At 35.0% G+C, this 62,043-nt stretch overlaps 2 protein-coding genes and 1 pseudogene across 3 annotated transcripts; 2 read left to right on the top strand and 1 right to left on the bottom strand.

The window, feature by feature from the left end:
• Window positions 1-7,764: 7,764 nt before the first annotated feature.
• On the bottom strand, window positions 7,765-42,941 carry LOC114272159 (sucrose nonfermenting 4-like protein). Of its 2 annotated transcripts, XM_028213830.2 has the most exons (14): window positions 41,967-42,941; window positions 41,776-41,863; window positions 38,241-38,423; window positions 37,396-37,503; window positions 37,229-37,288; window positions 36,539-36,628; window positions 26,767-26,901; window positions 26,299-26,443; window positions 26,032-26,205; window positions 10,511-10,574; window positions 10,299-10,368; window positions 10,017-10,109; window positions 8,974-9,088; window positions 7,765-8,476 (listed from the first exon to the last, which is right to left on the bottom strand). In XM_028213830.2, the coding sequence occupies exons 1-14, from the start codon at window positions 42,089-42,091 to the stop codon at window positions 8,385-8,387; spliced, it is 1,542 nt and encodes a 513-aa protein (XP_028069631.2). In that variant the 5' UTR covers window positions 42,092-42,941; the 3' UTR covers window positions 7,765-8,384. The 2 variants fall into 2 exon arrangements, with proteins under 2 accessions (XP_028069631.2, XP_028069632.2); XM_028213831.2 differs by lacking the exon at window positions 10,017-10,109.
• LOC145820154 (uncharacterized) lies at window positions 17,866-19,052 on the top strand. Its single transcript, XM_082914951.1, has 3 exons — window positions 17,866-18,095; window positions 18,193-18,311; window positions 18,404-19,052. The coding sequence occupies exons 1-3, from the start codon at window positions 17,951-17,953 to the stop codon at window positions 18,866-18,868; spliced, it is 729 nt and encodes a 242-aa protein (XP_082771077.1). The 5' UTR covers window positions 17,866-17,950; the 3' UTR covers window positions 18,869-19,052.
• A 10,568-nt stretch (window positions 42,942-53,509) lies between the features above and the next one.
• LOC145814828 (pentatricopeptide repeat-containing protein At4g14050, mitochondrial pseudogene) lies at window positions 53,510-54,076 on the top strand (annotated as a pseudogene).
• The last annotated feature ends 7,967 nt before the right edge of the window (window positions 54,077-62,043 follow it).

The raw sequence follows: 62,043 nt of genomic DNA, 5'->3' as shown, positions 1-62,043 counted from the left end.
CTCTCACTGTAGGAACTTTCAAGCAAACTGACTTGTAAAATGGATCAAAAATTTCTGGGTATGTGTTGGTTTGCATTTGGGAAATGAGTTTTAGAAAAAAATTTCTAAAAAATTGTTTGCTTTGAGTTTTTCTCAAAAAATTTCCAAAATCACACTCTCTCTCTTACACATCAATCAATCACTTTTTCTCTCTCCTCTCTCATTCTCAATCACTTTTTCTCTCACACACATCTATTCAAATTCTCCCAAAATATCAAATCATCCCAAGCTCCCAAAAAAACAACTCTCCCAAAATATACAACCAAACAAATCAAAAAAAATTCTAAACTCTCTCCCCAAATTTTTTTTCAAAAACAACTCTCTCAAAAACAAACCAAACAAGCCCTCTGTGTTTGAGACTTGACAGGAGGGTCTTAATTTATACATGTATAGGGGAGAGAGGAGAAGCCTCCAGCCTTTATAGCTGGTCACTAATGCATCATTAACCTCTGCAATAAAGGCAGGAGTTACAAACCCCATTAATGCACAATTAAACTCTGCAATAAAGGCAGAAGTTACAAACCGCATTAACTCTTTCATGAAGCTAACTTTATGGGGCAATTTCTCATTCAATTCTCAATGGTTTTTGGCCATTCTATTTGTGGTGTAAAGATCTCTTTGCAAAGTATCTAGACCCACTTGGACCCAACACAATAGACGGTTGGGACCCACTTTAATATTTAATTAAAGTCACCAAAAAACCATTTTTTCCAACAATCCCCCACATGAATAAAAATTGACCGAATGACTCAACAAACGGACATCGTTCAACAATAAAGACTTGGAGAGAGTTCAACGAACTAACCCCAACATCAAAGAAGGAAGCTTTTGGCTTTGAACCTCTCCCAGTGAAAACCTATCGAGTTTACTGGCTGATCAGTGAATATGACATCTTGAACTGCTCTGCCGTTTATGTAAACTGAGACAATAGATCTCACACGGGAATTACTCCTACCACCATTCTGTTCTCACTGGTGTGCCTTGTATGGCCCTGGGCACTAGCCTGGTTCAGCAAGTGGTTTCAAAGAATATTGGCCTGCTCAATTCTTCTAGAAGCGGCCCCACTTCACACTCACATAGGTGACTCTACTTGAGTATCCCGCTATATTCAGCTCAACAGCTTAACACACTAGAGTCATTAAAAGCTCAGCTTAACCTCTACACTTGCAGGTATCACTGATAGAAGGAATGACTGGAGGTTTAACCTCCTCAGTGACATACCACCGTTACACGCAATTAGGTTATCCCATTGAACCTAGATCTTGAGATCTCCAGTCAACTAGGTTGGGTTTCCATTCCGGTAACTTCCAAAGGCCTCAACCCCATTCCTTTTGACGACGTCTCGACTAACACTCGTTTAACCCTTTGGTTAGTGGATCCGCAATGTTGTCCTTAGACTTTACATAGTCTAAAGAGACAACTCCATTCGAGAGTAGTTGTCGTATGGAATTATGTCTACGATGGATATGTCTAGACTTTCCATTATATATACTACTCTGTGCCCTACTAATTGCAGATTGACTATTACAATGAATACAAATAGCTAGCACGGGTTTAGACCAACGTGGAATATCTTTCAATGAAATGGCGAAGCCATTCAGCTTCTTCCGTTGCTTTATCCAAAGCAATAAACTCTAATTCCATCGTTGATCTAGATATACACGTTTGCTTGGAAGATTTCCAAGACACGACTGCCCCACCAAGAGTGAACACATATTTACTAGTGGACTTTGAATCCTTTATATCTGATATCCAATATGCGTCACTATAGCCTTCAAGCACCACTGGATATCGAGTATAATGCAGCCCAGAATCCCGAGTGTAGCGTAAATACCTTAACACCCGCACAATGCCCTACCAATGAGAAGCATCGGGATTACTTGTGTATCTACTAAGCCGGCTAACCGAGTAGGCTATATCCGACCTAGTACAACTCATCAGATACATCAAACTTCCAATTACCCGAGAATATTCTAACTGAGAAACACTCTCTTTATTATTCTTGGTAAAATGTAGACTAAAGTGTACAGGTGTCGATGACACACTCGTATCTGATCCACTAAACTTCTCAAGTATCTCATCAACATAATGAGAGTGAGAAAGTACAATTCTGCCAGATATTCTGGTAATCTTAATTCCCAGAATAACATCTGCAATGCTCATATCTTTCATGTCAAACTTTGAGTTTAACAATCTCTTGGTAGTTTGAACCATTTCATCATTACTACCAACAATGAGTATGTTGTCTACGTATAGACACAAAATGATATAACCTCTGTCAGTGTCTTTAACACATATGCACTTGTCACACTCATTTATTCTAAATCCATTTGACAACATAGCGTTGTCAAACTTCTCATGCCATTGCTTAGGAGCTTGCTTCAAACCATACAATGATTTGACAAGCTTACAGACTTTCTTACTTTGTCCTGGAGCTAAAAACCCCTCGGGTTGCTCCATGTAGATTTCTTCATTCAAATCTCCATTTAAGAAAGCTGTCTTTACATCTATCTGATGTATCTCCAGACCACGTAGCGTTGCTATCGCAATCACCATGCGAATGGATGTAATCCTTGTCACAAGTGAATACGTATCAAAGTAATTCAGGCCTTCTCTCTGCCTGTATCCTTTGATAACGAGTCTAGCTTTATACTTATCAATTGACCCATCAGCTTTAATCTTTCTTTTAAAGATCCACTTACTCCCCAAGGCCTTACTGCCTGGGGGTAGATCAACCAACTCCCAAGTATGATTCTGTAAGATGGAGTCAATCTTATTCTTAATTGCTTCTTTCCACAAAGGACTTTCTGGTGAAGTCGCTGCTTCATGGAAAGTTTGAGGTTCTCCCTCTAACATATAAGTCAAAAAATCCGGACCAAAGGACTTTGCAGTCCTAGCCCTCTTGCTCCTTCTTAGCTCATCTACATCTTCAACTTAATCATCAATTTGATTACGCAAGTGATCATTTGTTTGATTAGCTATGTAATCATTGTCACCTTCAACCTCTTTCATGGAACTCAGAATACATTTTCAAAGAAAGATGCATTTCTTGATTCCATGATAGTATTCTTGTATATATCTGGAATAGCAGACTGAATCATAAGAAATCGATATGCACTGCTATATTGTGCATAACCGTTGAATACAAAGTCAACGGATTTTTAGGCTTATCCTAACCCTCTTGGATTTAGGTATTCCCACCTTTTGCATGACACCCCCACATTTGTAGAATTTATACAGAGGCTTTTGGCCTTTTCCGAAAATTCATATAGGGTCTTTAAACAATTCCTTGTGTCACAATGATTAAGAAACTCTCAAAATCATATCACAGTAAATACATTCCCAGAATGTCATCAACCGAATTAGGCACCCAAATATATTTGGTCCAACCTATCACTCTGAAGCCAATAGGCTTACTATTAGGAAACACAAATCCAGTGTTCAATAGTCTACTATTCGGAACTTCATAACCTGGCCAGTAGTCTTATCACTAAGAATCACTAACTTCTCAACATGTGGTCAGTAGACTTTCTACTACTAGGAATCACAATGTCTTAACCTGTGATCAGTAGTCACTTTACTACTAGGAGTCACAACGTCCTGACATAGGATCAATAGACTCTTTCATTACTGGGAATCATCATGTCTTGACATATGACCAGTAGCCTCTCCACTACTAGGAACCATCATGTCTTGACATGCAATCAGTAATCTGTTCACTACTAGGAACCACAATCTCATAACTATGTAGCCAGTGGTCTAACACCTCCTAGGAACCACCAGTTTTCTATCTCTGTGATCAGTGATCTTGTACTCACTAAGAGCCACCAATTTAAGAATATATTTGGAATTTAAAAATCCAAAAAATATTCACCCACTATAACAGGTTGTCTCATCTTTGCTTTCAAGCAAAATCACATAACAATCATAAATGCTATAAATAATACAAGGATACCATACAATTGCCTCTGATCAAATCAGAGAAATTTTTAATGCAATCTTATGATTTCCTTTAATCATACTTGATCTCTCAAGATCTTCCTTTAAGAATCTCGCGAGGCTAAGGTTGTCAGGTGGAATAACATTTCTGTTTGTCACATTTTGAAGCCATTTCTGAAACATCACAACAGAATTTCACTTCTGTGATTCCAGAAATTAAACTTAACCCTTAGAAAATTCCTCAGATAGAAATTTAATTCAAAACTAGTCTCACCATTTAACCTAGAATCGAACATGGTCAGGAATGTTCCCAGGAAGATTGGAGGGGTCACATCGGTCCCACTTAAAACCCAGTTAACCTTTTGACAAAACATCCAAGAGCATGTTGACTCCTAGTCCATGGGAAACAACTTTAAAATTAGGATTTCCAGGGGATAAACTAGGTTATAACAAACCAATTCCCAAGCAAATAAAATTTGCTACCAGAATTATACCACTCATAAAAGTTAACCGGTACTCCCAGAACTGAGCCCATAATTTCTGAATAAAAATCAGAGATATTTTAGCTAATGCTAAAATTTGATTTCTTTTCTCAAAACCACAACACTTTGAAAAAAATTAGATTATAAACCAAAACACTTTGGAAATAATCAGATTATAATCAAAGATTTTCTCCAAACTTGGTTTTCCAATACTTTGGAAATAAAATGATTAAACCCAAAGATTTCTTCAAACCCCAAAGGTTTGAAACCAAATCCGTTTTAGTTGTCATTTCTGAACAAATAAGAACTACTCTTTAGCCAAGGCTAAACACTTTGGTTTTTATTACAAAAAACCAAACCAAATTCCAAACTTACAAGCAATTTAAAAATTGCTACAACCAAATACATGCATATAAAATGCTTCTAATAATACAAGCAAATAAAACTTGCTATTACAAATTGATAAACAAACCAACTAAATCTCAAGCAAAAAATGCTTCAACCATTTATATAAAATAGCCAATCCATAAGGATTTTATTTAGTCCAAAACCCTTTCCACGCTTAGGTATTCCTATTCAACACAAGTTAGTAGTCCAAACATTTTTATTTGTACATCCCAAATACTATTTATTTGGTTTTGTATTTGTTTTCCATTCTCTTTTGCATAAGTATTCCTGTAAAGAAAGTTAGAAGAAAAAGCCACAACAAAATACAAACAAATAATCTAAGCAAAAAATAAATATAATAAATAATTGAAACCATTTTAAACTAATAACTCCAAATAAATAAGTTAAATTCAAAATTAATGCACCCAATTAATTAATTCAGATTAATGCACCCAATTAAATTCAGAATATTCATGTACATAAATTCATACAAGTTACAAAACTCTATAACTCCAAAATACATTAAACTAAAATTAATAGGCAATAATTATAAATAATTGTTATAAACCAATAACCATTTAGCAATTAACATGGGAAAAAAAACTAAAGGTTAAATCATGTAAGAAAACTAAAAGCTAGAAACTAAATAACATGTCAAAACTTGCATAATTTACAAACATTGAATTTCCAAGAAAAAACCAGTGGACTAAAACCATAAAATTGAAAGTCTATGAGCAGAACAAGACAAACTCAAAAGTCATGCAAATCATGGTGGAGGAATGATGAACCATACGCGTAAAATAAGATCATACTAATACAATTAAGTATGCAAATTATGATAGAGCATTCTAATTAAACTAAGTAATTAGAGAATAACATTGCATAATTTACAATCATTGAAACAGTGAACAATTCCGCAACAGTTTCTAGTAACATTATACAAAGCTAACCTAATTGTCTATATAAATCTATTCGATCAATTTCATAGAAAATATATAAAAAAAATTTGTTTTAAGCTTGTTGTCCAAATTAATAAATAGATTTATGAAGAAAACAAAATTATATATATACTAAGAACATATGCTGATAATTACAGTTAAATTTCAACAGAAATACACAAAACAATAAAATGGTAACGAAACCAAACCGAAGCCTGCACGGTAGCAGTTTCCTTAAAACAGATTTCGCCGCCTCACGGGTCGAGTGCTTGAGGAATCCCGGTGTCTGTCTTCCAGGATACGACGGTCAAAACCAGCTACGGCAAAAGCACTCTCTGCCTAGCTTAGCGAACAAAAACAGTGGCAGTACTCTCTCACTGTAGGAACTTTCAGGCAAACTGACTTGTAAAATGGATCAAAAATTTCTGTGTTTGAGACTTGACAGGAGGGCCTTAATTTATACATGTATAGGGGAGAGATGAGAAGCCTCCAGCCTTTATAGCTGGTCACTAATGTATCATTAACCTCTGCAATAAAGGCAGAAGTTACAAACCCCATTAATGCACTATTAAACACTGCAATAAAGGCAGAAGTTACAAACCCCATTAATTCTTTCATGAAGCTAATTTCATGTGGCAATTTCTCATTCAATTCTCAATGATTTTTGGCTATTCTATTTGTGGTGTAAAGATCTCTTTGCAAAGTATCTAGACCCACTTGAATCCAACACGATAGACGGTTAGGGCTCACTTTAATATTTAATTAAAGTCACCAAAAAACTATTTTTTCCAACAAGAACAACAAACAATAAAATACATAGCCACCAAAAAAAAAAAAAAAAAAAAAAGCTACGATCTTATTTTCAATTTTGGTACCCCACTTCGATATATTTTAGTGCATGAATTTTATTATGTTTACTTGTTTTAGATAGTGAAGTTTTACTATTTTTCCTATAGTAATTTCAAAATTGACAGTTAAAATATGCAAAATTAATGGATAATAATTTTAATTTTGAGGCTTAAAAATTCTAAATTGAAGGGTACAAACGACTAAATTATTTAATTGTCTTTTAAAACATAAATTTATAAAAATACAAAACTAATTTTAGATAGATTTTTTTGTGATTTGTTGGGTGATATGATGATAACAATAGTGATAGTGTTGGTAATGTAATAACGGAGAGAATTTCTAGAAATGATAGCAAGAGGGGTGGAGAAAGTATTCAATAAATATTCACCAGAGATTCTTGTTAAAAAATGTTTGTCAGAAAATTGTATTGCGGCCAAAAAATGGTCAACCAAAAAACAATTGCCAGATATGGACACGGAGGTGGTGGCCGGTGGTAGGGCAGGAGACAAGTGAAATTCACTTGGGAGTCCTTTTTGTCATATTTTGACATTTTGTCCTTGGCGAAGAATTTCTTTCCATTTATGCAAGAAACTTCTAGATTGAGGTACCAAATCAACCCTAGAAACGTCAATATATCACAATGCACTCTTCATAAAAACCAAAATATAATGGAACACTTCATTTTGCTTTTAAATATATATTTTTTTCATTAATTAAGATGAACGGATTTAGTAAGGAGAGGCAGAGTGCAGAGGAAGATGAGAGCAAACCTCAATTTGTAGGTTTGTGTTTTAAATTTGGAAAAGCTTACATTATAAAAACTAATTGTACAAGAAATTTTAGTGGCTAAGATAATTTTAACTCCTAAGAGATAGATTTGATCATCACTGCATGGGTTGTCTGTGTGCTGGTTATGATTCAAAGTAGTCGATAAGTGTTCAGTAACATGACTTTAGAAGCTTAGACGACCATTTAACTAAATTTGTGCTTGGTATGATTCAAAGTAGTCTTAAAGTGTTCAGTAACACGACTTTAGAAGTTAGACGACCATTTAACTAAATCTGTGTCAGTAAAATAAAAAATGAGAACTATCAAGACTTGCAACAAGAAACACAAAGGGGCCATGTAAATTGAATAAACAAATAGATCCAATAACCTAAACTGTGGGATTTCAAGTAAAATCAGCAAATGCTACAACACAAATCGATTAAAAAAAAAGTGGTGAGAGTCAAAGAGCATACTAAACCTGAATTTATCAACCCACTCTTTTCTTTGTTTATGGACAGCCAACCAAACAGCATGAGTTGCTTACAAACTTCTCTTGCTCTTTTTGCCACTTTTCTGTTTGCAGTAAAGAGCAAGAAACATGGCATGGCAGCTGTACCAGCAACAGCTTCAACTGAGTCCAGTTATTGAACTTCTAAAGTCCTTATAGTGCTATTGTTGGCATGCAGATTGTATGTGATTGGTTATAAGGACAAGGTTGGGAAAAAAAAAATTGAATCTTCTCAATTTACAGATTTTCCTAATCCTTTTTTAAAATCATATCCTAAAAAATTGGTAGGGCCTAGAAAATCACGTCCCATCCAATCAAAGAGGCAGATCAACATATTGAGACTTAACCCAGAAAGAAGGTAAGGGAACCGAGAGGGCATAGCAGAGATAAGTGTCGAATGAGATAAATGTGTCATCTCTCCAGAGCCACCGTGAGAAACAGTTTTGATGTGATGAGGGTTGGCAACCATTCTCGCTAACCCAGCAAGAACCTGAACACGTCACTTAGTGAAACAATGCCCTCTACACGCTTGCTGCCAGCCTCCACGATTACGAGCCTCCTGACCCCTGAATAAATTTTCTCAAGCTGGTGAAAAAGTTTCATCCCAAAACAAAAGAATAATGAAGAGCTCGGTAAAAAGTAGCTTGTAATGAGTGAGAACTTAAGTTTGAAAATGAGAAATAGAAAACGAAAATAATACTAATACCAATATTATTATTAGGGTAAATTACATTGATCACCATTGACGTGTAGAAAAAATCCAGTAAGCACTACAAGTTTGACATAATCACACCAATTTTCCTTTTAGTAAGGCCAAAAGTGACTAGAACTAATGCAATAAACTATACATTATCATCATTTTTCCATTTGTCATATGAATTACCGATGAAAAAGGAACTAATTGTTTTGTGAATTAAAAGCTTTAGGAAGCCCAATGTAATTATGCCAAACTTGAGGGGCCCAATATATTTTCTCTAGACCTCAAGGGAGGTTAGTGTAATTTACCCTTTATTAGTATTATTATTTCTGATGAGTACAAGAAACAAAAACAAAACACAGTTACCAGGATTTGCCAGACGCTCCATCACTTTGTGCAAAGGATCAGATCGTAAACACATCTGACATCTTTGTCCATTAAAGAAGCCATAAGGACTCACATCTTGCCCCAGTTGTAAAGCCTGCAAGTTGGAAAGAGAGAAAAAAAGAGCACATTGAGTTGTCCTTTGTTTCCAAAATATGGTGAACTTTGTGTTCCAGAAAACTAAAATTGGCAGTACATAGAATATCTTCAAACTCTGTTATTAGTTCTTGCTTATTAAACATAAAACAAAAAGGAAGCAAATTAAAATCCAATAAATTGAGCTTGTAAGGAAAAGATTTAAAGAAAGAAGGCCATAATCAACTACTTAATGTGTATAGGATACCTAAGATTCAGTCACTGTCACTCAGACTATCATGCTTAGGAATGCCTCAATCCATTCCAACTATGTGCTCTAAATTTTTTTTTTTGATAAATAACTGTGTGCTCTAAACTTTTTTTTTGTGGATAAATCAACTATGTGCTCTAAATTAACCATAGCACTATAATACTATGTTCTATATCACAAACCAAAACAATCGGCATGCCGACAATGCAGGTTACAATCACAGATTCATAAGTAACATGGGAAAAAGGGTATAGCAAACAATCATAACAAAGGAAAAAAAAAAAACCCACAAACTTGCTCAGCCCTGTACCATGCAGCCCCGTGGGTGAAAAAGGGAGGTTGTATTCCCTCTAACCCCACCCCCCCAAAAAAATAAAGTAATAATAATAAGAAAAACACCGGATCCCAGCTTCCATGTGTCAGAAAACACTGACAGGTTCAGCCAAAAGTTCGCAAGAGCAGTGTAAAGAGATTCAGTTTTTAAGTCTGGCAAGCATGGAGATGCATGTGTGACTTAGGATGTACATGTTTCGGCTGTTCACCTAGAGACCATCTTTGTGGTGTGATCCAGTGTAACGCAGCTGGTCTTGAATGGCCTTGTGTTTGCATGTGGGTTTAGGAGTGTAATTAGGTTGAGATATGTAAATGGGTCTATGAGTTGCAGATGACTATGGATTACCATTCTGGGGAGTATCACAATTAAGTTTTCTTGCCATTGCACATGTATGCTGATGTCCAATGTGCACCAACTGGGTGAGGGTTCCATGGCTTGCTGTCATGTTTATATATTGGCACATTAGTTTGGGTGACAATGCAATGACCTGATATCCCTTTCCTCTTGTTCTTCAATAAATATGACTGTCCTTAGTCTCTCAATTTTCATCAAGCATAAACAAGTTTTAGAATTAATGAAGACACTCGAAAATAGAGTTGTTTAGGAAAGCAACTTTTGAGCAATTACCTGATGAATACTCATTTCATCAAGGCGAATCTGTGCATATGCCCTGTCTTTTGCCAAAGCAGTGATGTCACTGTCAAAAGAATACAAAAAGATACGACCTTTAATTACGATATGTAAAAAGTTCAAATCCATACGGATTTTTTCTTTGATAAGTATATCTATAGAGATACTCCATAATAAGTAAATAAATAATGCAGAGAACAGAAGATTACCTTCGACAATATATATCCAGCAATGAGTCATTATCATCCACTATAGGTATCGAACTAACTTCAGCTGCAATAGAAGGTGCAATTGCATAAGAAGAGATGAAAATGGTAGAGAATTTTTGCCAGACGAAATTTTGAAATATTTTGTAAACATGAGAGTGAAGCATGTAACTGAAAGTCATATAGAACAAAACCACTAACAATGCAAAGCCCATTACATTAGCTAATGGACAAGAGATTCTATTCATAAATTCTTCATTCATCTAAGAACACCAATCCACAAGCTCATTCACAAAAAAGCAATGATATGATGCTTTCTCATAAATTTTATTATAAGATGCAATAAAAAAAATTAGGTAAAGAATTGATAAAGGAACTAAAACATCATCAAATAATATACATCCTGTTGGAACAAAGTTATCATGGAAGAGAGAGTAGATCGCTTTGAGTAAAAAATAAGCAGCTTTTCTTAAGATGATATTTACCCTGACCAATTATTCATGGTATGCATTGGGTTATCGAAAATTTGCCTTTCATATACACTAAAGCCCAATCCAGACTGCATACCACATTGAGGAGAGCTAGCAAAAAAATCAGTGAGAAGAATACTAGTTTACCAATAAGAAGAAGACGGACACGTGAAACAAGACATAAAAGCTTCGGTAGTAATGACAAAGTGAGTGCTCTATTTATAAACTTGAAGGTGTCTCATCATACATGTCTTAAAAAACAAAGACACTACAAAATACGCATCTTTTGGAATAGATGCTTCTACAAGAAGGTGCAAATTATGAATTTAAATATCATTTAGTTAGATGGGTTGTAAGAACCCTGAATGTTTTTTGTATATTGCATTGTCTCTAATACAAAGATTACAACTGATATATATAGCAAATCTAAACCTAATCTGAAATAAGAAATAATAACCCTATACAATCAATCTGATATTCACACAATCAATCTAAAGTAGACAATAAACCTAATTGATATATTTCCATAATTAACATATATTCTCACACCCCCGCTCAAACTCAAGGTGGTTTAGCAGAAAACATTAAGAGTTTGCCAAGAAGAAATTGAAAGCGAGCAGTGGTGTGAGTCTTCGTAAAGAAATCAGCAGGTTGCAATGCTGAAGAGACGAAAGGAAGCAAGATGGAGCCAAACTGCAGATGCTGACATACAAAATGACAATCAATCTCAATGTGCTTCTTCCGCTCATGAAAGACAGTGTTATGTGCAATCTGAATAGTACTGCGATTGTCACAGTAAAAGGAGGTCGGAGAAGATTGAGAGACACCCAAATCAGTCAAGAGACAACGAAGCCAAACAATCTCAGCAGTAGCATGAGCCATAGCACGGTATTCAGCCTCGGTAGTAGAACGCTCAACAACAGTCTGTTTCTCACTCTTCCAAGAAATCAAGAAATTACCAAGAAACATACAAAAGCCAGAAGTGGACTTGCGATTAGTGACATCACCATCCCAATCAAAATGAGCATAAGCCACCAAGTCCAAAGAGGAAGTAGAAGACAATAGTAAACCCTGAAATATAGTACCCCGGAGATAGCAAAGAATCCGAACCAAATCAGCCCAATGTGTAAAACGAGAAGCAGAAACGAAATGACCAACCACATGAACAACATAGGCAAGATCAAGGCGAGTAACCGTCAGATAGACTATGCAACCCACAAGCACTCGATATAAAGTAGGATCATCTAGAAGAACACCATTAGTAGTGGTGAGCTTCACATTAAGCTTAATGGGGATATCGGAAAACTTAGTGTTAGTAAGACCGACATGATGAATAATCTCATTAGCATACTTGGCCTGAGATAAAAAATAGCTCTTGGGAGAAGAAGCTACCTCAATACCAAGAAAATATCGCAAGAGGCCCAAATCCTTCATTTCAAAGGTGCGAAAAAGATGTTTGACCTCAAAGATAGCAGAAAAGTCAGAGTTAGTGATGATCATATCATCCACATACAGTAATAAGGCAACAAATCCAACAGAGGTGTGGAGAAGAAATAAAGCAGAGTCCTGAGCACAAGGATGAAACCCAAGCGCAGTAACAGCAGTCTAAAAACGATCATACCAAGTACGAGGAGACTGTTTCAGACCATACAGAGCACGCCAAAGGCGACAAACCTGTCCAGAAGAATGGTGAAGGCCAAAGGAAGGACGCATGTAAACCTCCTTTGTAAGATGGCCATTAAGAAAAGCATTCTTAACATCTATCTGATAAAGAGGCCAAGAACGAACAACAGCGACAGAGATCAAAGTACAGACATTAGTCATCTTGGCAACAGGAGTAAAGGTCTCCTCATAATCAATACCATACTCCTGTAAAAAACCTTTGGCAACCAGACGAGCTTTGTAGCGTTTAAGAGAACTATCAAAATGAGTCTTGACTTTGTAAACCCATTTGCAACCAATCAGATTCTTACCAACAGGTAAAGGAACCAACTCCCAAGTACTAGTTTTCTATAAAGCAGACAACTCATCATTTATAGCTTAAATCCAATAGGGATCCTGACAGGCCTCCTTGTAAGACTGAGGTTCTAAAAAAGAATGAATAGTAGACAAAAACATACGATAGGAAGCAGAAAACATGTATTAGACCAACCTAACCTGTTTGGAGGATGACGCGCTCGAGTAGGATATTGGTGTGCAGCAAGATCAGAGTCGTCAGAAGCAGGAGAATCAGTACTAGCAATAGAGACAACTGGTGGAGGAAGAGCCTGGCAATGAGAATACACTAATAACGGAGGAGGGGTGGTGGGAGGAGAAAGTGAACAATGTCATGGAGACCAATAGAGATGTATTCATTAGGAGGGACCTCATAAGGAAATGGATCAATGTGAACCAAATCCTCTTTGGAAATTGGAGTAGTGATAGGAAGAAGCTGAAAGTAAGGCAGACGTTCGAGAAAAGAAACATGACGGGAGAAGTAAAGACGACGGGAAATAGGGTCGTAACACCAATAACCTTTCTGAGTAAGACTATAACCCAAAAAGACACATAGGACAAACCACGCACTAAGTTTGGTCCGATCTTTATGGGGAAGAAGGACAAAACAAGCATACCCAAACACACGAAGGAGGGAGTAATTGGAAAATTGAGAGAACAGAGCCTCATAAGGAAACCAATCAGAAAGAAAGGGAGTAGGCATGTAGTTAAGAAGAAAAGCAGCAGTAAGAACTGCCTCTCCCCAAAACGAAGCTGGAATTGAGGCAGAGAGAAGAAGAGACCTAGCTGTCTCAAGGAGATGACGGTGTTTACGCTCAGCTCGACCATTTTGGGCAGGTGTATCAGTACAAGAAGTTTGGTGAATGGTACCCAAATTGGCCAAATAATCACAGAACTCAGTTTTAAAATATTTCGCACCCAAGTCAGATCGTAACAATTTAATGATAGCCTCAAACTGTATAGTGATCATAGACTGAAATGTACGATATATTTGGTAGAAGTTAGATTTATGAGTCATAAGATAAACTCAAGTATAACGGGTGCAATCATCAACAAAGACCCTTTAGTGAGAACAGGAGAGAGTCCCCAGACATCAGTATGCACAAGAGAAAATGGAGAAACAAAAACTGAAGTACTTTTATTAAAAGGTAAAGCTAACATTTTGGCAAGTTTACACCCTCGACATTCATCAATTTGACCAGGAGAAACTTTACCCAATAAGCCTAACTGAGCTAAAGACCGTAAGCGGTCAACAGACAAATGACCTAGGCGAGAATGCCATAAGTAAATCTGACTCGACTGAGAATCTAATTGAAATGAGAAAAAAGCAACTAGAGAGGTGGATAGAGAGAGATACAAGCTTTCTACCACATAGAGATCTCCAATTCTGCGGCCGGTCCCAATCTGCTTCTTGGACACCCGATCCTGCACACAACAGATAGAAGAGGAAAAGATAACATCTAAACCAGAAGTATCAAGTTGACTGATAGATAATAAACTGACAAATAGCTGAGGAACATAAAGAACAGAGGGAATAGTAACAATAGACATGGCAGAGGGTAAGACAGACCCAACAGATAGAACAGGCATACCAGACCCATTAGCAGTATTAACAATAATAGGAGAGGTAGGGGGGATACAATTTTGAAGTAAAGAAAGGTGAGGAGTTATATGATGAGAGGTACCAAAGTCAAAAAGCCAAATAGAAGAGGAGATACCTAAAAAGGACCCAAACAAACCTGAATGAAGAGAGGTGAGAGCAGAGGTAAATGAGGATGGCTGGGAGGTAGACAGGAGATGCTGAAGCTGAGCCACCTGGGCATGCAAGGAAGCCAAGTCAGGATTAGAAGCCGGAGTAGATGCAGTATAAGCCAGTGTTGTCAAAGTCGCGCCTAGGCACAAGGCGAGTCGAGGCGCACCATCTGCGCCTGTACAGGTACCAGGCGAGGCGGCTTGAGCCAGGCGAGCGACTTAGCCGCGACTTTAGCAAGGCGAGAAAGGCGCAAGGCCCTCACCTAGGCGCGACTGAGCGTTTAATCTGTAGATCAGATCGAACGACTCAGATTCGACTCAGATGAACCTTTCGAATGGCTCAAAATCACAGAGGATCAGAACTCATGTACCATATCAGCCGAATAGGACTCAAATTAACCCTAATCGAAGTCGTCTCTCCCTCTTTCACCTCGCAATCGACTTCGAGCTGCTGGAGCTAGACTTGGTCTGCGACTACGACTGCGACACAAGAGCTGGACTTCGACTGCGACACTGGATCGACTTCGGCTGAGCAGGTTCGACTCTCTCTCCCCTTCTCCTTCTTCTTCTTCTTCGTCTTCGACACTGTCGTTCGACTTCGACATTCATTTTTTTTTTTTTTTTCCTTTTCTTTTTTTCCTTCGGCTTCGCAGGTTCAGTCCTCTCTTCTTTTTTTTTTCCTTTTCTTTTTTTTTTTTCAATTATTTGAGTTTATGTTTTTTCAACACTGGTTCAACCCATTATGATTATTACATAAATAAATAAATTAATTCATACATACATAAATAAAAAAAATAGATACATTACATTACATCCATTATGATTATATTAAAATTGATTCATCATTATACTGAAATTAATTAATTGATCATTAATTAAAAAAATAGAAAATTGATTCATGAGTTAATTAATTCATACATTCATTACAGTACATACATTGAATCATAACATTAATTAATCCATAAATTGATTCATAAGTTAATTAAAAAAATAGAAAATTGATTAATTAATTAGAAAAGATTAATGTGTTGTGATTAATAAGAATTTAATGTGTTGTATGTGTTGTGATTAATGTGATTAATAAGAATTTAATAAGAATTTAATTGATTAATAAAGATTAATCAATTTATCAATTAATCAATTTATTGTGTTGTGATTAATGTGTTGTGATTAAAAAAATAGAAAATTGGTTGATTAATTAATTGATAAATTGATTCATAAGTTAATCAATTTATTAATGTGATGAATTAATAAATTGGTCAAAGTTTTTCTTGAAAAAATAATGTAACATAGGAATGAATGTAATGGAATGTAATGTACATTAATTAATTAATTCATCATTAATTAAAAAAATAGAAAATTGATTCATACATTACATACATTAATTAATTCATCACATAACATACATTACATTCATTATACTGAAATTGTTTTTCTGTTATTTATTTTGTGTGTTGTGTAGTACGTACTATTACTAAGTAGAAAATGACATCGGAAAGTAATAGAAAAGATCCGGCGTGGCAATATGCCCATTTGGTGGAGGAGAATAATTTAAACAAGTTTGAGTGTAATTTTTGTGGTAAAATATCAAATGGAAGTGTTTATCGGGTGAAACAACACCTTGCGGGAGGTTATAGGAATGTTACTGCTTGCCCGAAGTGTCCTTCTCATGTAAGAGAAGAGATTAGAGAGTTCATGTCCAAAAAAAAGACACAAAAAGAAGAAATGAACATGTTGCCTGATTTTGATGACATGGACATGGAAGATGAAGATGTTGTTGAGATCAATGTCAATCAACACCGCAAGTTGACAAGACAAGTAGTAGCCAAGGTTCATCCAAATCCAAATCCAAATCAAAATCAAAAATGCCAAAGAGAAAAGGGCCTATGGATGTTTACTTCACACCCAATCCTGAATCAGTGGTGAAAAATCGAAGAAACCAAGCAAAAGGGAAACAAACAAAAATTGATGCAAATGACCCTTACAAAAAAGAAATGAGAGCTCGGGCACTGCAAAGATTTGCAAGGTGGATGTATGATGCTGGTATCCCTTTCAATGCAGTAAATTATGAGAGTTTTGGACCAATGATTGAAGCCATTGGCCAATATGGTCCTGGTATGAAGCCACCGACTTACCATGAAGTGCGGGTTACCCAACTCAAAAAAGAAGTGAAACATACTGAAGATTTGATGAAGTATCATAAAGAGGATTGTGCAAAATACGGGTGTTCCATAATGGCTGATGGTTGGACTGATAAGAGAGGAAGGACATTGATTAATTTTTTAGTTAATTGTCCAAGAGGAACCATGTTTGTTGAGTCGGTTGATGCTTCTAGCTATTCCAAGGATGGGCAAAAGCTATTTGAATTACTAGACAAGTTTGTGGAGAAAGTTGGAAAAGAGAATGTCGTGCAAGTTATCACTGATAACGCTGCAGCTAATGTGTTGGCGGGTAAGAATATTTCCTCATTCCTTACATCAAAATTGTTTACTCATAATTTGTTTTGTATTTAAAATTTAAAAACTTGAAAATAATAATTCTTCATTATTGTTACATTATAGGGAGGATTTTGGAAGCTAAGTATGAACAGTTGTATTGGACACCATGTGCTGCTCATTGTTTGGACTTGATGTTAGAAGACATTTTCAAGATACCTAGACTGAAAAAGACATTTGAAAGGAGTATTGCAGTACATGGCTACATTTACAATCGGCCTACGTTGCTAAACATGATGAGGCGCTATACAAATTTGAAGAATTTGATCAAGCCTGCAAAAACTAGATTTGCAACCGCTTTTTTGACTTTGTCTAGGATGCATCAACAAAAAAACAATTTGAGAAAGATGGTCACCTCCGAAGACTGGACCTCAAGCAAATGGGCAAAGGAGCCACAAGGTAAAAGAATGGCACAAACTTTGTTGATGCCTTCATTTTGGAATACTGTTGTGTTTGCCCTTAAGGTCTCGGGTCCTCTTGTCAAAGTGCTTAGATTGGTTGATACTGAGAAGAAACCTCCCATGGGATACATTTATGAAGCAATGGACAAGGCAAAAGAATGCATTGCAAGTTCATTTGATCATAAAGAAGAGAAGTATAATGAAATCTTCGAAATCATTGACAAAAGATGGGATGTCTAATTGCATCGACCTTTACATGCAGCTGCGCATTTTCTTAACCCAGAATTCTTTTACCCAAAAGCGTTAGAGGTGCAAAGAGATCATGAAGTGATGAATGGGTTTTATGAATGCATGCAAAGGTTGGTCCCGGATGTCACTGTTCAAGATTTGATCACTAATGAGATGAGTATTTATAAGGCTGAGAGTCTTTTTGGCAAGGCTGTTGCGATTAGGCAAAGAAATACAAGAGCACCAGGTAATATATTATAGACTCATAGAGTTTATTTTTAGTAATACTTTTAGTAAAACTTAATACTTGGTAACAATTATTTTTAACTAGTGGATTATCGCAGCTGATTGGTGGGCATCATATGGTTCTTATACTCCAAACTTGCAAACTTTTGTTATAAAAGTCCTTAGCCTAACATGTAGTTCATCGGGTTGTGAACGAAATTGGAGTGTATTCGAACATGTGAGTATTTAACATTCTAACTAATTTTTTGTTGAATTCAAATATTTTTTATTCTCATTATATAGAATTTAATATATTTTTAATACTTGCAGCTTCATAGCAAGAAAAGAAATAGATTGGAACAACAACGTCTCAATGATTTAGTGTATGTCAAATACAATAGAACATTGAGATTTAGGTATGACATGCGCAACACTCTTGATCCCATATCTTTGCAAAATATTGATGAAAGCAATGAGTGGTTGCTTGGGAGGATAGATGGAGAATCAGATGAAGATAATGAGCCTGTGTTTGATGATGATGATGGCTTGACGTGGGCTACTGTTGCTAGAGCTTCTAGAGTAGAAGAAAGTAGCCATGTAAGTAGAGCAACAAGTTCACGCTCAAAGGCACAACCGAGGATATCTAAACCATCAACATTGACTCCACTTCAATTAATAGATGAAGAGGAAGCGGGCTCAGATGACACAGAGGAGGAAGATGTTGAGGGATACAAATCAACTGATGGAGACGAAGATGATAGTTTGCTTGCCATTGATGTTGAGGATGATGATTGACTGACACCGACCTAACCTACCCTTTCTTTTGATATTGATGTTTTTAAGTGTTAAGTTAAGACATATATTAATATTTGTTGGATATTTATGTTTTGGATGTTTAGTGTTTATGTTTTTATTTTATTGAATGTGGATTATTTGATCTTTGAAAATTGGAATGTTATGTAATATGCACTTTCATGGCTTTATACACTCCAATTGTCTTACTACTATGAATGATTAGTCTATATTAATTTTTCTATTTTTTACGAATACTGTGCGCCTTACTTCAATAAAGTCCGCGCCTCGCCTTGCGCCTTGCGCCTAGGCTCCAAGAGACCTTCGGCGCCTTAGTGCGCCTTGAGCCTTTAAAAACACTCGTATAAGCAGCAGGAGGTCAAAACTGTGTTTGAGGTGGCTGAGAAGACTGAGCAGACTAACGTCCCTTCTTGGGACAGTTATACTTCCAATGGTCTTCTGATGGCAAAAAACACACTCATCAGCGGCTAGTGGCCCCTTCTTGGGCTTCGCATTGCCCTGAAGCTAATGAGGTGGTGGGGTCGACAACAGAGAAGGCTGAGTAGGAGCCAAGAAGACAGATAGAAACAGAGTCTGACTGGCTGTCTTAAGACGGGTGCATCCATAGAGGGGAGAGGAGACCGATGAAGGATGCCACCACGGATAGCCTCATACTAAGAGGAAAGAGCCCTTAAGAACTGCACTAAATGACCTTGTTCTCGAAATTTAACATAAGCGTCCAGTGCCTTGAGGGTAGATGGTTCCATGAGAGCCAACTGATCCCAGAGACTTGTCATCTCAATGTAAAAGTCCTGAATAGATTGATCCCACTGACGAGCACTCTGAATAGTTGTTTCTAACTCATACCGTTTGGCAAAGTTGGACTATTGATACACACCTAATAAATAGTCCCACACCTCCTTAGCTACTGTATTTGGAAAACATCATTCCAATACAGTCATCCACAGAATTATTAAATCAGGTCAGATCTTCCGCATTATCACAATCCCAAGTGTCACAGAAAGTCAGATATCCTTCTTGTTTCGGGTCCAATGGACAAGAAACAGAACCAGAAACATAACCCTATTTTTTCTGACCAAGAAGAAAATTCTTCATAACACTAGCCCAATAAGCATAATTGGCACCAATGAGTTTACATCTAATGGCTTGGATTTTAGTATTCGTCATTGTAATAAACTAGAAAGGCGTAATAAACAGACAAGTATGGGGCTTTAGTGCAATAATCCTGAAATAGGGTTTAAATAGAAATACCCAAGTTGAATTAGAGAGAGAGAAAGAGAGTGAGTGAAGTTGAGAATCTGAAGCCGAAGTCAAGGAAGAGAGGCCTCTGGAGAGATAGACCTTTGTGAGATAGCTGCGAATCAAACGGAGATCGCGAGAAAGAGAGAGACCTTCGCGAGATAGATGTGACCACGAATGCGAGTCTGGAGAGAGAAAAGTCGCGACTCCGATGGTGACAAACCAAACAAACCAGAAAGAGCTGATGGTGATGACCCAGACAAACCAGAAAAGCTAACACTTAGGGCTGATCACGAACTAGAAGAACCAAAGAGGGGTCAAGCTCGATGACCCGTCAACCAGTGAACCACGACGGCGACAAGCGAAGCAGCTAGGGCTGAGGTAATGTAGCCCTAGGGTTTCGAACCTTGCTCTGATACCATGTAAGAACTTTGAATGTTTTATGTATATTGCAATGTCTCTAATACAAAGATTACAACCGATATATATATATCAAACCTAAACCTAATCTGAAATAGAAAATAATAACCCTATACAATCAATCTAATATTCACACAATTAATCTAAAGAATAATGCTTGGGACCCCCTTTTGGGGGTCACCCCCTCACCCCCCTTTGCCACGTGGCAGGGGGTGATTGGAGGAGCAGGAAAAAAAAGAAAAAGAAAAAGAAAAGGAAACCAATGAGAGAGAGAGGGGGTCAAAGGGGGTGGGGGAAAAAGGGGGGATAAATCATTACTCTAATCTAAAATATACAATCAACCTAATTGATATATTTCCATAATTTACATATATTCTCACATTAAGGTGTTCCAACCAATTGTTCAAAAAGGTTTGGATGTTTGTCCCTTGCAAGTCTGTCTCTGATAAAAAATTTCATAACCAAATGTCTCTCCCTTTCATTGTCATTTAAGGCTATGGAAAGCGGTCGTGCCTCTCAAAGTTAAAGTCTTTATGTGGACATTTGGGCTTTACAGTGGGTATCACTGTCTTCTTATGGGACTACTGTTGGTAGGGGTGAAATCGGTTCGGTTCGGTCGGTTTTTTCACTAGTTTTGCACCGAACCAATCATTTCAATTTTTCATATTTGTGAACCGAACCGCCCAGAAAAATGACATAAACTGGTGCGGTTCGGTTTATTACGGTGCGGTGCGGTTTTTTCGGTTTTTCGGTTTTTTGGCCTTTTTTTCCCCTAGTTGGGCCTCACATTTTGGGCCTATATTTCTATCAATTTTGCATAAAATTTAGGCTCAGGCCATGTAATTCCTACATAGGTTTGGGGCCTCACATTTTGGGCCTATTAATATTATATAAGTCGGTTCGGTTCGGTTCAAAAAACCAAAAAACGTAAACCGAACCGAATGTACAGAAAAACATAAACCGAACCGAACCGAATGATTGAAAACTTAAAACACCGACCGAAAACCGTTCGGTCCGGTCGGTTCGGTCGGTTCGGTCGGTTCGGTCGGTCCTTCCGGTTATTCTTTCACCCCTAACTGTTGGTGTCATGTTTTAAAGCCACATCAGTTTCCGACAGCATCTTGACCATAAATATTGGCAAAGTGGAAAAGGAAAAACCTTTCAGATGGGAGCAATCTTACACTTCTTAAGAGTACTCTAGTGAGCTTACCCATTTGTTTTATGTCTAATTTACCATCCCAATGCCAATGGCAAATAGAATCGAAGAACTTCCAAGGAATTTCCTATAAGAAGCCGCAAATTATGAATTTAAATATTATTTATTTGGATAGGTTAAGGTGTGCCGTCCAATTGTTGGAAAAGGTTTGGGATTCATCACATAGGAACTTTTAATCAGTCTTTGTTGGGTAAATGGCTTTGGAGATATACTTTTAGAAAGGTGGCTCGCAAGTTTTTTCTTGATAAGATAATTGATAATCCAAATGTCTCCCCTTTTCATTGTCATTTAAGGATTTGGAAAGTGATCGTGCTCTCAAAGTTACAGTATTTATGTGGACATTGGCCCATAATAGTCTCATAACTAATGACAGTTTTCATAAGAGGAGACCCAATTGCAATCTTTGTCGCCAATTATGTGTAAAGCAGATGATGAATTTTTGGATAATTTATTTTTGCATTGCCTATTGGCTTCATCTTTATGGCATTGGCCTTTTTAAATGGTGAGATTTGTTGGGCAGCTCCAGTATTGTGTTCCCAAATGCTTTTGATCAATTTCTGGGGTTATGGGAGCAACGATAAAGCATTATTTTTGTGGGATTGTGTTTTTATGCAATTTTTTTGGGTTATTTGGTTGGGAGCCTAATGCTAGGATCTTTAAGGATTCGTTTGAAGAGGTGGATTCTTTATGGGTAAAGTCTGTTACCTGACATCTTTTTAAGTTTCAGTGTCCAACCCTCTAGAGGAATTCCACCTTCATCTTTAGAGATATGAGGGCAGTGTGCGATCTGTAGTGTGAGATTTTGGTTGTTCTTTGTTTTTCCTTGTCCTTTCTTGGAGGACTCCTTGTTCTCTTGTACCTTTTCGTTTTTTTCTTTTTTTTTTTATAGATTCTCTTTTTTTGCTAATCAAAAAAAGGGAAGTGGCCTGTGGAGAAGACTAATGACATGCAAATGTGGGGCATGGGAGAGGGGAGGGGGATTGGACAACCAAGGAGGTAAGAAATCCACACATCACAGATTTGTGGAAAAAGATCAAGAATGGTTGGGATGACTTCATTCCCCACGTGAAGTTCATCATTGACAATGGTAAAGAGGCAAGGGTTTGGAAGGATATGTGGTGCAAAGACATCCCTTTTTAGTCACTTTTCCGTACTTGCATAATATAGCAGGGAACAGGAAGGTCTGGGTCTTGGACTATTTGAGAATCTTGGACGATGGCATGGTGTGGGAACTTCGCTTTAACACAGTAGTAAAAAATTGGGAGCTGGAGATGGTGGAAGATTTTTTTTTAGGCTCTACAAGGTACCTAGCCGTAGACAAGGGAAGATAGAATGATGTGGAAATCCTATGATAGAAGTTTTTTGTTAAATCTTTCCATCACCTTCCTCTTGGTGACATTGGAGCTTGCTTTCCATAGAAGAACATTTAGATACAAGGGGTCCCAATGCAAGTGTCCTTTGTGCAGCCTGAAGTTTTGGAGGCTATTCTAACCATTGATAATTTGGAAAAAAGGGGAAAGATACTTCCCAACCAGTGTTGTATGTGTAATAAAGCAGAAGAACTGGTGAACCACCTCCTTTTACACTGCGAGGTGGTTTATGAGCTTTGGAGCATGAGTTAAGTGGTTTATCTTTTTATGAGAGTTGGTATGGGAGTTGTCATTCTAAAGGGTCCAAAAGGCCTAGAAGGTTGCTCTATTTTTCTTGAAGTGGTGCTTGTGGAGGGGGCAAAATAAAACTTCTGAGAAAGCAGAATTGGGAATTCACAGAATCAAGGAGACTTTTACATTACTTCCATTTAGGATGGAAGGAAAATCTTGGATTCTTCTTTTGCCTTTATTATGTTCTCTAGGAGCCTGTTTGGTTAGCAGGATTAATAGTGAGGGGATTAACAATCCATGATATTAGTGTAGGATTGGTTATATAATTCCAATTATATGTATATCTTGCGTTATTAGTTGTAGGATTAAACAATGGGTCAATTTTGTTGAATAAAATGGCCATTGGAATCTAGTCCGAATAATAAAATTTGCAATCAAACAATAGAATGTGAGTCCCGTGGATTAATAATCCCAATCCTATGCTATCATCCGCTCAATCAAACAAGCACTAGAGGTATAAAGGTTTCGCTCCTTTTGGTATTTTTAATACAATCATTATTCAAAAAAAAATCTAACATTTCACTAAAACAACAAATTAAAGACATTTGAACATAAATAAATTTTTAATTCAATTATCATTGATGTAGCTAACAGCAAAAGTTGAAATGATTCTTCAAATTTATCCTCTTAATTTTATTTTTTATTTTTTTCTGGGGTCTTGTAAAGTTGGCATCATTTTCCCGCAGTTGGGGAAAACTTGTTTTTAAGTGCCAAAATAGTAAAGCACTAATATTTTGCAAGTGCACCATATAGTGATAATTCAACTGCCTCATCATCCTTGCTGGAGGCAAGAAAATTTAATATTTGAGCATCGTTTCTGTAACATCTTTTCTGTAACACAACACACCATCGAACTTGTATACAATGATTTTCTTTTTGTTTTTATTTTGTTGTCAAAGTAATATTCTTTTAGGAAAGACATCCTTAGATTCATCAAGAATTTGAACAATAGTAGTTTGCTTGGATCTCTTTTGGCTCTTGTTTCATGCAGTGTCTTCTTTTGGCGTTATTCTATTTGCACACCACACTTTGTCTTAGTACACACCACTTGTACCATTTGGATATCAACTTCCGAACAAAATACAAATGTTTGGATATCTACTTCCGAACAAAATACAAATGTTCGGATATCTACTATTGAACAAGATTTTTGTTCGAACCATTGGTTTTTGTTCAAAACTTGATATTCGAATATTTTGTTTGTTCAAAAGTCGATATCCAAACAACACAAATGGTGTGTACCGAGATAAAGTAAGGTGTGTGAATAGAATTACCCCTTCTTTTGTCATATTGTTTTTTTTTTTTTTCAGAAGATGTTTATACTTCATAGTGGGTTCTCCTTTAATATCCTTATTGTTCATTAGATTGACTTGATCTATATTTTATTTGTTCTTTAATTTTTTCTAAGCATGAGCTCAAAGAATCCTGATTCTTAGCTTGAGGCAATTTTCGTGATTGAGCTTTTGTTAGAGAATTAGAACTAGAAGTTGCGGCAAAAAATGGCTATAAAGATGCATTTTTTTCCCTTTCATTCTTTAAAAAAGTCAATCAATCATATCATTTATGCATAGGACAAGCTGAGCTATCTCTATGCCACTTTCATTCTATACATGTAAAATCTTCCATGATGTGAAAACATTGTGGTGAAACCTAAAGCTCTGATACCCAGCTGATGTTGTGGAAAGATCTAATATATCCAAATGACAAACAATCAAATGAAAGAGAAGAGAGTAGAAGAAAGGTAGAGATTTAAGCTCTCATCTCACTAGAGCAAGAAGAAAGACTGTTCTTGGTTTAGATTCTAGTGGATTTACGGAGCGTATGTGGCATCTCACCCAACAAAAACACTAAAGGCTACAATAAATCTTTTACCAAATCATCCATTTATTTCCCCAAATAAGAAGTTATAGCTCTAATATATAGAAAGACCAAAAGAAATTACTTCACTACCAAGTATTTCAAAGCTAAAGAACTTGAGGAGATTACTAGTAGGTTCAGGTTGGTTGCTGACAAGTAGCATTCCAGTGGGTAGCTCACAAGTACAGACAACTTGTAAACAACCAATTGATAACTATTAAAGCAAGTGACAAGAAGTCAACAATTATCCCAGTCATGGAGGTTCTTCAAGCCTAATTAAACTTTGTTTATCAAAATATTCTAGACTAAAATAATAATCAATAAATAAATAAAATACTGTTTTCGCCTAAATATAGCAACTTCACTTTAAAACAACAAATTAAAGACTCCTAAAACATCATAATTTTTATTCAATGGAGTTTTCAAGCTGCTGCTGTACAAAAGTTAATTGGATTCTCCAAATCTCTCTGTCCTTTTGTTAAATTTTTTTTTTATTTTCTTCATTGTTAGGTCTTCAATGCTGAGCATTAGATATGCACTAAGTAGGCAATAATGAAATGCATTGTATGAATAAACATTGGCTAAAACCAAAATAATGTTTGATTAAAAGAATTGAGTCTCTTTCCTTCTTGCTTTTTAATAAAATTCTTTGTTGATGCTCAAAAAAAAGATTAAAAGAATTGAGTGATTTGATTCCAGAAACATTACCACCGAACCCCAGAAAATGTATTTAGGAAAGAGAGGAAAGTCACCTTGAACAAACAAAGACAGGGCAGAACTAAGAGGGGCATTTGGTCTCAGCATTGCAAATGACTGTCCATTAGATTCCCCAATTTTCGGAACCCATGTACCCAGAGGAAGCAAACAAATTGGTTGTTGAAGGATAGGCAAAGAGCTAGAAGAATGTCTAAAATGCCTGCAAATACCTGAAAAGCAGGTCCACATGTTAGTAACAAATCACATGCCCTCAACCAGCACACCAGGATAAAAAAGAACAAAAAAAAAAAACAGAAGCTTACATTTCAGAATCTCAGAGAGGGAAGCCAGATGTAATAGCTGTGGAAATGAACCATCCTGTGAAGAAGAATGGATAATGGGAACTGTAGCCACCTTCTTTTGCAAAATTTTTAAAGCAACATCTTTTAGAGAATCATAAGGTCCAGCCTGTATTACGGTAGTAATAAATATTAGAACAGAAATAGATCCAAAACATTTTAGACAAGGGTACTTGGATTCAAAGGAAACCCAAGGTTCTTCACTATAAACGACAAATAAAATTCAAATAAACATCTTTACACAATCTTTAAACATCTTTTCAAGAATATTATGCTCCAATGCAAAAAATGAACCAAACCCTAGCAATATACCTCATGTTGTCATTACCCACAACACATGTACTACCCTTCCCTCATTACGCAGAAAATGGTAGAGAAATCAACCATTTCCATGCCGCAGAAGGATGGCACATCAATACAAGAATCACTTACATGTATAAGACATCTTGGATATGATCTGCCACTGCTATCGACTTGTCTGTTAAGATGTGATTTTCCCTCTTTCCAAGCTGATATGGAATGAGTGTCAAGCTCTTCCTCCGTCAAATTTGATCCATGATTGCCAAGCTGGAATTTAAAAAATTAGACAGCATTAGCTATGAGATGTGCAAACGGACTTCAGGAAAAACATAGATGTAACAGCTCATGTAAGCAAACATTAAATAGCAGACAACAGAAATAGCATGAGGTTTGCAACAAAAAATTTCCTTCCTTCCAAAAGAAATATATTGATGGCTGCAACTCTGAAGCTTATATAATTGAGATTTTCAACAAAAATGTTGGGGAAAATTACTCTTCAAAAAGAGAAGATAAACTTTAGGAATCATATCCACACAAAAAATGCACAATGATATCCTACAAATGAAAGGAACAAGTCCTACACAACTAAATCTTGTCATCATATAAGATTTTGTTTAGGGTTGCAACTAACATGGTTTGCCAAATGTTTAAATCAAGGTTCAACAACTGTGAAGCATGGATATGAGTATGGATGTGCTATGGGTAAGCCGATAAGATAGAATCCAAAAAAAAAGAGAGGCTAAACTACACTCACCTCCTGTGAGGTTTGAAAAAAATACAGTTAGCCTCACTTTTGACATAATTACATTGACATCCATTTTAGTAAGGCTAACGTGACTGAAACCAATGCACATGGTTGGTAGGCACTGAAATAAACAAAGATAAATGTACATTTTAGTAGAAAAGAGATTGACAACATCATTTTTACATTCACACAACTAACGAAATATTGATGAAAAACGGCCTAATTGTTATGTGAATTAAAACTTCAAAGGAGATTAGTGTAATTATATCAAAAGTGTGGGGCTAACTGTATTTTTCCCAAACCTCGTGGGAGGTGTGAGTGTATTTTACCCAAACAAGAAAAAAGAAAAAGAATACACGTATGGGTGTAGTATGTCCATAAAAAAAAATATATACTATAGTAATTTGAGTATTGCATGATATATAACAATTTAAAAACAATGCAAAAAGTAGTTAAAGCAAGATAAAAATTAAAGTTTAACACCAAAATTAGTAAGGATCCAACACACACAATCCAGAGTTTGATGCCAAAATAAAGGTACATTGAACCAGTTTAATGCCATTACATTAGAATATATGGAATCTTCTATTTACAACACGAATTCAACTCTTTACACCCACTTTCCCATTGCACCCATTGAAAAAATTTAAAATTTTAATTTTCTCTTTACACCCTACATAATTCTTAACACATCTCCATCCCTATCATCACACCTTTTCTTTACACCCACCTACTTCCTCTCTCCTTTCCCCTCTCTCTTTTCCATCTTTTCCACCACCACAGATGAGGATGAAAGTGGGTGGAGGAACGAACTGATAGGTGGTTGGCATGGTGGTGGTGTGGAAAACCACACTTTCTGAGATTTCATTTTTTTTATTTTTGTTTTTGCATTCAAGCTTTTGTAAACGGGCCAAACTTGATGAAATTAGTCACATTCAACCTTAGTTGTCCAAACAACAATATGATGTTTGGCTATTCAACGAATCAGAGCCCAACGGAGTTTCAACTCCATTTTTTTCCAAACAATACTAAACTACATCAAAATAACAGAAAAGCACCCAAACATCTCTTAAACAACATAATCTTGTATAAAATCTATTCACAATTATTATATATATTTTTAATTATGATTTTTTATATTCTTTTTTTCTTGTTGTTTGTTGCTATTTTTCTTCTTTATGTCTTATGGTGGAGGTGTTGCAGGTTGCAGAGAGGTGGAGGGAATAACAGAAGGGGTAGAGGGTGTAATGAGTTAAATTTGTAGTATACACGCACCTCAAAATAATGGAGATTCAATCTACCCCTCCCACAACCCTAAATTGGGTGTAATTCTTTTTAATCTAGTCGTGATAAGAGCATCCCAAGTTCTCTACGATCCATATATTGGAATCCATTTATTTGTTTTATTAAAAAATAGACGCAATATATATTTATTATGGTACCTTAATAGTTTCTTAAGAAAATGCATTTAAGCGTACCCACATAAGTAGCCGGTGCATACCCAAGACATACTTGAGCCATATCCAATAATCAATTTTTATTTTTTTAAAAAATTTGGTTAGATATTTTGTGTATCCAAAACACACGTACCCGCGCCAAATGCATACTCGGTACATGCACGACATCATTTTTGGAGTACCCATACTTCATAGGTTAGCAATGAAACTAGAGCTATAGATGCACATCTAGAAAGAAAAAAATGAAACCACTGAAGACCAAAGAAATTAAACTTTGTCTTGTAAAAGTTTTTCATACTTTCTTGTTTCTTTATTTTTTTTTTTTTATTGATGTATGTTGTTGATCCTCGTGGGGGGTGGTAAAAGAAATAGAGGAATGCCAAGGAGAACTTGAAATGACACGATTATCTTTAACTTAATAAACGATAAAACAACAAATAGAATCAATTGGAAGAAATGAATCCATGCAGCCATGTTTAGTAATGATGCGTTCCATTCTCTGTCATTTGAAGAGAGGGTCTGTGAAAATATATGTATATATGGCATACTTGTGTATATTAGGAATTAGACAAATTAGGCAAGATTGTGGTAGTGTAAATAGGAATGTATTTCCTTTTTCAATCGTAGATTTAGGACTACATAAACTGATGAATTGTTTGTAAATAACACAAGTTGAATATACGAGTTTATTCAGAAACTTACATGGTATCAGAGCAACACGATTGTTGATCTCGTGGTGGCTAGGGTTTCGCACAATCTGGTCTCTCCGTCTGGCTCTTCATCTCGCTTGTCGTCACCGACTCCCGTCACCGACTCCCGTCTCTCTCTCGTTTTTGGCTCACGACGTTTCTCTCTCTGACGGGAAGGTCTGTTGCTTACGACCTCTGCCTCTTCTGGTTCGCTAGGTTCACGAAGGCCTCTCTCTCTCTCGAACCTCTGTCTGACGCGAAGGTCGTTTTTGGTTTGTGTTTGGTTTGGTTTGTCGCTCGACCTCGAAGCTCTTCCTCAATCTCTGTTCTCTGCCCTAGCTTGACTTCTGATTCACACAGCATTGAACTTGTTAGGTTATTCTTGGTTTATTACAGTTTGACCTCTCAGTTTTCTAGTTATTAGACTTGAACTTTTGGTTTGGCTATTTTGCTCTATTTTGGGTTATTACACTTGAACTCCTCAGTTTTCTGGTTATTATTATGATGTCTCTGGCCTCGGATGAGTGTGCCTTCTGTCATCAGAGGGGGCCATTGGAAGTATCACTGTCCCAAGAAGGGATGCTTGTCTAGCTCATCTTCTTAGCAGTCTCGGACCCAGTTTTGCCCTTATTCTCCGAGTAATTTTTAGGCTCCTGCCAGTTCTACTGCATCTGCTCTAGCTCCTGATCCTGACTTGGCTTCCTTGAGTGCTCAGATTAGTCAACTTCAGCATACACTGTCTACCTCCCAGCCATTCCCGACTACCTCCATTGTTTCCTCTCTTCATTCAGGTTTGCTTGGGACTTCTTCAGATATCTCTTCGTCTGTCTAGATTTTTGACTCAGGTGTCTCTCATCATATGACTCCCCATCTCTTCTTACTTCAAAATTGTACTCCCCTACCCTTTTCTATTACTGTTAATGCTGCTAATGGATCTGATATGTCTGTTATATCTGTTGAGTCTGTCTTACCGTCTGCTATGTCTGTTGTCTCTATTCCATCTGTCTTTTATGTTTCTCAATTATCTATCAGTTTATTATCTATCAGTCAGCTTGATGCCTTCAGTTTTGATGTTATCTTTTCTTCTTCTATCTGTTCTGTGCAGAATCGGATGTCCAAGCAGCAGATTAGAACTGGCCGCAAAGTTGGAGACCTCTATGTAGTAGAGAGCTTGCATCTGCCCATGACCACCTCTCAAACTACTTTTTCTTCTTTTCAGTTAGATTTCCTGTCCAATCCTTTCTACTTGTGGCATTCTAGATTAGGGCATTTGTCTACTGACTGCTTACGGTCTTTAGCTCAGTCAAGTATATTGGGTAAAGCTTCTCCTAATGAACTTACAGAATGTCGGGGGTGTAAATTTGCCAAAATGACAGCTTTACCTTTTCATAAAAGTACTTCTATATCTGATACACTGTTTTCTTTAGTTCATAGTGATGTTTGGGATCCTTTTCCTGTTCTCACCAAAAGGGGTTCTGCATATTATGTGTCATTTGTTGATGACTGTACCCGTTACACTTGGGTTTATCTTATGACTCATAAGTCCGATTTCTATCAAATATACCATACCTTTCGGTCTATGATTACTACTCATTTTGGGTCTATAATTAATGTGTTACGATCTTACTTGGGTGGAAAATATTTTAAAAATGAGTTCTATGAGTATTTGGCCAATTTGGGTACCATTCACCAAACTTCCTGTACAGATACACCTGCCTAAAATGGTCGAGCCGAGCATAAACACCATTATCTCCTTGAAATAGCTAGGTCTCTTCTTCTCTGTCTCAGTTCCAGCTCCATTCTGAAGGGAGGCAGTTCTTACTGCTGCTTTTCTTCTCAACCGTATGCCTACTCCCCTTCTTTATGGTCGGCCTCTTTATAAGACTTTGTTCTCCCAAATTCCTAACTACTCCCTCCTTCGTGTGTTTGGGTCTACCTGTTTTGTCCTTCTTCCCCGTAAAGATAGGACCCAACTTAGTGCCCGATCTGTCCTCTAAGTCTTTTTAGGTTATAGTCCTACTCAGAAAGGCTATTTGTGTTACGACCCTGTTTCCCGTCGTCTTTATGTCTCCCATCATGTTTCTTTTCTCGAACGCCTACCTTACTTTCAGCTTCCTCCTCTCACCACCCCAGTTTTCAAAGAGAATTTGGTTCATATTGATCCATTTCCTTTTGAGGTCCTATCTAATGAGTACATCTCCACAGTTCCTCCTGAGCTTGTTCCATCTTCTCCTCTTGCTTCACCTCTGGCTGCTTCTTCTCTTTCGGTTTCTTCTCCTCATCCGTTGTTAGTTTATTCTCGTTGTAAGGCTCCTCCTCCACCAGTTGTCTCTACCCCTGCTGCTGATCCTCCTGCTTCTAACGACTCTGATCTTGCTGCACACCGATATCCTTCTCGAGCGCGTCATTCTCCAAACAAATTAGGTTGGTTTAATACATATTTTTCTACTTCCTATCGTACCTTTTTGTCTATTATTCACTCTTTTTCAGAACCTCAATCTTACAAGGAGGCCTGTCAAGATCTTCATTGGGTTCAAGCTATATAGGATGAGTTGTCTGTTTTACAGAAAACCAGTACTTGGAAGTTGATTCCTTTGCCTACTGGTAAGAATCTAATTGATTGCAAATGGGTCTACAAAGTCAAGCCTCATTATGAAAGTTCTCTTGAGCGCTACAAAGCTCGTCTGGTAGCCAAAGGTTTCACACAGGAGTATGGTATTGATTATGAGACATTTGCCCTTGTTGCCAAAATGACTATTGTCCGTACCTTGATTTCTATTGCTGTTGTTCGACATTGGCTTCTCTATCCGATGGACGTTAAAAATGCTTTTTTTAACGGTCATCTCACTGAGGAGGTCTACATGCGTCCCCCCCTGATCTTCTCCACTCTTCTAGACAGGTTTGCCATCTTCGACGTGCTCTGTATGGTTTGAAGCAGTCTCCTCATGCTTGGTATGATCACTTTCAAACTGCTGTTACTGAGCTTGGATTTTATCCTTTTGCTTCCGACTCTACTTTGTTTCTAAAACATACCTCAACTGGTTTTGTTACTCTCCTACTCTATGTGAATGATATGATCATCACTGGCTTTGACTCTTCTGCTATCTCTGAGGTCAAGCAACATCTCTTCCGCACCTTCGAAATGAAGGATTTGGGTCCATTGTGGTATTTTCTTGGTATTAAGGTTGCCTCTTCTCCAAAGGGCTATTTTTTAGCTCAAGCCAAGTATGCTAATAAGGTTATTCACCGTGCCAGTCTTACTGATACTAAGGTTTCTGATACACCTATTGAGCTTAATATGAACTTAACTCTACTGATAGTGTCCCTTTGGATGATCCCACTTCCTATCGCGAGCTTGTGGGTTGTTTAATTCATTTGACTATCACTCGTCCTAATCTTGCTTATCCCACTACCTATTGGGCTGCTTTGGTTCGCATTCTTCGCTATCTTAGGGTTACCATATTTCAAGACTTACTGTTGTCCTCTACTTCCCCTTTAGATTTGGTGGCCTATGCTGATTCTGATTGGGCTGGTGATGTTAATGATCGCAAGTCCACCTCTGGTTTCTATATGTTTCTTGGCGATTCTTTGATCTCTTAGAAAAGCAAGAAACAAACTGTTGTTGCTCATTCTACTGTTGAAGCTGAGTACCGTGCTATGGCTCATGCTACTGTTGAGCTTGTTTGGCTTTGTTATCTTCTCTCTGATTTGGGTGTACCTCGGTATTCTCCAACCTCTCTCAATTGTGACAACCGCAATGCTATTCAGATTACTCACAATACTGTCTACCATGAACGGACCAAACACATTGAGATTGATTGTCACTTTGTCCGCCAGCATCTGCGGTCTAGCTCTATCTTACTTCCTTTCGTCTTCTCGGCTTTGCAATTGGCGGACTTCTTCACCAAGACTCACACTACCGCTCGGTTTCAATTTCTTCTTAGCAAACTCTCCATATTTTCTGCTAAAACACCTTGAGTTTAAGTGAGGGTGTGAGAATATATGTATATATGGCATACTTGTGTATATTAGAAATTAAGCAAATTAGGCAAGATTGTGGTGGTGTAAATAGGAATGTATTTCCTTTTTCAATCGTAGATTTAGGGCTATATAAACTGATGAACTGTTTGTAAATAATACAAGTTGAATATACAAGTTTATTCAGAAACTTACAGGGTCCTCTTGAAACTAGTGTTTCTTACCATTTTTACCTATCAAACAGAGCTTGTGGTCGGTACAATCTAAGGAAATATAGAAACAACTAGTAGAATATACAAAACATGGAAGTGCTAATGTAAATGCAAAACTAAGGGGTTGTTTGCGATGTTCTAAATAAGTGCTCTTTTTGACTTTTTATGAAATATGGGTTGGATTTGAAGTGATGTGGCAGAGAGGTGATGTGACTTAAATAGGATAGTGACTTTTTGACTTTTTAGCTTTTTTTGAAGATGCCAAACTTGGCCTAAATCAATTCAGGCAAGCTCCAAATTTTATTCAGCTATTAATGCTGGTGAACTGTTAAGAATCTCCTCTTATAAGTATGTTATTCATGTCATTTTCATATCTTAGAACACCAGGACCAGGTCATACAGCCTCTCTGTGGACATATACTGAACTCAAAATTTGTAGAATTTATAAAATTTCAATAACAAAAATAACACAGAAGTATAGATAGGACAAATATTCAAGTTCCCAGAATTAACTGCCTTTATTTAATCATAACTGTCATGTAGAGGTGTCATTCCAACTTGCTTTCATAATTATCATAGATCATGTAGGAAGTCAGACAAGAATAAGCAACAGCCACACGTCAATTTGAACACATTCTAAGGCCAAGTTTGGCATGATTGAAAAAAAACAAAAAGTCAAAAAGTCACTATCCTATTTAAGTCATATCATTTTACATCACCTCTTTAACACATCACTTCAAACCCAACCCAAACCCAACTCATATTTCATAAAAATTCAAAAAGTGCACTTATTTAGTCTTCCCAAACTAGGCCTAATTCACCTCAACCCCAATTTCCTTCATTTCTTGAATGCTCTCGATTGCCGAAGGGGCGACCTTGGACAATTGTGGCAGGTTCTTCAATATTATACAGATTTTATATAGTCAAGCACATAGAGAGGTCTATGATCATGTGAATCGGAGCTTAGCTAGACATGACAAAGTAGATGAGTTTCATTGGAGGAAACTGATTTAATTTTGTGCATCTATGTCTAGTTATCTATTCTTATCATGGGTAGAGTTTTCATAGCTCTACACACTTGAGGCAACAATATGCCCCCTGACTTCTTTTCATCATGGTGATGTAGGTGTGTAGCACTGTAGTTGATTGCTGGATAATGCAGTAGATTGATGGAGCGGTTGGTTCTTCCAGCACTAAAAGATGTTCAATTGTCAGTCCACCATTTTCCCAGTGCAGATCAGACCAGCATCTTTTGTTGGGCTGAGAAAAAGAAATTATGGCATCTATAATGCCACTCTAATTCTTCAAGGCAATGCCAGGTTTACCAATGGAAATGCAAAGAGTGCTCTGATTTTGTACGGTTGGTTAGGGGGAATCCCAATCCAGCTTTACACCTGGGTTGCAAGGTTGAGACTCTTCCTACCACTTGGACGAGTCTTTCTATGGTGGATCCTTTACTACGCCAAGTCAATGTGGGACTCAGTTGTAAAGAGGTTTAAGAATAAATTTTCAGGTTGGAAGTGGTGGTATTATATATAACTTCAATAAGTATTTATCTATACTGATTGACCTACCTATTCATGTCTATTTTACCTATTCCAACCCCTCACCAAGTGAATAGGGCTGCAACTCGGGCAGGTCAAGGGTCAACCTAGGCTCAACCCGAGCTATAGAACCCTCTGCCCAAGCATAACCCAACTGTTTGAGCTTGAGGTTTTCTTGCCCAAGTTCAACCTTCAAAGCTCGGATTACCCAAGTTCTATAAACTCAGCCAGGTTTTGGACTGTGCACCACTTGGTTTAATCCCAACTGAGAAAATCAGCTAAGTTTTTCTTTTAGGGTTTTAAAAGAAGGACAATTCAGATCTGGTTATGACTTCCAATAACTCTGAAGGGTGCAGGAAATTAGAGAGAATAAGAAAAAGACTCTAGGAATTACTTCTAGAGCTAGGCATCAAATAGGGTTTAGGAATGCACCACACAATCCAAAAAAACTCCAAAATTCTCTAATACGTGTTTTCTATTCAATTATAAGCATTACATGGCTTTATCAAGAATTGGAAGAACTCCTAACTCCAAAATGACTATGACTTGAAAATTCAAAAACCAAATTTTTTTCACTTCTAAAAACTTTCTGAAAAATATTTTTTAAATCACCACTAGTCCCAAAAGCTTAAGCGGTTAGAAATGAGCCCAATAATGTATATCAAGCTATCTAACCAACAAACACACCTATACAAAAGCTTTAGGAAGGCATCCAACTCCTCAACCTTCCAATCCTATAAAGCTTGCCTAAAAGACACATTCCACGACACCAAACTTCTCACAGAATGAAGGTAACATAGCATCCCTATCCACAATAATCCCACAAAGAGACAGGAAAAACCTAGCAAAACTTACATCAATCAGGTATATGAGCTAGACTTCCTCAGAAATAGGAGCTAACCAACTAATCGAAGAATAACCCAAAAAAACTTATTCATGTCACAACCTGCATTTGAAAAGAACAACAGACATGATTTTTTTTTTTCTTCTTTTTTGGCATAGAATTTTTCTATGCCTAAAACCCTACACATAGAAAGCTCAAATCATTGGCCTTTCCATACACATGTGATAAGTGCAAAACCACTGAATATAAGAATTTCTCAGAGCTTGTCGATAACGAAGGAAAAAGTAGCTTTTTAGGAATAGTGATCATTTAAGAGCAATAAATCAAATCTCAACCAAGAAAAGAAGATCGAAACAACAGAGTTCTACTGATGACACTACCAGAGTTGCCATAAAAAGGAAAGCCAATGAGACAAGAAATTTATCACAAAAATACCTCTCTTAAAATTAAGATGAAATCCAATGCACTAAGAACTCCAACAAACTGACCCTTGCAAAAATCCCAGAGAGGAGCCACAGGAATTCCCTGAAAATAATTTAATTAGATAAGCCGAAATCCAGGCTATTAATCATAAATACCAGCAATTTGCAATTAAGAAAACGAGATAAAGTGCACATGAACAAATTAAATCCCACAAACTGTTAACGAAGGGTGTTGAAACTGCTATATTGCTGGCATGGCATCTGAAGGGAAGACACGAGTTCAAGGTTTTGGTGCTTATCATCTCTCTGAAGATGAATGGACTGTATGTTAAGCCAAGTAAACTACATGTCATGAAATAATGAAACTAGAAGTGATCCAGTCATCAACATATGAAAATTCTACACAAATATATCTATTTTCTATCAACAGTTGTTCTACTTTCACAGAACCAGACACAACCCTCTCACATGGGTGTAGGACCCACAAAAAGGTGAGACCCACCTCATATGCCATATAAGAGGGTTGTTTCCAATTCTATGATCAGTTTCTGTGTTCCTAGACTTTCTTAAACAGTCACACATAGGACTTACATTTCTCTTGGAACACTTCTGAGAAATCTTAGCTGACAAAAGCGAAGTCATTACACAAAGAAGGATGAGATTCTACTGGAACCTGAAACTGTGAGCAAGTGCATAAAATTACCTGCTCATACAGAATATGGAATGCTTGCTTCACTGGTAAATTCACGTCCAAGGCAATGACCTACAATTTTCAATACAATTCAGCCAAAAAGCTATAAATCCAATCTAACCATGGTGATAAAAACACTTAAAAGATGGAATCATAAGCAACCAAGCAAGTATCCTAACCTTGCCAGATTCAGGAAGCAACTCGTATGCAGTATGTGTTGACAAGAACACAGATATACGTTGGCGAGAAATATCTATATCAGCCTCCGATATCCTTGGAACTGCTTCCTGCAAGTTACCATTTGACTATATTACCTACAATTTTACGGCATTATAGAACAACAATGTGTTTAAATGCCCTGCCAGTGCACTGTTACTGCTCTTGGAGAAACCACTAGTGATTACTAGTGATTAACGCGCACATATTGATATCACATGTTTCTAAACTAAAGCATTAAGGGGAAAGAAAAAAAATAAAAATAAAAAATTTCCATGAAGATTGGAAGACTACCAAGTTCCACAAAACTTGAGCAGCTATATAAAAATAGAAAATGTTTCATCATTTCAGCTATGTTACATGAACATGGGTGCGAGTATGTGTCTAAATGTCTATTTTATCTAATCCCATGTTCAAGGAGGCAGAGAGACAGCAAAATATTCATTTTTTAATATACTTCTTTTATTTTCTAGGGTAAAATGGGGTTCGTAAGGTGCCATAGAACATACATTTCATGCATAATATGGGGTTTTTATGTGTAGTGTTAGACACATATCTCATACCCTTACCCGAGTGCGAATGTTAGACACAGTTACTTCATAAATTTAGAAGAGTCTATGTAACATAGCATTTCAGCATAACTTGAGATGCAATAAATGAAGTTGCAGAGGCCAGATTGTCTCAGCAAACATGGTCTTGCACGTCTATGCAACACATGTAACTGAATGGATGAGAAATAGCTGTACGATACTTCAACATGTTGCTGTTATGTATATAGATAGCTGTAAGTATAAAATTGGATTCTTACCAAATGAAAAAATGGATCATTATCCACATCCATACTAGATCTACCAGGTGTCTCTGGAGTATAAATTGCAGGAATCACATCAGGCTCCCTAGCTAAGAAGACACTGTTCACCACCCCATAATTTCCACTTACAAATGGTTGGTGCTCATCATGCCGCCATTCTCCATCAACAAAAAACTTGTACTGCACGGAAATGAAAACAACATATCTAAACATCAGATACTAGAGATAGAAGTACACTTTTAGGATTGTTGATGTAGATGAACTCATCTCTTCGACTAAACACTGAATTTCTTGATCAATTTGTTAATCTTGCACAATATCTCTGTGAATATCATGTCCATTATATACAATTTTGAAAGAATTAAAGTGTATAAAATGCATGCACCATTGTGCAACTATGGGATGCATGTTTACTTTCTTCAACCTGTATAATCTTTCATATAACACAACAATATGGTGTCTCATTGAGATTTATATATATAAGAAAACAATAGCAGTTGCTAAGTAAATTTGACATGGAAAATGATCAGAGATTAAAGGTTCTGTATTTGGAGAATAGCTAATAATCTCTATTAATCAATAATTTAGGAGAAACCAAATAATTATGATAATCATAATTCATAATTTTTTAAAGAGGATTTTTACTGGATTTTGAACTTCTTTTTTTTTTCCTTCATATTCTCAAGGATGGAATCTCAATAATTTGGCAGGCAGATTTCAGGAGAATTTATTGCTTGCATTCTTAACTATTATATTAACTTGCTTAATGTTCCTGATCAATTGATATATCCCCTGCTCTATCAATGTTTCACCACTAAATCAGCAAGGAACTCAATGTGTAACAAGCTCCTATGCAACAACTTCGGAAAGCTTGGGTGCTTACTTCCCATTGTTTGCTTTAGTTGGTTTGGTTCAAACGGAATAGGAGAGTGTTTCGGGAGGAGTGCCTTTCTGTTGCATGGTTAGAGAGTAGACTGGTGATGGTGTTACATAGTGGGGTTACGGGTCCAGTCGACCCAAATGTTTTGGTTTTTGTTGATTTTGTGGAGGATTTGATTAGTTAGTTTGTTTAGTCTTTTATTTAGTTTTTTAGGCTTTCTTGTATTCTTTGTATCGTCTTGATGCTTCTTAATAAAGTTTTGGCTTATTTATCAAAAAAAAAGATTCACTCTCCTAAAATATCCATCCCCATATAGTAATTTTTAAAGGGTACATTCCAGTGAACAATTTGTTTTGGATAAGTGGTATTTCTTTGGCCTCTCATTGTTGCTTCTACGAGCAGAAAAATGTGGAATATATCAACAGATTGCAGAAAAATGTGGAATATATCAACAGATTAGTTGGCCAAGTACCTTCTAGAACAGAACTTCTTTTAGCAATATATTTGGCATTCATTTAGGCCACGTGGTAGTAGCATTGACACAATTTATTATTTACAACAGGACTAGCAGTTTTCCCCTATCAATTCAAAACTATGAAAAGAGTTTGCCTTTCCTATCCCTTTTTTTCAGTTCAGAAGGATAAATAATGAAACAATGCAAAGTTTACAGATTATCTTATCCTCAGCAGGTTATTGCTTTGGTAATAAAGTCTTATCAAACTTTGCTTTACTGTGCTCTCCATGATGGATAGTTTCAGCCACCATGAGACATTGATGTCTCAAACTCTGGATACATAACAGTAAAGCCTCTTCCCTAAAGCAACATTAGTGTCTTCGCTTCCCTACCAAACTTCATTAGACTGCAAACAAAATGGCAGGAGGTGTTGAAGGCATGGTTATCAAAATTGCAATATGGATTGTAGGATCAATCCTAAATTACTAAAACAATCCAAATCGTTGTAGGATAGGTATTATAGCAGGATCACAAGTATGATCGTGTAGAATTGTATGTGACCGAGTAGGATTGTAAGCATGATTGTTGGATTTGTGATTTTTCATCTTATTTTTAATATGTATCATCTTGATTTGTATTTTTACCTTATTTTTAATAGAAAATAGAATCTTATGATCCTCAATTCAATCCACAAAACCCTCTCACCGATCCTATGTAGAATCCCGATTTTAACAACTTTGGTTGGAGGAAGGGTAGAATTCTTCAATTTAGATGGGCTTACAGCATGAAATCAGGCTTGATTACTGGATTATTATTGTCAAATCAAATTCTAAGGCTATAATGGATTTGCTTACCAAGAAGGTCAAGCCTCTTTGTTGCATTCTACATCTCTTTAGAAAGAATTATATTTCCTTGCTAGTCGCTAATATGATGTAGTGAGACCCTTTATGCTATTATGTGATACACAAGGGTTGACTTGATTATATTCCCATCATAACGAAATTCACAATGGCATAGGCCCAACAATATTCGATATTTGAGATTTTATAATTGGACAACCTTTCTCGCTCCGCTTAGCCTAGTTTAGCGATTGGTTCTATAGGAATTGGATGATCTTTTTTGGTCAAATACTTGGCGTATTTATTCTTTTGATCAATTCAACCTCCAATCAAAAAGATATACCTTGGTTATTTTTGATCTCTTCATCATGCATTGCATTGAACCGAGAGCCATTGAATACACTAGCTACACCTAAGATATAAAATAGATGCATAAGGATGTTGTGCTCAGCCTGGTGGATCTTTTTTTCTTTTTTTTCTTAATTTTTTTTGATGAATAATGTTCATCAGAAGATGCTAGGGGGCGTGGCCCAAGTACACTAGAACTATGTTACATGGAACGCGGATCGTTTCCGTATGAGGAAAGAGAATGAGAATGGGAACATGATACCCTAGCTCTAAAATGTGGTACAATAGAGGTAGGCTTTGTATATATCATATATACATTGATGTTTTTTATATTTAGTGCCCTAAATTTATATTTATAAACATAGAAAAAGAAATTAAAAAAAAAGGAATTGTCATATCCTGGCTTTGTTCGTATCCTAATTTTTTTTAAAACCATTATCCCATGTTCATACTCATGTCCGTGCTCATGTTTGTGTTCATATCTATGCCCATATCCGTGTCCGTGCTTCTTATGTTATCTAGTTTAACAGTTTTCTTCACTGTTAATAGCCATGGGATCAACATATTATAGACCTTGGATTTGGGTTTAAACTTGAGATTTGAGCCAACAACTTGTTTGAACCATGACCATAAACCATATAACAAGTATACTTTAGACTACTCATATCCAAACAAGTCATAAAGAATGTCTTTGGTTGCAAATTGATAACAAGATGGGCTTTAGCACAAGGCTAGTCAAGGTTGACTGGAAAAAGAAAATGATAATAAAAATGAAATGTCATATATATATATATATATATATATATTAATTTAATTTATTTCATGTTTCTTCCTAATTTTTACAACAAACCTGATTGATGAACTATCAACCTTGTACATAATCATGATCTTATTAGCCCCAACTCTACGCTTATAATAAGATAAATTTAGTGCTCCTCTATGCTTACAGGTTCTAGCTGCAGTTAGCACACAACAAATATAATTATAACTCCGATCATATAGCATATTAACCTCGTGATATCCCGGTGTTAAGCTGCAGATAACCTGAAACACAGTCGGGCAGCCCTCCATTGGAGACAATAGTATATGGTTTGACCACCTGCGCATTTAAGAAATCCAATTAACACACATATCTACAAACTAAAAAGATCTTAACATGACAAAAGTAGTAGTATTAACATCAAATCACAAAAGTCACTCACCTGGTGAAGGAACCACTAAGAAGTACCCTTCTGCCGCCATAACGCCACACAAATCGTGTGGGTATCAACAGAGGACTGGACAACCCACTATTATCATGCCCAGTATCCACACCAGAACCAAACATCTTCCCCTCCTCCCACCCCAACCCAATCTAACCCACTCAAAAACAAAAACAAAAACTGATTTCAAATCCTCAAAACCAATTGGCTAAAAGCAAATTAAGCACACTTGTCTCACTTATCAGCTAAGAAAAAACACTGAAAAACCCAATGAAACATCTCTTCTACTTCACCTACATAAATTAACCAGTAAACAAGGAAGCATTTTGAACACAATTGTAAGACGAGGATTTTGGGATCCTCCACGAAACAGCAGAGGACCCCTTAAGAATTAGACATGCAGAGCCAGCAGATCAAAGCACACACCAAAATCCCAAAATTCAACAAATCAACTTCTTAACCCCCCACAAGCCACAATTTCCAATAAATACACGACTATTAGCCCAAACCTTAGAAAATCGACGAGCACTCAAAATTTAACCAAATAAATACACGACTATTATCAAAAGCTTGCAAACTCGAGCTTTGATCCAAAAACCCTAAATTCCGAGCCTTTACGTAAAAATAAAGATGGAATTGGATCAATTTCAAGGAAATTCAGAAGAAACATATGGCTCAAAGGGTGCCCTAGAGAGATGACAGAAAACTTGTGGAGAAAACTGAGAAAATGTCGACATTGTTGGATCTTCCAACCCCTGCAATCTCGCCAGTGAAGAGAATCAGATGAAGAGAGAGAAGATGCAGAAGCCAAGGGGAGTGAATAATAATTATTAATAATTGGACTAGAAAAATGAGAAATTCTAGCATACATTCCTCAAATGTGTGTATTATGGTGTGTTTGTTTGGGCGTGCAAAATAAGAGAGATTGAAATTTATCGGATTATAATTTTGAGATTCATAATTGTGAGATTATTTAGTTAGATATGATATCTATATCTATTTAGTCATATAATTAGATGTCAGTTGGATAGGATATTAATTCTATGTTTGTTTAGGATATTATGAAAAAGAATAAATACTCAATTGATTATTTTATTTTTTTCAATTATTTACTAAATAATAGAAATATTATATCTTTAATATTTTATTATTTTTAACTAGATTAAATAAAAAATTATTTTATTTTTTACACAATTAAACAAATTTATTTTTTTAAAATTAAATAAATTAAAATATCAATACAAATATATGTTATTTTTAATTAAAATTTTAAATAAATTTATTTTAAAAAATAATAATAATTAAATAATGAAATTAAATAAAACATCTATTAAATTTTAAATAATAAAATTAAATAAAATATAAACAAAATTTTAAAATAAAATATCTATAAAAAATTATTTTAAAAAATAAATACGTAAAACATCAATAAAAATTAAATAAAATTATTTTATTTTTAAATTGAGACATTTAAATTTTATTAAATTTTACTAAATATAATACATAATTAAATAGTAGAAGGTTAAAATGATCATTTCACCATCTAATCCCTTATCCCCCATTTCTGTCACCACAATAGTCTAACACATTTGAAACTAATAGTCTGGATTTGAAAAACCAAACAACGGATATAAATCTTATCTCACCCGCTAATCCTATATCACCATCGAATCTCTCCAAAAACACAACACTTATATACACCCAGTTGCAACTTTTGTGATATTTGATTATGTTATGTGGTGTTGGTTAAATATTTGAAAAATTCTAGATTTGCATAAATTTATACATATTAAAAAAATAAGAAAATTTTAAACATACACAAAAACTTATATAAAAAAAATTGACAAAAATGATGTGGTAATATTATTATTATAAATAAATTCATCTTCAATAGTATTTAAAGTGAAAAGTTCACAATGAGTTACATTATTATGTGGGTGTTTGGGAGTTACTATTTTAGCAGGTTATTTTAGTTTTTTGTCATTTTAGAATACTAAAATTTTTATATTTGAGACGATAGATTTTTTTGTGGTTGGATGTGATATTTGTGAGAGAAAAAGTAAAATGATTATGAATTTGATGTAACATTTTGTTTTATTAACTATTTTAGCCTATGTTGTCTTTTTGTGAATTTTAGCAAAAAAAATGGCTAAAATCCAACTTGCCAAACACTCCCATATATGAAAATTATATATGAATTTTTTTGATTGTATAGCATTATTCTAAATATTATGATATTAGTTATAATTTAGTTATAATAAAAATATTTAGTTATATTTTATGTGATCTTTAGTTATGATTCTAAAATAATTTAGTTATGGTATTTGTAATAATTAGTTTTACAAGTGTCATAACTTACATATAATATACATTTACCATAACATAACTCGAAAAAAAAAATTGAGTTATTATAACCAGAATAATATTATAATGAATATCACAATTAGTCATAATTAATATCATAAATGTGTATAATAAGTTATAACTATCTGTACAATAAGTCATAACCAAATGGGAAAGTGCACCCCTACACCATATGTAACCTACCACAAAATAACATAATTTTATCATAAAATTTCGTAACATTAATCACAAAATGCGTAATTTCGTTACAAATTAACTTAACAAAATATCTAAAATTTTGTAATTTATGTTACAAAAGTTTGTGACTTAGTTAAGACATTTTTTATTATGCTAGTTTATGACGAGATTACATATTTTATGATTGATATTATTAAAATTTTTAATAAACTTACGTCAATTGATAATAATAACATATAATATGCACTCTTTAAAAGATGCACACTATAAGGCTTTCCTAACCAAATATCACAAAGCACGGCTTCTTAGGAGTGTGTTAATATTAATGTTTGAGACCCATACATTATCTTTAGAGTAATATTAGAAAGTTTAAAAATTTTACTAAAATTTCTATCAAATATCTTATATGAATGTAAAATTCACACCATTTGAGTCTATACCCATGTGAGAGAATTTTTAAAATTTCTAATATTTTTGTTATATTTATAAATTCATCTAAAATTATGTGACATGGAAGTTAGGCCTATTATCATTAAATACATAACAAATCAAAAGTTGACATATATTCTGTCACATCATTGGTGGGTAGAATGAGTAAATTTTTATGTAAATATTATATATGTCATGTGATACTTTTTACTAATTAGATTTGATAGTAAAATTTATTATAATTATATTAAGTGTTCAAAAAATAATAAAAAATATATATATATATATTTATGAGTAATGAAAAATTTGTGAAATCTTTTTCCTTTTTTAGAGTGTCAAACATTTTTCATAATTTCCCCATATATTCTGTTTTGCTTTTTCTAGGGAGAGAGAGAAAATTACATCAACGAACGGTTGTGAAGGGGTATGGTCGTGGGCCCGTTGGATGATTGAGACAGCTGGGCCCATGCTTAGTGTATCGTTCGAGAAATTATTTGATGGTTTTGAAGAGTGGTACTGCAGAATTGTAATTGGTTGAATGAATAGCGTCAACAATTTGGTATTGAGAGGGAAGCGAATTGTAGGAGGTATGGTATGACATTTAGCCCATCTAAAAAAGAAAATTAATAAATTATAAATATATCTCTGGAAGTTTGCTTAAAGTATATATTATTTTTTGTAATTTAAAAAATTATAAATATTTCTTTATAAAAAAATTTATTTAACATAATTAATTAAAAAAAATTCATAATTACTTTCCTATATAATAATAAAATTACATAAATTATTAATTGAAACATATTTATAATATCGTTAAAAACTATTAATTAACTTGATAATTTATTAATAAAAGGAATGATTTGTTATGAAATTAGAAATCTCATGGGGTGAAATGTAATTTTCAAAATCACATGAGACGATTTGTATTTTAATCAAATTTCAAGAAATGTATTTGTAATTTACCCAAAGAAAAAGGTATGGCATTTAGGTTTGTTTGGGCGGATTATAATTTATAATTTCTGAATTATTTTGTTAGAAATGATTTGTATCTTATGTTTATTTTTTTCATGGGATTAAATATATGTAAATAACTATTTTAGTGAATGTCATGTTTAATTTGAAAATTATGAAATATATTATTTAAATTGTTTACAATGATAATACTTAAATTTGAAGTATTATTATTTTATTTTATTTAAAGTATATTTTATTTAATTTTATTTGAAATTTATTTTATTTTATTTTACAAAAACACTTTTAATTTTATTTTCATACGACATTAGAAATATATTTGCATTTATGATTTTTCTAACACAAAAAAAAGAAAGGAAACAAGAAAAAGAGAAGACTATTATATATCATGAGATTAATTTACATAGGTTTAAAATAATTCAACATGTTTAAAAAAAATAACAAAATGAAAGAAATAAATTTGTTCATTTAACTAGCTAATTCGGAGATTGATTCAGTCCGCCTATTTCTATCTCACACTCCCATGGGATTGAGTTATCGTACATATGAGGGGTTATTAGTTTGGACTAATAATCTAGCTTTCATTTTTTCAATCAAACATTAGATTATCTACTTTGTTGGATATGGAGTCCTATCTCATGCCCTAATTCCGCCAAACAAACATCCCCTTGATGATTAGTGAGAGTATTGTCGGGAAACCATCTAATAATTTTTCATTTTTTTAGTACAAATATGTCTATATATATTTATTTTTAACTTCAAAATTGTATGTTATTTTGTTCGTGAATTAAATTAGGAAAAATTTCATTCATATAAAAAAGGGAGATTTATTAGAAAATCAATTTTCAAATGTTTGTATTCCAATTAATCCATAATATTATTGTATTCCAATAAATTATATTATTTTCAACATTTAATCTACTAAATCTTAATTTTTATATTTAAAGTAATTTATAAATATTTTTTAAACTCTTAGCACCTTGGTGTGCACTATTTTGAATGTTTCATGATGTGAATATTTACATGTTCACATCATGAAACATTCACACTGTCAGTGTAAATATTAATGTGCGATTAGGGATATTTTGGTAACTATATCACCCATAGGATTTATTGGAATATAAGAAAATATTTTGAATCAAGTAGAATATAAGGTGGTGTGTTAATAAAGCCAAAAACTAAAAACTAAATACTAGAATTAAGTATCAAAAATCGAATATTGAATTTTTTAAGCTAAAATATTGTTTGATAAACATTTAAGTTGTGAATTAAAATAAACTGTTTGATATGTATAAGATAAAATTTAAAATTATTACATTATATATTTTAATTTTTATATTGTGACAGTGATTGTAGTAGTGGTGATGATATAATGGTGGCGGCAATGGCAATGGCATCGATGGTAGTGATAGCAAAACGATGGTGGTGTTTATGGCAATAATAGCAATGGTGATGAAGGTAGTGGCAGTAGTGGTGGTGACAGCGACATGATGGTGGCGGTAGTGGTGGTAGTAGCAGTGATAGTGATGGCGGTGATAGTAAAAATGATGGTGGTAGTTGTAGTTGTGGTGGTGATAGCGGTAACAGTGGCGGTGGCATGGTGGTAGTGGTGGCGGTAGCATGATAGTGGTGGTTGTGATAATGGTGGTAGTGATAGTGAGTTTATAATAACGTATATCGATACTTATATTTTTGTATTTATAAATTCAATCAGAATTAAATAAATTTTATATGACTTAAATTTTTTTTAAGTTTTAACTTAGATTTTAAGAGACACTTAAATTTTTAAGTGATATTAATTATAATTATCAAATGGGTTTAATTAATTATCACTAAATTGATTTAGTTTGAAGTGTTGAATTATATTATCAAACAAGAATTTATAAATAAATGCTATTTATTTTTTTATACATTTTTTTATAAAAAATTTAAAAATCAAATAATATATAGTGTGTTTAGTTTCAATTTTCTAAATTCGATTTTTTGAAAATTGAGTTTTTTTTTTGTTTTTGCTTTTAGTGAATATTTTTTAACCTGTAAATATTTTTTTACACCTTACTTAGATGCATTTAAAAAATAAAATATTTGTAAAAAATATTTTAAATAATCAATAAATATATAAGAATACAAAAAATATACTGAATTTTTATTTTTTTTCAAAAAATATTTTTAGTATTTAGCAAATTTTTTAAAGAATTTTTTTTATAAATATTATAATTTTTTAAGTATATTTATGTTATGTGTATTTAAAAATTTAAAAATTACTCAAAATATTTAAAAAAAAATTAGTAAAAATATAAAAATAAATTTTTAAATTTTTTTTGAAAATAAATTCCGAATATTTTCTCAAAATAATCTTTACACTTACATGGAAATGATTATAAAAAACACAGAAAATGGGGCCAGGGGGTACTGGGTAATGATTGGTGGTGGGGGCGAAGTAAGAGAAATGAAGAGAGAGTGAAATGCTTTTTATGGGGGTAGTTGGGTTGAAAAACCTATACCATACATGGAAAAGGCTACTCAACTGAATTTTTATAGGTTTTGGGGGGTTTGCTGTGGCGAGTGTACCCTAGTTACTGTTGTACAGTTAAATAGATTTATTTTAGAGTTTATTTTAATAATTTAAATTATTTATATTTTAAAATATATTAAGTAGAATATATTTATAAAAAAATAAAATAATTAGATATTATTTATCTTTTCATCTACTCATATTTGTATTTATTTTAATACTTTAAATCACAATTGTTCTTTATTTTGATAGATACAAATGTGAGTGAATGAATAGATAAACAATATCCAATTAACTTGATTTTTTATAAATATATTCTACTTGATATATTTTAAAATATAAACAATTCAAATTATCAAAATAGATTAAAAAAATAAACCTATATAATTGCACAACAATAATTACCAAGCACCCCTACAACACCCACTTCAAATCCATTTATAATTATTTCTTTTTTTATTATTTGTTTTTGGTTTTCTCACCCACTTTTGTCGTCATATATTACGTCCCTGCCATTCTTCTTGTTTTGTCGTTTTATCTATCCTCGTCTCGCCCTCCTCCGGGGACTTATTCCATAGAACCGGCACTACGGTGCTATGATAGGGAATTATTTGAGGTTCGCTGTATTTTCTTTTATTTATTAAAAAAATAATAATGTATTTAAGAAATTGTTAAAATAAAATTTTCTTTTAATTATTAAAATTTGATGTGACATTTTAATTTTCTGAAATGATGGCAAATTAATGGGGTATTTAGGCCTCGTTTCACAAGTAACTTTTTTAGTCAAAAAATTAAAAAGTGACTAAAAAAATCAAAAAGCCAACAATTCATACCAAAAAGTCAAATATTCTCTTTTCTCTCTACTTTTTGCACATCTTTTCGTAAAAAGTCAAAAAGTCATCTCAAACATATTAATTTTTTTAGCTCATATTTTAACCAAATAGTCAAAAAATTACTAAATTAACATGTTCCCAAATGAGGCCTTAACCTAATTCAGTACTTAAAACTATATGTATTGGTGATAATCAATTAAGTCCGTTTGATAAACATAATTGATATCATTTAAAAAATTAAGTGTCTCTTAAAATATAGGCTAAAAGTTAGGAAAACACTAAACGGCTACTACCTTTATAATTATTGTCATTATTGCCACAAAGACTATCATCATTTTACTATTATTACCACGCTGCCACCATAATTGCCATTGTCATTGCCATTATTGCCACTATTATAACAGTTGTGGCAACCCTCTACTTTCACAATCATTGCCACCATTACAATAATCACCACAATCATCTGCAGCCGCCACATCTTTTCTATCTCCATGACATTACCTTTCTATTATCATCACAACCACTATCCATTTGTCTCCGCCGCCATTGCCATTAGCACCATAATTAACACTTCGTCCTCTTTTCCCACCACCAATTCACCATCACAATATAAAAATTGAAAAATACAATTTGGAAATAATAAATTTTAAATTTGATCTTATACATATCAAACAATTTATTTTAGTTCAACACTTAAACTTTTATCAAATAGCTTTTCAAGTTAAAAAATTCAACATTTAGTTTTCAGTATTTAATTTTTAATTTTCATTTTTCAATTTTATCAAACACCACCTAGGGCTGAGTATGGTCCGGTTTGGATCGGTTTGGGATAAAATCAGGACCAATCTATTGTCTACGATTCCATAAAAATTAGAACAAAACTAAATCATTAAAATCATGGAATCAATTCGAATCAAACCATTTAAATATAGTTCAGTTTGATTTGAAACCATGGTTTCACTTAATCTTTTTACAAGAAAAATTATATAACATTTAAAAAAATTCAGCCTATCATAAATTTTAAAAATAATAATAATATATCCATTGATAGTTGCCTAAATGTACGTGTTTAGGCCCTTTTTTACCTATGCTTTTGAGTCTATTATGGTGATAACTTGATACATTTAAATGCAATTCATGTGAATCAGGTTAATGTGGACCAAGGAGCAAAAATAAGCAAGGAAGCCCCTCACGTGCGGCACTTATTCCCGCACGTGGCAAAGCAAAAATATCGATTCTTCTCTGCCTTCATTTGCACGTGCGGAGGGTCAATCCTGTACGTGTGGCGCCAACCCTTGCATGTGTGGTGATATTTCTTACACGCCTACCTTGAATTTTGTGCACGACTATTTGAACTTATTTATGAAATCTACAAAGTATAAAAGAAAGAAAAGAAAGTTTTTCAGGGTTCGAATTTTTTGAGAAAGACAAGAGAGGCTAGGGTTTGGAAAGTATTTGTACGTCAAGGTTGAAGGTATTTCCATGGCAGTTTCATCATCCTCTTTACCTCCTTGTTCTCTATGAACGGCTAGGCTCATATTGCTAGGGTTTTGATGAAATCCTATCCAAGTAAATAGAATATTCAACTAGGCTTTGATTGTTGTAACGGTTAGAACGAGTTGTGTGAATGTTTTCAGAAGTTTTTATTTCATTTCTATCTATCTCTTTCAGTGTTATTCTTTCTGTGATTGATGAATGCTTTTCATGCAATGGTTTTCTTTGTATTGTATTCAAAATATGAGATGAATCAAGTTACGAGAGACGAGTTGTGTTGCTACCTTAGTTTAGAGCGAATGATTCGTAGTACTTGAGATTATTTGTGCCTATACATTGAAGGCAACAATCCTCTTAATTAATATTTCAAATTTGTAGTTGTTAAATATTGGGTAGTTCAAACTATATCACAATTAATTGCTGATGTTAAACCCTATTTATGTAATTAGTGGTGGATTCATTACCTTAGGATTTTCTCCAACCAATTTCTCAAACCCTAATATTTACTCTTCATTTAATTTCGTTTTTCATTTCAATTCTTACTTTAATATTCATCAACCCTTATATCAAATTAATTTAGGAATCTTATAATTTAAATTGATTTAATTTCACAATTGTCTATGTGGATCTATACCTGAACTTATCATTATTCTATGGAATTTAGGTATAGTTTAGTCTTTATTTTTGGTGTACTTAACGACCTATCACCCATTAAACAAACTATTCTCATAATATTCACCAGTTAAGCAAAAGCATGACATTAAGCAAACATTGTTCAACATTATTCTGTCATAATTTTTTGAAACATAAACATGTATATTGTTCCACCATTAATTTAAACAAATATAATATTTAGCAAATAAACATATCTGGTTTAAGTTATACGGTTCAGTTGGGTTAAAATCCAGAACCGTAGACCTAAATTCGGAACCAATTTGCAGAGAGCATTTTTTCAATTTTCCAAATCAGGACTGAACCACGAATTTAAAAAAAAGAAACCTACTGGATTGGTTTGGACTGGTTCAATTTGTGAATTTTTGGGTTTCCTTACTTCACCCTAAAACCACTTAATCACTTTTTAGTTTTTTTTAACTCACCTTCTTTGGTTTTGATTGTTTTTTCTGAAAATTGAATTTTTTTACTTTTTGCATTTTATTTTTGTTTTTAGTGATTTTTTTTAATTTTTTTTTACTTTCTAAATACACATAATTTAGATGCACCTAAAAAATAAAATATTGGTAAAAAAATATTTTCAAAATTTAATAAATATACAAGAATACGAAAACATGTTAAATCTTTATATTTTTTTTTTGATGACTTTTTAAATATTTTTTCTATAAATATTATAATTTTTAAGTGTATTTAGATTAGGTACATTTAAAAAATAAAGAATTCTTAAAATATTAAAATTTTTAACTAAAAACAATATATATATATATATATATATAAACAATAAAAAATTCAATTTTCTGAAACTAAGCCTCGTTTGGGAACCATCACTTTTAGCCAAAAAGTCAAAAAGTTACTAAATTAGCCAAAAAGTCAACAACCCATACCAAAAAGTCAAAGATTCTCTTTTCTCTCTACTTTTTGCACATCTTTTCGTAAAAAGTAAAAAAGTCATCCCAAACATACTAGTTTTTTTTAACTCATATTTTAGCTAAATAGCCAAAAAGTTACTAAATTAACAAGGAAAAATTAGTGTAGGGTCCCTCTCCCACTTTTCATAATAGAAGAGATCCACAAAATTATTTTCTAATGTCTAAGGTCCCTAAACATATATCAGAGAAATTTGTCTCTCCTCTCTCTCTCTTCTCTGCTCCTCTACCCTCCTCTCCACCATCCTCTACGATATCTTCTTCAACACCTTCTCCTCCGACTCCTCCCTCCGCTCTACCACCGTCAGCCGGTTGAATCCGATGAGGAAGAATAAACTTTCTTCGATTTGGAATTTGCTGTGCCAGGTTCTGACGAGAAGGAAGACAAGGACGATGGTTCAGACACTGACGAAGATTCGTACAATGATTTGGCTATAAAAAGGACGGCGTGATCAAGTCTGATTTCGTTGAATCTCCTAATGATGTGTTTTTTAAAGGAACCAAGCCTTTGTCTCCGATTTCGTTCCTGAGATCTCCACCGAAGTTTCGTGTGTTTATGCTGTTTAAGAAGCTGAAATTGGAGAAAATCGAGTCCGCCGATGCGTCGCCAGCGACTCACCAGCAGAGCAAGCATTTCGCTCAGAAATATAAGGTTGAGGAAGTTCCGATTTTCTCACTGCTTGCGAGAGTGAACAGTTCGAGAAGCAATTCACGGAAGCAGATCTCTGAGAACGGTTCGTCAAAACGTTTCGCCAAGGATGTGGTCCAGAAGTATCTGGAGCTTTTAAGGCTCCATCCTCACATGAAGAACCAAAGGAATGGCAGGTTTGCAGTGGCAATGAAAAGCTGATTCAGATGATCCATTATCAGAAAGAAATGGTAAATCACGATCACTTGAACTGAATTTTCTCTGGGTTGAAACCAGATAAATTCTCTAGTTTGAACTGAAATTTCTCTAGGTTGGTCCGGAGAAATTTTCTGGCTTAAAGTGAATTTTCTCTGGATTAGTCCAGAGAAATTCTATGATTTGAACTGAATTTTCTCTGGGTTGATCCAGAGAAATTCTCTGGTTTGGCGGAGAATTTAGTTTCTTCGACAGCTATGATTTCTAGGTATGCCCGAAGTGGATGAAAATTGGAAGCTGTTGAACTCTTGCGTGGTATGGCGGAGAAGAATTTGTTTTCTTGGACGGCTTTGATATCTGGGTTGGTACAGAGTGGACAATGGATTAATGGGTTTAATCTCTATATTGAAATGAGGAGAGCAGGGGTTGATATTGTAGACCCTTTTATTCTTTCAAGCATTGTTGGAGCCTCAGCTAATTTAGCAGCATTGGAGCTTGGAAAACAGATTCATTGCTTAGTTTTATCTTTTGGTTATGAATCTAGTTTATTTGTTAGTAATGCACTTGTTGATATGTATGCTAAATGTAGTGACATACTAGCAGCAAAGACCATTTTTGATACTATGTGCCGAAGAGATATAGTTTATTGGACTTCAATTATAGTTGGGATGGCCCAGCATGGACGAGCAAACGAATCATTGTCTCTGCATGATGAGGTGATTTCAGCTGAATTTTCTTTGGTTTTTTAACTGAATTTTCTCTAGGTTGAAATTAGAGAAATTCTTTGATTTTTTAACTGAATTTTCTCTGGGTTGGTTCAGAGAAATTCTTTGGTTTTACTGAAGTTTCTCAGGGTTGATCCAGAGAAATTCTTTGGTTTTTAAACTGAATTTTCCCAATTCAAGAATTTCAGTATTACGGAGATCCAGGTAGATTTCGGCAAATCATCACAAATCTCATGGGTAATTCAATCAAGGTAAGTATGCATCAGCTTCTCAAATTTCAGTCCAACAATCCAAAGAAAATTCAGACCAACCAAACCAGAGAAATTCTCTGGACCAACCCAAAGAAAGTCTAGAGAAAATTCAGTTCAGACCAAAAAAAATTCAGTCTAAACCAAAGAATTTCTCTGGACCATGTAAACAAACCCATGGTGGTAACGCTGCAAATTCAAACAGGTGAAGAAATTATGAAAATATTGAGGAATTTTCTCTGGACCAATTTTCTCTGGATCAATTTTCTCTGGACCGAATTTCTCTGGATCAATTTTCTCTGGATCAACTTGAGGGACCTTAGACATTATGAAAATATTAAGTGTCCTTTATGCTGTAAAGTCTTAATACCAGGGACCTGAAAAAAAAAATTCCCCAATTAACAACGGTTCCTAAAGTGGTCGTTTGGAAGTTGCCAACTTAATATATAATTTTGTAAGAAGTGTTTTAGTTTAAACTCTAGAAATAAGTATATATATAAGTATTTAAAAAAAAATTCTTTTTCTAGTTTATTTTATAATTAATAATATAAAAATTAAAATTTAATAAATGGGCGGGTTTTATTGGGTTGGGTTAAAACTTTTTATCCCAAACAGAACTTGAAAAATAATGAGTTAAAAATTTGGGGTACTTACGGACAAGTCCTATTAACAAGATTTATTTACCCATAAATTCTGACTGATAAATTTATTATTTTAAAGTTATTCATTAATATTCACTATCTTTACTCATATTCACTTACTCACTTACAAAAATTCACCATCCTTTTCCACATACACAAAAAATAAATATGAATATAAAACAAAGAAGGTAGTGGTGATATGGTGGTTGTGTAGATTGGCGACAGTGAAGTGTAGATCTACAATGGTAAAGTGCAGATCAACGATGGCAAAGTCAAAATCTGTGACGATGGTGGTGGATATGCGGAGGTGGAGGTGGAGGTGGTGGGTAGACAGTAGGTGATGGCGGGTAGACAGCGACGACGGCGATGGTGGTGTGAAGGTTTTGGAAAAATAACGGAGAGAGACAAAGAGATAGAGAGAGAAAAAAGAAAAGAAGAGAAAATGAAAGAATTTGATAGGTAATTTAATGAGAGTAAGGCTTTGTTTGGGATGTTTGATTTTGGCTAAAATAGTCAACAAAGATAAAAATAAAAATAAAAATAAAAATAACTAATGAGGCAAAATGTCATATCCTACCTATCAACTAATTATTTTTTTCTCTCACAGCCATCTATTTAACTACAAAAAAATAAAAAATCATTACAAGCACACAACTTTTTTTATCTCATAAAATAGTAAAAAAGTTAAAAAGTCACTAAGCCCTTGTTTGAACTGAGCTAATTTAGTCTGATTTTTTTACTTTTTAACTATTTTAGCTTGGCTAAATAAGCCGTGTTTGGGATAAATTTTGACTTTTTTTTTGTGTAGTTAATTTGAAATTTGTGAGAGAAAAAGTAAAATATATTATAATTTAGATGTGATATTTTGTCTTATTAACTAAATTAGTCTATTTTGTCTTTATTAACTAATTTAACCAAAATAACTTATGGCAAACCTAAAATAATCAAGTTCTCACATGAGCACTTATTTAAATCTATAATCTAATACTTAACCAAACATGTTAAAAGTTTCAAAGATACAAACTATAGTCTATATTAACCGTTGCGTAAAGTCAACCTGTTATTATGAATGTGTATGATTTTCTTACTTATGAATGTGTATGATTTTCTTACTTACGCATAAAGAGTGATTTGGATATCACAAATGGGTGCCAAATTGAATGTGCATGAACTCACCAAGATACATTTTGAAATTCCAATTTTATTTCAAACACTTTTTTAACTCTCATTTTGTAGATACCATTATCAAATTTCATGTCATTTCTTATCAAGTTTTTAAATTAATATTGTTAGTTTATTTTCATGAACCAAAGATGTTAATGTTGTTAGCTTCTCTTCAAGAACCAATGTGCTTGATTTTGTTCACTTGATCAGCAATGGAGCGATGATTGTTGATGTGGAGTTAGCTCGAACAGGCCTAAGTAGGGTTGTAAATAAATTGAGTTGAGCCGAGTTTTACAAGGCTTGAGGTCAACTCATTTATTTATCCAGCTCGGACTCTGTTCGTTATTATTAAGCAAACTCAAATTCAGCTCGATACTCAACAATGAAATCTTTTTGTTATTATTTACATTATTTAAATAAATAAATAATAATTTTGCACACTTTTATATTATTTAAATACATAATAAATGTGCCAAGTTTATTCAAGTTTAAGCTCAGCTTGTTGATTAAACAAAGTTTAAAAATCAGACTGAAATTTATTTATTTACTTAATGAATAAAGCTGAACCAAATTTTTATGAAATCGGGCAGAACTCGCAAAACTAATTTTATTTTTAGCCCCACGCAAGGGTGTTCTAGCTGCCGATTGTCTTAGTGCACCTAGAAAAGATATTGTTCCATCCAATTTTGGCATGGACACTAATCCCTTATAGCCTTATGCTTATTTGGGAATAGTAGGAATAAAAAATTTAGGAAATTGTGCAATCTTTTAAGGGTGCATAATATATATATATATATATATATTATATTATAAAAATATATAATTTTATTATTAAATTTCATGATATTAATTATAGAATGCATAATTTTGTTATAAATTGGTGTAACAAAATGTCTAATTTTTTTGGGGGTTAATGTTGTAAAAGTTTGTGGTTTGGTTACGACATTTTTTATTACACCAATTTGTGTTGACGTTACACATTTTATAATTAATATTACAAAATTTTGTGATAACATTACATATTTTTGTGGTAATTAAGGTACATACGCATCATATTATTTCCTAAAAATCTAGTTTTTGGTTACTCAACTCTAAATTTAATTTAGGCTTAAGAAAATGAGAAATATATATAGAGAAAATTGTTAAAAAGTCTAATTTAAAGAGAGTATATGGCATAAGGTCTAGCAAATATTTTTTTTATTAGTGAGAGGTCTACCATTTGTGAAATAATTTGGTTAGCAGTTCTTTTATTATTTTGGAGAACATTTTATTTTCAATTTTATCTCTCAATCTATTCGTTGGACTAATCTAAATGCATTTAAAAATTAAATTAAATCCACTAAAATAAGAAAAAATTTATAAATGAAAATCCGTACCCATACAAAATATTTAATAATTCTGTGTGGGTAAAAATCTGACCACACTGCCCGTTTAGTGATCAGCAGCAAAGCACCGGCAGAATAGATGACTCCAGCAACCTGTAACAGAAAGGAAAAGCTCCGGCGGTGGTTCTTCCACCCGGGGGCACTCCGACGATCAAGTCAGTATGTTTCTCAAGGATAATCAAGTATTAAACTGAATACTCAAAGTATGAATTACATACCTTAGACCCACGGGAGTGCCTCTCTTTTATAATATACTTAATCCAAGTCCAACTAGAAATATGACTTCTATGTACCCCAATCTTAGTACTTACTCTAGACTCTTTAGGAGATAGAGATAAAACTCCCTAAGAGGTTTATCCTTATCTTAATTGAGTCCCCTCTTTGCTTCAGGACTCTTGTCCCTTATCTTCAGATTCCGACATCTTCGGAGATGACCTCGGCTTCTCCGAGATTACCTCGGCTTAACTACCAGGGCACGTGGCACCTCGGCTGACACGTCGGCGTCACCATGCCACGTGTTGGTATTCAGAAAATATGTCCCCACAACTGCCCCCTAGGTTCCATTACCTCGGCATTCTGAGGTGATGGAATCTATTCCGAAATTTTGTCACTTCTTTTCTGAGAAATGGCTCAAAAAAACTGTTTTGCCAAGATTATCTTCTTTCAGCCGACGTGTTCTCTTCGGAGAACGAGGCTTCGGTCGTACTCCCCTACGCGCATGAGCTGTCATGCATATCCAACTGTTTCTTTTACGTGTTTCGTCTTTATTGGAGCGTGTCAGTGACGCGCCTGAAGCCGTCTGTTCGTTCGTCTGCGCCGTCTGACGCGTGCGTTGCTCTAGGCGCAATAATTGCCCTATTTTTGCCGCCGTTTCAAATTTTTGACAAAACTCTTTTTTGCCTCTTCTTTTCCTTCACTTTTTCATTCTGTCTTCTCGTTCTCTCTCTTTCTGAAAGCTTTTTCTTCTTCGAATCCGCCATTGCTTCAAACTTTCTTCTGGAACTGCTTTTGATCCTTCATTCTTGCAAAAGCCCTCTTTGTTGTTGCAACTGGTTTCTGGGTTCGGTGAGCACTGCCTTGGCTTCATTTCTTCTGGTAAGACCCTTTCTTTTAATTCTTCAATTCTCTTTATGTGCTTTTGTCTGTCTACTGCCATTACTGATTTTGTTCGAGGTCTGGGATTTATTTGTCTCTTGAATTTGTGGCTATACTTTGAGCTTCTATGCTTTTTCATCATTCTCTTTGTCGCTGTTTCTTGATTTTTTCTGTATTTCTATTACTTCTGAGAACTATACCTCTGTTCTTGAATCTGAAACTTCGTCTTTGTTTTCTTCTTTTTTGTATCTGTCCCAGATCTGTGCCCTCGATCTTTATCTTCATAGTTCATAGATTTGGGATTTGTCTATAGAACCCTTAATCTTTAGGGAAACCTGAAAAACGCCCACCTTCTGAAACAGATTCCTCTTAGTTTAAGCCAACATAATGGGTATGTGGAGGCATAGGGTGAATACCCTAACAAAACTTGAATACTTTAGACAAGAATTCTCTATCCCAGCCGATGTTCATCTTAAATTGGCTGGGGATAATGATACCATCATGCCCACAGATCATACAATGCCCTTTCCAATAGTTGCTTTTACCGAATGTGGACTTCGGCTTCCACTCGATCCCCTTTTTCGTCAAGTTCTCCATTTCTATAAGCCGAACCCTATGCAACTTACTATCAACTCCTATAGGGTAATTAACGGTATTATTGCCTTAGCTAGGCAAGAAAACCTTAGAATCACCCTAGCCGACCTTCAATATTGTTATACCATGTGCCCTCTCGATCTGAAGGATAGGGGTTTTGTCTATTACCTTAAGCCGAGATCCACTCAGTACAAAATTATAGCCGACCCCCCAGACTCCAACAAGGGGGCTGGAGATGATTTTCTCATTGCTTCTGGAAATTGGGAATTTGGCCCAGATGAAGATGTCCACCTCTACCCTCTTCCTCGAACACTTACAGAGGGCAAGAGTAAGAGCCCTAAGTCAACACTTAGTTGTTTTTACTTAAGACTTTAATACTTTATTTCTGACGTCTGTTTCTTTGCAGATCTTCATCAGCCACCGAAAAATTTTCGCCAATCCTTCTTCCCAGGAACAGATCTGAAAACACTTCTTGGCCTCCCAATCCATAAACGAAAAGCCCCAGTATTACTAAACTTCATCCCTACATACAAATCCACCTTACCCGACGTCCCAAGAAAAAGGAAAAAGAGCCTTTCTCCACCTACAGCCACAACCTTAACTGCTTCTACATCCCGAACAGATCAAGAATCCACATCTGACCCAGCCGATCTTCCATCAACTTCGGCCCCCTACTTAATACCAATTCCAGAACGTAAACGCCGAAGAAAGCTTGTAAAAACAGCCGAAATGGTTCGTCCAAGGCCTGTCGTCCAAGATCTTCTTGCCGACATTCCAACTGACGCCGAAGTCGCACCAACGCAAACAATGCTTCCACCCAAACCAAAGAGGGTAAAAAAGGCTCAGCCTAAGGCCAAGGCTACAGATGCCGAGGCTGAGGATGCTCTACCGATTTCGAAGCTAGCTGAAAGCAAAAAATCAGCCTCTACTTCAGCCAAAAGGTCTGCTGAGGGCCAACCCTCAGGGTCTACACAAACAAAGAGGCCAAGGTCATCGTCTGCGACGACCTCGGCTTCGAAGAAGCCCGACGTCTCCTGGGCCCCTGATCTATCCCTGGAGGATAGGCCTATCATGGCTAGTGAAAGTGCTGATGACATCAATGTTGCTGTCGCCCTTAGCACTGCTCTTCTTCTACCAAATGACTTGGAGCGAAATGCCAAGTTTAGTGAGTATGAAAATTACGCTCTGATGCTCCAACACTCTGCTCAAGTAAGTATTTCTGTCTGCACTTGTGATTCTTTCTTCCGTTCTTCACTGAGAGTACTGTCTCATATTTCTGTTCTTTTTGCAGGCCATTCAGCATGCCCACTCTTTTTCCATGCAAGCCTTTGAAAATCGTCAAAGGTTGGTTGATATGAAGAGGGAAGCATCTTCTATGAAGAGAGAGATCAGGTCTCTTGAAGCAAAAATGAAAAAATTGGAGGATCAAGCCGAGGCTGCAACTAAGGTTCAAACTCTAGCTCTTGAGAAGGCCGAGGCTGCTGAGGCCGTTAAAAAGGTTGCTGAGGCCGAGAAAAGAGAGGCCGAGGTTCAGAAGGCCCAAGCGGAGAAAGAACTACAGCAAGCTTTGGCCACCAAAGAGGCCGAAATCAAAGAGGCCGATGAAAAGGCCTATGCTCAAGGTATGGCCGACGTTGCAGAAGACTACAAGCTTCAAGTCAGGCAGGCATGCAACAGGGGATTTTCCCTTGGTTGGATGTCCTTGATAAAGAAGCTTGACCTTCCTGCTGACTCGCCATTGCGTCAGGCCGACGCTATTCCGTTACCATTTCCTCCACCTCCTCCTGAAGGTGAATCAGAGTCCGAGGCCGAGGAGGAAGATGAAGAAAAAGATGATGGTGAGGCCTTGGTGAGAAAACCCAAGAATGCTGCCGAAGTCAAGTCCCCTCCTCCCGCTGAACTGGTTATGGACTTAACTCAAGATGAGGGGGGTGATGATGCTGAGGAAGTGCCCAGGGAGTCTGTTCAAGGGTATCTATCATCGGACCTCCTTCTGACTGAAAGAAGTCTTGACACAACATTGGCAGAGATAGATGCCGAAATACAAGCGGAGAAAGTGGCCGAGGAGATTCCAGCTGAATCATCCGAGGTTCCAGTTCCTGCTGCTGCTGATGTTCAAGAGTCTTGATTTTCCCTTCTTTCTTTTCTGGATTTTGGACTTTGTTTTTTCTTTTAATTCCTGGACAATGTATATTCCTTCTTATGGCCGATGTGCCTTTTTCAGTATGTAATTGCAACTGTTCTTGCTATGGATATTTCAATCTTATGATGTTCTGTTGTTTGATTCTGCGTAGTTCTATACTTAGAAATTTTTGCTTGCTTTCTGCTTTCTTTGTGCAATCTTCTCGGGGTTACATACCTCGGGTATAACTGCAAAGCTTTTACTTCGGCAAGATACTGACCTGCAAACCTTGTATAAATTTTGATAAGCACAAAACATATACTCCTCAATGTATACTTTTGCCATCTTTTTTTCAAGTTTTCAACAAGTATTTAAATAATGATTTCGTTCTAATCTACTTGTAAATTGCTACAAATTTCAACAAGTGTCTAAACAATATACTTAACCTTTGCTTCAGTCCGTTAATTTTCTGTATTCCTCAGTGGGTGATCATACGTCGGCTTAACATAAACTTGTAAATTGCTACAAATTTCAACAAGTGTTAAGCATCTTCTCTAGGGTTTAAACAACCCACATATTGCTATGAAAACTTAAGCAATAATCCTCGGCCTATCTTCAACTTGTAAATTGCTACAAATTTCAACAAGTGAAGATAAGGAATCAGCTTAATTCCAACTTGTAAATTGCTACAAATTTCAACAAGTGAATTAAGGAATAACATCGGCTTATCTTCAACTTGTAAATTGCTACAAATTTCAACAAGTGAAGATAAGGAATCAGCTTGATTCCAACTTGTAAATTGCTACAAATTTCAACAAGTGGATCAAGGAATAACATCGGCTTAACTTCAACTTGTAAATTGCTACAAATTTCAACA

Source organism: Camellia sinensis, chromosome 2, assembly GCF_055761805.1.
Source record: "Camellia sinensis isolate YWXY chromosome 2, ASM5576180v1, whole genome shotgun sequence".
Classification (NCBI taxonomy): Eukaryota; Viridiplantae; Streptophyta; class Magnoliopsida; order Ericales; family Theaceae; genus Camellia; species Camellia sinensis.
This window is presented reverse-complemented; position numbering and strand designations above follow the sequence as displayed.

Bases quoted from the DNA above. Each gene is read 5' to 3' on its own strand.
- LOC145820154 (XM_082914951.1), top strand. From the start codon at position 17,951: ATGAATGGGTTTTATGAATGCATGCAAAGGTTGGTCCCGGATGTCACT. The intron at 18,096-18,192 runs GTAATATATTAT...GGATTATCGCAG, and splicing joins AAGAAATACAAGAGCACCAG to CTGATTGGTGGGCATCATAT. The intron at 18,312-18,403 runs GTGAGTATTTAA...TAATACTTGCAG, and splicing joins ATTGGAGTGTATTCGAACAT to CTTCATAGCAAGAAAAGAAA.
- LOC114272159 (XM_028213830.2), bottom strand. From the start codon at position 42,091: ATGTTTGGTTCTGGTGTGGATACTGGGCATGATAATAGTGGGTTGTCC. The intron at 37,289-37,395 runs GTTAGGATACTT...TGAAAATTGTAG, and splicing joins TGCTTCCTGAATCTGGCAAG to GTCATTGCCTTGGACGTGAA. The intron at 10,369-10,510 runs GTAATCTTCTGT...TTCTTTTGACAG, and splicing joins CTGGATATATATTGTCGAAG to TGACATCACTGCTTTGGCAA.